This window comes from Lycium barbarum, chromosome 11, assembly GCF_019175385.1.
Source record: "Lycium barbarum isolate Lr01 chromosome 11, ASM1917538v2, whole genome shotgun sequence".
Classification (NCBI taxonomy): Eukaryota; Viridiplantae; Streptophyta; class Magnoliopsida; order Solanales; family Solanaceae; genus Lycium; species Lycium barbarum.
Window position 1 is genome coordinate 63,892,980 of NC_083347.1, and position 72,089 is coordinate 63,965,068.

The following is a 72,089-nucleotide window of genomic DNA, read 5'->3' on the forward strand; positions in this document are numbered from 1 at the left end:
TAAAATAACAAGGAAAGTAAAGGATAGATAGATTGACACAAGAAAATGGAATTAAAAGCAACCTAAAGGTGTATCAAACCTAAAGACCTCAATTAATTAACATAAACAAGCACCAACCTCTTAGGATGACCTCAAGGGAATTGAATTCCCAAGTAACCAATCCTCTCACAATCAAAGGTTCAACAACAGCCATCCATGGCCTCTCTACAAGTTTCTCTCTCTAGAGACAACTCTCTCAAAAATCACTCATCTTTTCTTCCAAATGTCAAAAGTCCCCTAATGAAATGAAAGACAATGTATTTATACTAACTAACTAATAGAAGACACTACATTATTACAATTATACCCTTAATGTAGTAAGAGCCTTGTTTGGATGTCTTCCATGGAAGTGAAACTTGAAAAGGCTTGCATTTAAGTGCTAGCTCCTTTTGCATGCTATCTTCCATATCTTGAATGTGACGTTCTTGAAGCCTTCCATCCAAGCTATCTCCCATATCTTGAAGGTCATCCTATGTGGACCTCCCATGATCTTCAAAGACTCCATCTTCATGAAGCTCGATGGAGTTAGTCTTGTATCACTTTCCATCCAAGCTATCTCCCATATCTTGAAGGTCATTCTATGTGGACCTCCCATGATCTTCAAAGACTCCATCTTCATGAAGCTCGATGGAGTTAGTCTTGTATCAATCTTGGAGGAAATAGTTAAGAGGTTGATAGTTTATGACTAATCTGAGTTTACCTCTTGTTTGTTCTGCCCGTTTATTGACATAGAACGCCTCGCATGCCCATTGCGAATTAGAGGGCTCGATAAGTCCAAACTCCAAGAGCTCTTTGCATTCCCTTTTGGCAAGCTGGAGATGATCTGGATTCATGCCTTAGTGACTTGCCTTCATTGGATTAATGCTTTCATTCTTCTTGAAGGGGAGTTTAATGAAAAACTCCTCATTTAGCCATAGAGGCTTTTTGCATTTTCTCATAAACTCCTTGTGAGAATCCGCACATGAATGCTCCACCAACTGCTTTTCTACCTCCTTGATCTATTCAGCATCAGTTATTCGGAATAATCGTAAAACATCTGTATATGGCTTGAATTGTTCTTGAACGTTATTCCATGGGCTTTGATCTGGAGCTGATCTTTAAGTTGCCTCAAGATGTCAAATCCGACAATGAGATCTTTTCCTGGGACATCTGATCCAATTAGCTTTGTTCGAAACTTCAACCCTGGGAAGAATTCAATTGTGATTGGATGCTTTGTGATGACTGTGGTGGTTAGGACTCCAGTCCCAACAATGTTGAAATCTTTAAAATTTGGAATCCATTGATCCTCAGGAAGGACGACTGGGTTCATCAGTGAACATGCCGTTCCAGTGTCCATGAAGGCAATAACCTGGATTGGTTTATCCCATTGTGATGGATAAACTTTAAGCTGGACCTGCGGGATCACCATGATGCTATTGATATCTTCTTGAGCCTTTCCCTCTGGTTCTGACATCTGGTAATATTCATCGCCATATTCTTCGTACACATCCATGGAAAAGAGGGTCTTCTCTGTGGGTTCGTCCTCTAATGAGAGAACAGATTCAAGATCGCCATATTCACCTAGATGGATACCAGTGTAGTCCTCTATTTCAGTAAGAAGCTTGATCGACCTTTTGGATTGGGGATAATTTTTTGCATAATGCCAAATCTTGTTGCAGATGAAGCATCTATCATTTTTTCGGGACTTTCCAGGACCCCTCCTCCTAAAATATTTTGTGCGCCTCCTGAACTGGGATCCTTCTCCTGAAGGTCTTAGGAATTTGAATCGCTTAAATCTTCCTTTTCGTCTGGGGGCATGGCACGAACAGGTTTACCCAGTAATTAGGTCAGACTTTTCGTAAGCTTTATCAAGAGATGGATTGTTTCGTATGATCTGCTTCAAAACAGATCTCTTTGTGCAGATATCATCCAACGCTAGAAATATTGCTTGCCTAATGTAGCCGACCGGTGGGATCGTTATTGATTGAAACTTCTCCTCAACGATCGGCATGGTTCGGCATGCTAACATCTTTGGAAGTGATGAAACAAAGGCTTGTTTGAGACTAGCTTCTCCGCCTAACTCAAAGAACATTTTAGCCATCTTCAGAAAATGGATATTGATGACATCTCTGTCAAATGATACGCATTTCATTTCGAAGAACTGTCTCCTTAGTTTTTCTTGCCTTTGGTCGGTATCTCCGCAAATTACCTCTTGGAGTATTTTGATGTTGAAAGCAAAGTCTTGGGATGTGAGAAAAATATTTTTGTCTTGTGTCCCAAGTGAATTCCACCAGTCTTTGAGAATTCTGGAGAACCTTGAAGTGAATTCTGACAGGATCATGTACTTTTCCCGTTCGACAAGATTCTTTGTCACCATCCAAGTGAAGAAATCTTGGATCCTTTGGGGCCATTTTGATACTTTGATATCATCCAGAATGAAAGCATGGAATCCAGTCCCAATGAATTTTGCTGTTATTGGTTCTGGCCTACTTTCTGGAATTGGCTCATCTGTCATCCCGGTACGATCATCATCTACTTCAGAGATTTCTGGTTCTCTGGGTTGATTCATGAATATTGGTGGGTTATCTTCTTCTGAAGAGTCAACTGAGGAATCTTCACTTGTCTCAACGTTTTCTTCCGTAGGATCAGTATCATATGAATCTTGGCACTAGATTCTAGGGTATCATCCTCCTCTATATCATTTGTGGGTTGGGACGAGATCATCAAGTTTTCCAGCTCGGGTTCTGTGGAACCTTCCCCGAGTTCTTTCTTTCGTTTGGACTGTTTTTGGGTTGCCATTGAGTCTTTCCTTTCCCAGACCATTTTTGCAATGTCAAACTCAGGTTCATCGTTTCGTTTTTGGGTAAAAGACATAGGGTGTCGTTTAGTGGATGGAAACATAGTGAAAGAATGGTCTAGCTTTGGTGGTGAGTATGTCTGTGAGGACATGGGGAATAAGGTGTGTTTTAATGGACAACTTTGTGTCTTTTGCGGTTCAAGGTGACCATATCTCAGTAGTTGTATTTGTTCTTTAAGGTCAGCCATTTCCTTTTGTTGTTGGTTAAAGAAGTGGAAAAGGGAAGTGCCTAGTGGAAAATTCTAATAATGTATGTTTGTCATTCGCAATTCCAGGGCTTTGATCAGTCCAACATGCTGAGAAGATTCTTGTTCCAATTTTTTCTCAATTGTCTCCACCCTGCTCATCATCTTATTTTGTGTGTGAGCAACATTTCTGATGGAAGTGCTAATATTAGTTAACTCTTTGTTTTGGCAAATGGCATTTTCGGATTGCTAATTGATTGTTGCTTCTACTTCACTTGTTGGTGGCTTTTCTCCTGTGGGCAGCACAACATTTTGCCTTGGAATTTTTGGGGCATGGCTTGCACCATCCTTTTCAAAAGGTTATTGTGAAGGAAATTCAGGGGTGTGACTGGAACTTGAGGGGTTCATCATGAGTATTTCTGGCTTTGGGATATTTGGGTTTGAAGGTTTGTGATGTAAATTGTTTTTAGCGAGAGGTGGCCAGTTTTGGCGTTTGTACGAAACAAGGAATTCATATTTTCCTGGACGGCACAGTGAATCGATAGATGAGTCTCCTTTTTCATACCTTGTTCGGAACTCTCGTTCATAGTTTCCCCTTTTTTTCTTTGATTTGGCTCTTATTGTATGATGTTCATCCCATTCAATTTCATCGTCAAGACATTCTTGACAATCACATTGGATATCCCGTGGGCAGTGTCCCGTGAAAGGACATTTGAACCACCATACATCACGACCTTCATTGTCGAACTGCTTTATCCAATCATGTTCACTCATGATACAAGGAGATGGTAAGCGAATGTTTCAAGGTCATCTTGGTGTGCTTGGTTATAAGTAGGTTGGTACATCTGGAAAGAAAAGGTTGTTTTGTCGGGTTTTTTAAGGTGAGAGTGGTCAAAGCTTATGGCAACTGTTTTATCTGGTTTTTTGGAAAAAATGGGTTCAGAGGATTGGAGAGGTTCAACAGGTTCTCTCAGCTTTTCATAATTCGTGACCCATGTATCCGGAAGGACTTTGATAAGTTCTTCCCTAGAGAGGTATTTTGGGATTTGGGTGCACATGGTAGTTCCGTTGGTGGCATCTACTTTTAAGAGCAAAGCATTTGCTCCACCCGGAAGAGAGAGATCCATGGCATGATTCTGAACTCGCCAAGCTATTTGGTAGTGTAAGGTAGCCTGAATAGCATCTTTAGCTTGTGGAGCACCTTGAATTTGGACTTGGAGCTTCACAGCCTCCGTTAGATATGGATCACACAGGGACATATTAAAATTTGGGAATATAGTGACAAAAACTGTCCCAACATTTAGAGTGACTTCTGTGGTACCCAAATTCGTATGTTGGTATTCATTATATCTGGTATCAAGAAGGGCAAGGCGAGCCACAACTGGTTGGCCTTTTCTTCCATGATATGGTAATGCAATTCTAACAGCAGCAAAATGGATATGGGTGAAACCATGATTTTTCCACTGTCTAGGAAAATCATCTAGAATCTGCAGAGTGATGAATTGTTCCTCTTGAGTTGCTAGAATAGGGTGCTGGTCAAGTTTTGAGGCACCAACATATTCTTTAGCTCCTTTGGGCTTTGGTTGGACCAGGGAACGGATTTGTGACCATGGGGAACATGTCTTTTTAGCAAAAGCAGAATATGGGTTTATGAGGGGTAGGTCGGTGGGAGACACTTTGTTTTCCACGGAGTGGCTATCCCCCAAATCATACAACAAGGCCCAACCTAAGACAATATCCAACCCACCTTCATACCTGAAGATTTACGTGCATTCTCCGACAATATCATCTAAACATAAGCTTCGCTAATCGAAGTCTCACCATTGTCACAACCCAAACCGATGAGTCATGACGAATGCCTGATCACTTGTGACCAAACAGCTCTATACTCGTACCTGGATAGTACTGAATAGCAAGGGCCCATACGTGACGCCAATCTAAACTATACTGACTCCTGTAAGAATGACATCATAAAATTTGTACCATCTGTATATATATAGATATGCTGAGACAAACAGTGCAAGCCGACTAGGCTGCTACATATGTTGTACACAAAAGAATAGGAGCGGACAAGGCTATATCATATCTAACTGTACACAACTATCTACAGACCTCTAAAGAGTGCAAAGATATAAAAGGGACGGGACAGGGCCCTGCCATGCCCATATATGCACATAACCAAATAGCATACCAAAATAGACTGCAGCTTCGGATCAAGTGGAGCGCACTGACTGCCGCTGAATAGAAGCCCTATTGAGGTGGTCCACCTGTCTATCCGACTGAACCTGTGGGCATGAACGCAGCCCCCCGAGCAATAGGGGAGTCAGTACGGATAATGTATCGAGTATGTAAGGCATAAGAATAGAAAGTACATAAAAGTCATGAGAGACATCCGAAACATGAAGGCTGATCTCAGTATCTGAAAGTCTCTGCGGCTAGCATCTGGAAATAACTACATGACTCTGTGTAACTGAAAGTGCCTCTGAGGGCGTATGACATGCATAGGTCATAATATAACGGTTAGTACTGTGGAACGTGCAGCTCGGTCCATATATCATGTGTAAATCCCGAGGGACGTACGGCCCGATCCATATATCATATGGAAATGCCAAGGAATGTCATGACCCGATAGGAGGGCCATGACGGGCACCCAGTGTTAACCCACCCGGGCACCTCTTATCGTACATCCATATTTATCTCTAGGTGGGCCACATAGCTAAATCATAATTTCTATCCGTCATTCATGCAAATATTAGTGGCAACGGTACATTCATAACATAATTAACAACTATACCCCCATCAATGTACATAAGCTGACGAGGCTATCAAAATGATATACAAAAGCTGACGAGGCTATCAAAATGATCCTAAATTAGTATAGGGTTAGGAAATACTGAGCAAGTTAAGCTTGCTACAAGTACAATAGTTTCTGAAGCTTTGACAGTACGTCTGTAGTAGTGTGAAAGTTTTTCCGAGTTGAGTAGCTTGGCTAGGAAGCCAGCCCATTTTGTAGGAAAAACTTTCGTAGCTATGATCTTTCAAACTGCCCGACTAACTTGACAAGCCATCCTTCGAGTTGTTGAAGTCAGGTTTGTGGCAAGCCGTCCTTCGGGATGTTGAAGCCCAGTCCTACTGTGTAAGAAAACTATTGTGCTTGTAGTCTGGCCGTCTTACTTGCTGTTTCCCCTCCCTCTACACACCCAAGAAGATTATATCCATATTATTGTTACACCTCGGAAATTTCCCCCGCTAGCGTACAGTGATTAGGCTAATGAAGGGTATGACGTATATGGTGTTTTGACGAGGGACAACGTCCTTTAGACTGGTATTGAGGTGCTAAATAATTGTTAAGAAGGTTCCATAAGGTTCGGAGATCAAACGAAATGACGAGAATACGACTCAGTGAACTGATGGGTTATTGTTACATCCGGCATTTTTGCATATTTGAAAATAAAATAAAATAAAGGCCCAACCGGCCATTGCATGGCCTAGCCCATGGAATTAATTAATTTCCATGTGATATTATATATGCATCCATATCCTTAGAACCTTCAAGAAAAACAAAGAAAAACCAAGAACAAAAAAAGAAAGAGGGTTCGGCTAGAGAGAAAGAAAAGAAAGAAAAATTCTTGGAGCCTAATCTTGGGTTCAAAAATTCATTTCTTGTGGGATTATTACCAAGCTCAAGATTCTCTACAACTTGGTATAATTATTTTGGCAAGAGGACAACTCTAGTGGCAAGTGAAGAACTTGAAGGAAAGGTAAGAATTTTATGCTTTTGTTGTGTTATGGGAGGTGTATGTATGATGTAGTAAGTGGAAATGAATGAAAAGCATGAAAATTTTGTGTGTTGGGATTTTATGCATGTTGGCCGTGAGTATGCATATATATTGCATGACTATGATGACTTGAATTCATGTTGGAATCTTGTTGTAGTTATAGTAGAAATTGTATTGGAAGTGAAAGTTGAATGAATTAGTGAGAGTTGAAAAAATTAGTGTATGGCCGTGAGGTGTATGTGATGTTGGAATGTGAATTAAATTCCGTTAGTATGTTAATTGTGTTATTGTGAAATAAATGGAAGAATAATGGTTGTTGTTGTTATGGAAAAATGGTTGTTAAGTTGTTGTAGGAAAACATGCAAGTTTATTGTAACTTATGTAAATATGGAAATGAAAGTAGAAAGATGCAAATTATAATTATCATTGAGGAAGTTGGAAGATAGAAATATGTCATGAACATGTTGGCTAAAGATTGGAAGTTGTGGGTAAAATATGACTTTGGTAGTAAGCTTGTATATGGTGTATACCTTATGAATATTTTGTGAAAATGGTATGATATGCCTCCGAAGTATGTTGTAATGACCTTGTTAAGTGATGAATATGAAAATGGTAAGATTGGTTTGGAAGTGTAAGGTCGGAATGAAAGATACTGTGTTATGTCGGAAAGATGGCTAGTAATGCCATATTGCATATTTTGTAATACTTGTTGTTGTTATTGATGTTGTTGTTGGGTGTTGTGTTGATATATTAAGCCGAGCTAAGTCTCAGGGATGCTATATATACAGGGGAAATGCTGCCGAAATTTCGGTAGGCAAGTATGTAATAAAGTTTGGATTCTTGAAAAGCTTGAAATTGACAATTGGTAAACATGACCATTTGTAGATTCTGGACGAAATTGGAAGTGAAGCCAAGCGAGCATAAGGCGCAATTGAGGTATGTAAAGCCTACCCCTTCATTCTTAGGCATGTTCTGAACATAATAGGCTCGGCCGCGAGCCTTAAATACGACTCCGTTCCTCGGAATTCGAGATGGAAATCCGCTCCAATTCCTTGAGTAAGATTGAATTACTTTTCTTATGACTTGTCCCTAAAGTGAACTTTTGTATGAAACTTTCCTAAACGGAGTCGGAATACTTCCAAATGATTATGGATGACCTCATAAGGTCTATTATCAGTAATTTACGTATGTCACCTCGAGTTGGCCCGAGGTGGGCCCACGGAAACCCCCTATACCTATTGTATGACCTAAATTGTCTTATTTGTGTCCGTTCTTCACAAGCAACATCTGGACTATTATTCTGATCATGATATGACTACTTTTTATATAAATCTTACAAAATGGTTTTGACATCTGGAAATCTGATTCTGGTTATAATCTGTCGTGCCTTCCTGAGTAGGATATACGCGTATTATGCACACTATTCGGATACTTTGATTTGACTCGCCGCTTGGCATACTTCAGTTTGATTGAGTCTGTATAATGATCTGTATGTATGTGGTTTCTCACTAATCTGTTCGTGGATGTCTCAATGCTTCCTTCACTGCGTCCCGGACCAGGTTCTGTTATCGTGCATATTCCTCTGCATTGTTCACCGCGTCCCTCGGTGTGCGGGCCGAGATCTGTTTATATCTGTATGATATTATGATCTGTGTATGGGGATGGCGGCCAGGATGGCACATTATCTGATTCTGTCTGTCCACCGCGTCCCGTACTAAGAGGGCCGGGTTCTGTTACCGCGCCCCTCATGAGAGGGCCGGGATCTGTATGTATGTATGTGCTATCAACATTTATATAAGCACATGGCTCTGTATGACTCTGTACGAATCTGCATGCATGATTCTGTCTGTCCGTCTGGATTATGATTCTGTCTGTCCGTCTGGATTATGATTCTGTCCGTCCGTATGGATTATGATTCTGTCTGTCCGTCTGGATTATGATTCCGTCCGTCTGGATTATGATTCTGTCTGTCCGTCTGGATTATGATTCCGTCCGTCTGGATTTTGATTCTGTCCGGTACATTTCTGTGTTTCTGGTTCAGACTATGATTATGTTTGTTATATTTTCGCTTTACATACTCGGTACATTTTTCGTACTGACCCCCGGTTCTTCGGGGGCTGTACATGCCCGCAGGTACAGACGCACCCGGTGATACGCCGCCAGTCTAGGGCACTGATTCTGCTATTTTGGAGAGCTCCTTTTGATCCGGAGCGCGTACTTTTGGTATATATCTTCTGACATCTGTATATTCTGTATGTATGGTAGTTCTGGGTACGGCGGGACCCTGTCCCGTCATATGATTCTGTATGTCTGTTAGAGGCCTGTAGATATGTATGTGGGTTACGGGTTGCTACGATTCGGGTAGGTACGTACGATTTTGTGACTCTGTCCGTTATGTTGGCCTCATCGGCATATATGTAATTTCAGTATGTTCGGGTATGTGTTTGTTATAGAGCGCGCTGCATTTGTATTGGCTTAAGTCTGTATACAGCTAATGTGAATTCTCTGTCTGGTTCGCCAATTCTGTTAGGTAGGTACGTATGGGTACCCAGTTAGGGTACCAGTCGTGGCCCACGGGGTTGGGTCGTGACAGTTATACGGTCAATTATACGGACCGTATAACATTATACGGCCGTATAATGGACCGTAAAAGAGTCACAGAATGAGGCAGAATGAGGTTGCTGAAGGGATGATTTTACGATCAATTATACGGACTGTATAAAATTATACGACCCGTATAATGTACCGTCAAGTTGACACAGAAAAAGGGTAGTCATTGGAGCAGTTTTACGGTCGATTATACGGACCGTATAATGGACCGTATAATGATGTCGGGACAGATTTCAATTTTTTAAATAAGGACCCAAGTTCATTTTATTTTATTTCATCTTCTCTCTCCACGACCCAACATCTCTCTAGAACCTTCCAAAACTCTTCCAATACAAGAATCCAAGTGAAAATCAAGATCAACCACACCAAGTTCATGAAAACAAGAGTGTGAAACCCAAGTAAAGTTCATCCTCAAAGAAAACCAAAAGAGGTGAGATAGGGTTTTGTTGCTAGAGGAGAAACTCCACTCAAGACTTGTTCCACCATCATCCAAGGTAAGTTTTATGACCATTTTATGTTGTTTAAGGTATTGGAAGGTTAAGGTACCCGAATTGTAGAAGAACATAACAAATGGGTCATTCAAGAGTGAATAGTGTCATGAGTGAGTGGTAGTTGAATTGAATCATGAATGTTAGTGTGCTGTGAGTATGAATATGTTATAATGACATGTAGACCATGAGATAAGTGTGATACATGGGAAAATACGATAGCGAGCCCAAAACCATAAATGTGGGGGAAAAATGAAGAGAAATGGTGGATCATGGCCATTGTGTATGAATGATAATTGTGATTTGCTATATTATGATTGTTATTGTGGGTGTTTGGGAGTTGATATGGAATACGGGAATAGTAGTATAAACAAAGGAAGTGCTGCCCAATATTCTCTAGAAATAGTCGTGAGTTCTTATGGTTGGTTAACTAACGATCGTACGAATCCTCTTTTTGAAGGTAGAGGTGTGACATTGAAGGAGAATAAGCAAACGCTAAATTGCTTAAACGACAAAGGTATGTGAGGCTTAACTCTTCTTTCAAAAGGCATGATTCCTTCAAGCTTTCCATAAATCCTTCTATAAGATGAAGCTTAAGAGTCCTTCTATATATTAAATTCCCTATGAGCATGATAGTGATGACAATGAGCTAGAGTCTAGAGACTCAAGAAATTGGGGCATGATGTTCCTACAATGCTAATGATGTTATTATTGTTAACACTCGCCTTATGTTTTATTCCTTTCAAGGCGAGGCATGATACTCATAAATGTCCATAATACAATCGGGGGTTCACGACCTTACGTCACCCCAACATAGTATGGTTGTCTTAAACCCTAATGAATGCTCTTAATGATATTGTATGTTATGACAATAAGATGATAAATAATGCTAACTTGTAACACTATGGGATACATGGAACACTAAGAAATGATAACATGATGCTATGGTTTGAGATGTATAATAATGACGTGTTATGATTGATGTTGTGATGATAAAATTCCACCGTGCCTATATGGCCGGGCATGTCACCGCTAATGCGGGCTGCGTATGATTCCACCGCGCCTATATGGCCGGGCATGTAACCGCTAATGCGGGCTGCAATGTTTACACCGAGCCGAGAGGGCCGGGCATGATCACCACTAGTGGGCGGCATATGAGGGTTACCCGGACGCGGGTAACGATACAGATTATGATGTGACGATGTATATGACGACGTACGTGATGGTGTATGGGATGTGATAACATGTGTACTATTATTTTGTAAAATGTGAAATATGATATTTGCAGGTTATATCTTTGTCCCATGACTCATGATCTTTCTATTATGTTTGTCTGTTTCATTCCTGCCTTACATACTCAGTACAATATTCGTACTGACGTCCTTTTTCTATGGACGTTGTGTTCATGCCCACAGCTACACATGGAGGAGATCTTGCTCTGGATTCTTAGAGGCTGCTAGCTGATTGGAAGCCCTCCATTGTCCCGGAGGTGCCTATGATGATTCTTTTGTGTACAGTTGTAGATGTCATCTCTTAGAGGCTCGTAGATACTCGACGTGGGTCGTGTGGTTTCATGGCATGGTCATTATGTGTGTATATATATATATATATATATATATATATATATATATATATATGTGTGTGTGTGTGTGTGTGTGTGTGTGTGTGTGTGTGTGTGTATTATTTTGCTAGCCTAAGGGCTCGTATGTATAAAAGCATTTCGTTTCTAAATAAAAATGGATTTTATTATAAATTAAGCATGAATCGGATAAATGATTGCTAAATAAGCTTAATAAGTGATGGCACGAGCGGTGCTCGGTGGTTAACCCCGGGTACCCGTCACGGCCCCTAGCTGGGTCGTGACAATTATACTAAGAATCATGACTCAAGTTAGCCTACTACTCAAAAACATCATAAAAGTTACATTTAACCCTCATTTTCTACTTTCTTCTTCAACCCAAGTTCTTACACAACCAAGCATTCATGATAACATGAAATAAGCATGAAAACTAACCTTTTATCCCATGGGAAAGAGATTTGGAGCAGCTATCAACTTAGGTGAAAACCCTAGCTTCAATATCCAAGAGTCTCTTGTAGTCTACTAACCCTAGGAAGTCTTCTAACACCTGAACACTTTGATTCTTGCCTCTTGATCTTTGTTTTCTATTGGATTGGGGTGGAATAAGCTTGGAGAAGGGTTTAGAGCTCTTAAGACTTGTGGAAGATGAAAAATGAAATAAATAAGCAAAGGCCATCTATTTATACAAAAACTTAAAATCTGCCCGATGGACTTTATACGGACCACTTATACGGTCCGTATAAGTGGACCGTATAACACCACCATGGAAAAGTCCTATTTTGTAATGGGTCACCCCCTTATATGGACCGTATAAGTGGTTGTATAACTCCCAGTTGTATGAAACTTTCTCTCGTCGATTCGTTTGACTTCTAATCATCGTGGAACCTTCTTGGAACATACATAATACTTCATTAACCATACAATAGGCCATATAGCAGCCCCTCAAGATATTCTAAATAACCATTAGCTCAATTATAGCGAAAACCTTTCTGAACGCGACTTATATTTCACTTCCCTTAACAAACTAAATTTCACATATTCGTGTGACTTCAAAATCTTATGGCATGCTCCTTCAGCTATCTAATACTCTTCGTAATCTCATAATAACTTCATTTTCATCTTAAGCTCGCATTGGTCTACTTTCAAGGCAACAAGCCCAAAAATTTCCGAGGTGTAACATTCTCCCCCCTTAGGAACATTCGTCCTCGAATGTTAGGTCCTTGGGGATTCTATAAAAATTTCACCAGAGTTTCCCCTATAATATGGCACTACCATCTTGCATAGCAACCCAAAATACATCCCTTTGCAGGGCTACAACAACAACAACAATAACAGTGGCCACACACGACCGAAAAAACATCAAGAAAAACACTACATACCTGAGGATAATGGCGTTAGCAGCCATGGAAGCTCAACTCCATTGAAGGACAAGGAAATGTTATGTCAAGATCAACGGGCTTCAATTAGCAATTAAAAAATTGTCTTGTGATGGCAGAAGAGCTCCAGCCCTATTCAGATTTTTTCCTCAAGTCTTACACCTATTTGGAGGCCCAAATTAAAGTCCAAAGTAAGATGAAATGAGGCCCAAATCATCCCCAAAAGAAGAAGTTTCCCGCAGCCCAAATTAGCCCAAATATTAGTTTCTAGAATAAATGTTTAATTGTTGTTTTAATCTATGTTGACTTGCGTTGGTCCAAGTGTGGGTAGTCTTCTAGGTTGTTTTAATCTATGTTGACTGCCTTGGTCCAAGTGTGGGAAGTCTTCTATGCTTCTAGGGAAGATAATTCCCATTTATTTCTATTTTGACTAGCTCCTTCTTTACAACTATATAAAGGGTTGATTGTCATTCATTGTAAATCAGATTTTGAAGAATATTATTGAGAGTTCTTTTGAACCTTTGTGGCATTACTTTAGGATTTATCTTTCAACCTAACTAGTTCTTAGTTCAAGGTAGTAAGATAACTTCTTCTTTGATATCTTTGATTTCTTTTTGGTATTCTTTCGAAGGCGGTTAGTTCTAAATACTAATTGTTGTCTTAAGTTACTCACAAAACGGTCAGGATCCTAATCTACTGTTTTTGATTTGTTATCTCAAGTAAAGGCGTTAGATTTCTTCCTATAAATCTATACGTTGTTACTTGGATCTTGTCAAGACTTTAGAACTAACGTTCTTGGAAATTCGTGGATTGTTCCTTCGAATTTCCCATATCTTTTATTTTCTAGTTTTTAGATTCTTTTCTATATTTGCTTCCGCACTTCTTATATTTTAATTATAAATTTGGGATCGACCTAACCTCGCTGTTATCATCTTTGGTTCTGAGTTTTCATACTTGCCTATCTAAAATGGCAATGGGAACATCTTCATAAGACATTTGTTCGGTAACTTGGACATCATCTATTGGTACAATTCTCGAAGGATCTCCAATGCACTTACGAAGCATCGATACGTGGAAAATTGGGTGAACTGACTCCAAATCAGGAGGCAGATCAAATTTATAAGCCACTCGGCCTACCTTGCGTACAATCTCATAAGGTCCAATCTACCAAGGGCTAAAGCCCTTCTTGCCAAATCTCATGACACCCTTCATTGGCGACACCTTCAAAAATACCCAATATCTCACTTAGAACTCCAAGTCTCTTCGACGATTATCTACATAGGATTTTTGGCGACTCTGAGCTGTTAATAATCGATCTTATATAAGCTTGACTTTCTCTATAGCTTGCTGGACCAAATCTGGCCCTATCAATTTTGTCTCTCCTACTTCGAACCCCCCAATTGGGGATCTGCACTTTCACCCATATAAAGCCTCATACGGTGCCATTTGGATGCTAGAATGATAACTATTGTTATAAGCAAATTCAATAAGTGGTAAGTGATCATCCCAATTACCTCCAAAATCCTAACTTGCCCGTAGCATATCCTTGAAGGTCTGAATGGTACGTTCTGCTTGTCCATCAGTTTGCGGGTGAAATACCGTGCTAAGACTCACCTGAGTCCCCAAACCTTCTTGGAAAGATTTCCTAAAATTGGCTGTAAACGGAGTCCCCCTATCGGACACGAGAACACCGTGAAGTCGCACTCTCTTTTTAACATAAAGCTTTGCATAATCTTCTGCCACATATGTACTTCTGACCGGTAAGAAATGAGCTAACTTCGTAAGTCTATCCACAATCACCCATATAGTATCATACTTACGACGAGAATAGGGTAAATGAAGTCCATGTTAATTACTTCCCATTTCCAAGTTGGAATTTCTATAGCTTGCAATAATCCGCCTGGCTTTTGGTGCTCAATTTTCACTTGCTGATAGTTGGGGCATTGAGCTACAATTTTCGCTATATCTTTCTTCATCCCATTCCACCAATATATAGATTTAAGATCATGATACATCTTCATTGCTCAAGGGTGAGCGGAATAACAGGAACAATGGGCTTCCCTCAATATTTGGTGGCGTAATCCTGCAACATCAGGAACACATAACCTGTCTAAGCATTGGAGAACACCATCTCTAGAAATCTCAAATGATGACTTCGCCTTCTGAGGGAGTGTATTTATGTAGTGAATTAGCATGGGATCTTCGTATTGTCGCTCCTTCACTTCTACTACTAGCGACGAGCCCGTTGAGTTTTGAATGATAGCTCCCGTACTACCTGAGTCCACTACTCGAACTCCTAGGCTAGCTAATTGCTGGAGCTCACGAGCTATCTCTCTTTTCTCTGGCTGAACATCGCATAAACTTCCCATGGATCTACTACGGCTAAGAGCATCAGCCACGACATTTGCCTTCCTGGGATGATATAGGATGTTAACATCATAGTCTTTCAACAATTCCAACCACCGCCGTTCTCGTAAATTCAATTCTTTCTACTTGAAGATATACTAAAAGCTCTTATGATCTGTATAAATATCAATGTGGTCGCCGTAGAAATAATGTGTCCACATCTTCAATGCATGAATCACTGCTGCCAATTCAAGATCATGGGTCGGATAATTTTTCTCATATTTCCGTAACTGTCTTGAAGCATACGCAATCACCTTATCATATTGCATTAACACAGCCTAACCCAACGGCTGAAGCATCACAATAGACAACATAACCTTCCGATCCCTTTGGAAGTGTCAGGAGTGGAGCAGAAGTTAATCTATCCTTTAGCTCTTGGAAACTACGTTCACAAGCATCTGTCCATTGAAATTTAGTTAATTTCTAGGTCAGCTTCGTGAGTGTCGCCGAAATAGAAGAAAAGCCTTCTACAAACCTCCTGTAATAACTTACTAAGCCCAGAAAAATGCGACCTCCGTAGGTGTTGTAGGTCAGGCCAAGTCTTCACGGCCTCAATCTTTTGGGTGTGTACCCGAATACTATCGGCTGAAATAATATGCCCCAAAAAGGTCACTGAGTTCAACCAAAACTCACACTTAGAAAATTTGGGAAATAACTCTCGTGTTTTAAGAACTCTAAGAACGATACGCAAATGATCCGCATGTTCTGCCTCAGACCTAGAATATACCAGGATATTGTCGATAAACACAATAAAAAATAAATCTAAGAAGGGACTGAACACATTGTTTATCAAATCAATAAATACTGTCGGTGAGTTAGTTAGCCCAAACGACATTACCCAGAACTCGAAATGGCCGTATCTAGTTCTGAAGGCTGTCTTGGATCTTCCTCCCTAACTCGCACTTGATGATACCCAGATTTCAAATATATTTTGAAAACCATTTGGAACATTGTAATTGATCAAATAAGTCATCAATCCTTGGGAATGGATATTTGTTCTTGATCGTCACTTTATTCAGTTGCCGATAGTCAATGCACAATCGCAAGGAGCAATCTTTCTTTCACACAAACAACACGGGTGCTCCCCACGGGGAAGAACTAGGCCTAATAAAACCTTTTTCAAGTAGGTCCTTCAATTGCCCCTTCAACTCTTTTAGCTCTGCGGGAGCTATCTTATAGGGAGGAATAGATATGGGCTTTGTATCCGGTAGCACATCTATAGCGAAATCAATCTACCGCTCTTGAGGGAGGCCTGAAAGCTCTTCCAGGAATACATCTGGAAACTCACTCACCACTGGGACAGACTGAAGAGTTGGCGACTCAGCTTCTGCATCTTGGACCAGAACTAGATGGTAAATACAACCTTTTGTGATCATTTTCCTTGCCTTTACATACGAAATAAACCTACCTTTCGGGGATGCATTATTTCCCTTTCATTCTAAAACTGGTTCTCCCAGAAACTGGAAGCGAACCATTTTCATTCTACAATCAACATTGGCATAGCAGGAAGCCAACCAATCCATGCCCATGATAACATCAAAGTCTATCATTTTTAACTCATGTAAATCAACCATAGTATGATGGTCACCAATCACAACTACTCAATTCTTATATACACAGGTAGCTATAACCGGTTCACCAACGGGTGTAGATACCTCAAAAGGTTTGATCGACTCCGGTTTGACCCCAAATCGATTCGCAATATATGAGGTAACAGATGACAATGTGGAGCCCAAATCTATCAAAGCATATACATCATGAGAATATACCGATAATATACCTGTGACGAAATCGGGGGAAGACTCAAGATCCTGGCGTCCCGCCAAAGCATAAATACGGTGCTGAGGACCGCTGGAACTGGGAGCTCTCCCTCTACCCCTACCATGGTTTACTGGCGCATGCGAGCCTGGCCCCATAGGGCGTATAAATGATGAAGACCCAGTTGCCGATCTTGAAGGCTAGGCCCTACCCCTACCACCAACCGAGGGGCAATCACGCATGATATGGCCTGGCCGACTGCATGCATAGCAAACCTCTGAACCTAGGCGATACTAGCCCCAATGTAACTTCCCTCACTGGGAACATCGTGGCACAGGTGGCCTTGCCTGACCCGAATCACCCCTGAACTGAGAACCTGAAGCCCTAAAACTTTGACTCGGACCGGAATAAGTAGATCTATCAAATCCCTAGATTGTAAACCGTGGAGGCGCACTAGTCATAGAATGGCCTGAATGCCTAGAGAACTGCTGTGTTTTGCCGCTTCTAAACTCACTTGTCGGCCCCGAAGATCTAGCCCTCTTACTATACCTTCCTTCTATCAGTCTCACGCTCACTCCTTTGTTGTTGTTGGCTTTCCTCCAAATTTTGGGCATGGGCTTGAATGCGTGAAATATCCATGTTTTCCTGAAGGGACGTAGTCAAGCACCTATCCATTAAATGTGGCCTCAGGCCTCTCACAAATTGGTTTACTCGGTCACCCATATCCGCTACTATGGCCGGAGCATACCTAGCCAAATAATTGAAGCAAAGACTATACTCTAAGGCACTCAGACTTCCTTGCCTAAGACTTAAAAACTTATCGGCTCTAGTCTGCTGAACCTCTGGGGCAAGTAATGTCGGAGGAAGGAATCCACAAATTCTTGCCATACTGGGGAGGCACATTGACTCCTCGTGAAGCCGTCCAAACTGTATACAATTGAACTGCGACATCCCGGAGTCTATAGGACGCTAAATCTACCGATTCAATGTCTGAAGCATGCATTAATCGGAGTGTCCTCACATCCCATCAATAAAGTTTTGAGGGTCCTTCTCCGGCTTTGACTTGAAGAATTCCGGAGGGTTCAAGATAATAAAATCACGGGCCCTTGCACTAACAGCATTGTCACCTTGATCGGTACCTTGCCGCTGAGTCTGTGCGGCAACCAACTGAGTAAGTAAATAAATGGCCTCTTTAACATCTTGGCCTGAAGGATCCGGAGGAGGAGCTGGGGTAGAGGCTCCCTCATGCTCCTCAGAAATAGGCACTGAGTAGGAGGACTGAGATTGAGCCGCATTATGGAACTCACCCTCCTCTACAACCGTTGGCGGTGCTCTTTCAGCCCGCTTTTCTACCACTGTCTTGCCCTTTTGGGCTGCCGTAGCCTTTCCCTTTACAGGCATTTCTAAAATACATAATACATGATTAAGGAAAAAGAAATTCTTGTATCATGGCTCTATCGCACGATCTTATGAAGAAAGAAGGTCATTCATTCCTAAAATGCCCGCAGCCTCTTATTTATAAGTGTGGCGCGCAACACACCCATAAACAGGACTCTACTGGACATAGCTCGTAGACACACCTTAGGACAAAACTGCTCTGTTACACTTTTGTCACGACCCAACCGGAGGGCCATGACAGGCACCCGGTACTAACCTACCCGAGCACGTCTTATCGTACTCTCATATTCACATCTAGGTGAGCCACATGGCTATTCATAATTTACATACGTCAATAGTGCTAATCTCGTTGGGCAACAACACATTTATATCATCATCAATAACAATGCCCATATCCATATACACAAGCCGATGAGTCTATCAAAATGATATACAAAATATGCGCCGACAAGGCTCCAAGACATCTAAGCATACACAACTGTCTACGAGCCTCTAAGAAGAGTAGGTAACAACATATAGGCGGGACAAGACCCCGCCATGCCCATATGCATGTACACAAAAGAATATGAAGTACTCAGGCATATCATTGTTGTTTTTGATGGTATGTTAGGTAATGGAGAGGAGCAGGTACTTGATACTCTGGGCGTTTAGGAAGGACTTGTTGTTGCTGCTGATTTGGTGAGCCCACACGTTGATTAGTAGAACTCCCTATTATTTTTTTATTCATTATATTAGTTTTTCGGGCTGCGTCCCGATGAGTCAAACTATTATTCCTTTATCTTAGAAGCTCCATAGGACATTCTTGTGGGTAGTTGTTGAGTCATTGATTACCTCTCGGGCACGTTAGTACCTTTGACAAAGTATTTGATTAATAAAGACTTCCTTTGATTTAATTCATATATTCATGATTTGTTTGCATTTATTTTATAAACTGTTGGAGGCGAGTATTGAATCTGGCGGGTTCAAGTATTGTTATTGCATCTTTAGGGTTCTTCCGATATTGTTCATGACGTCAGATGCCGATCACATCTAGGGTGGGTTTTGGGGCGTGACATGCTTGGTATCAAAGCCTAGGTTTAAATACGTCCTAGGATTATTGTCGATGTCTGTGGAGCTATTTGTAGTGGAGTTTTCCTTGTGCAGACTGATCACCTGCATGACCGAGAAACTCCCAGGACATTTATACGTGTTTTCTATTCTTCTTGACTCTAGATTGTGCTGCAGAGCTCAAAATCCTTTTATGATCGTTCTAATTCGCTCGTTAATTCATGCCTTACAGCGATGGATTTAACGCGATCCAAAAATGGTGACCGAGCACAACTCGTGGGAGCTAACCAAAATCTTGGGGGTACGAATCCTGGTAACAGAAATAATGTTGGAAATCAAGCACCGCCTGCTCCTGCTGTTCCTGTTGCGGGTGTGCCTGAGATTGGTACGATGCAAGCTACTATTCAGATGCTAACTGCATTAGTTCCAGCTCATCAACAACATGGAGGTGTGGAACCTGATGGTGGAGGCAGAATTAAGCAGTTTCTGGACCTAAAGTCACCAGAGTTCTTCGGGACACGAGAGGTGGATGACCCCCAACACTTCTTAGATGAGACTTTCAAGGCGTTGAAGGCGATAAATGCCAATGATTCTGAAGTTGTGAGGTTTGCTTCTTATTAGTTGAAGGATGTTGCTCATGCAATGTTTGAAATGTGGGAGTCTGAGAGGGGGTTATGCTACTGCAGCTCCTACGTGGGCTGAATTTGAAGAGGCGTTCATGGAGAGGTTTTTGTCTGATGAGGAGAGATTTGCTATGGCTACGAAATTTAAAAAGCTCGAACAGGGTAACAAGTCGGTTCGCGAGTATAGTTTGGAGTTCACCCGTTTGTCAAAGTATGCTTTATACATGATTCCAATTGAAAAGCCTAAGTTGACTCATTTTGTGAAAGGCTTGGTACCACGTATCAAGTTTGCATTGCTGTTGCTATGTCACCTACTTGCACTTTCTCATCTCTGGTTGGGTTTGCTGAACAACAAGAATGTTTGAAAAATGAAGAGAGGATGGATCGAGATCAGAACAAGAAGGCTTGATCGTCGGGTGGCCTCCGTGGTAATAGCTATAAGGGATGGCAGAGTAAAGGGTATTCTGCACCTGCTCAGTCTGGCGCATATTCAAATGTCAGTCTGCTTTCTAGTGGGCAAGGTCAAAAGAATAATAACGCAAGCTAGTTCTCCCAGGGTAGTAGTCGGTCTGCTGTATGGCGGGCCAAATAGAGAATGAAATGCATCAAAAAAATAGGGGAAGGGAGTCTCTTAAGATCGTATCGGTCATCACTGTGGTATTAGGGGGCATCTTAAGAGGGAATGAAGAAAGTGGCTATGTGAGATGGCTGCCATGTCTAACTAAAGGAATGATTCGCCTGCTTCTGCATTTGCTAAAAATCCACCTGCTCGTAATGCTAACAATAATAATCAGAATGCTCGTAATAATAGTAAAGGAAAGGAAGTTACTAACACTTCTGGTGGAGGGACAACTCAACTTTATGGCCTGACTCGTAAGGAGACAGCTGAGGCTTCTGATGCTGTGGTTACAGGCATCCTTACCATCTGTTCTCATGATGCTTACTCATTGATTGATCCGTGTTCAAATTTATCCTATGTGACCCCTTAGTTTGCTATTGATTTGGGTATGAAACCCGAACCTTTGTTGGAACCCTTTGTTGTTGATACGCCTTTTGGTGTTCCTATTATTGCTTCTAGGGTATATAGAAATTGTGTTGTTGTGATTAAGGGACGTGAGACAGTGGCTGATTTGCATGAGCTTGAGATGGTGGATTTGGATGTAATTATGGGGATGGACTGGTTCTCCGCTTGTTATGCTAATGTGGATTGTCGCCATAAGCTAGTTCATTTTGCCTTTCCCGATGAGCCTGTTATTATGTGGGAGGGTGAAATTGCTAAACCAAATGGTAGATTTATTTCCTATCTTAAAGCTCATAAGATTATCACTAAGGGGTGTATTTACCATTTGGTTATTGTTACTGATACAAAAGCCCTAGTATCGAATTTGCATCTGTTCCCATAGTTAGTGATTATCCCAAAGTGTTTTCCGAAGATCTTCCTGGTATTCCTCCTGATAGAGTTGTTAATTTTGGGATTGATGTTATTCCTAACACCTAACCTATTTCTATCCCTCCTTATTATATGGCTCCAGCGGAGCTAAGGGAATTAAAGGATCAGTTAAAGGACTTGTTGGATAAGGGCTTAATCTGACTAAGTTCCTCACCTTGGGGTGCTCCAATCTTGTTTGTTAGGAAGAAGGATAGTTCCCTTAGGATGTGTGTTGACTATCACCAGCTTAATAAAGTGACCATTAAGAATAAGTATCCCTTGCCTAGGATAGATGATTTGTTTGACCAGCTTCAGGGTGCTAAGTTCTTTTCGAAGATTGACCTGAGGTCTAGATATCATCAATAGAAGATGAAGGAGGAGGATATCCCGAAAACTGCTTTCTGTACTCGTTATGGGCACTTTGAGTTTCTAGTCATGTCCTTTGGGTTGATTAATGCGCCTGCTGCATAAATGGATTTGATGAACCGTGTGTTTATGCCGTATCTAGACCGCTTCATTATTGTGTTTATTGATGACATTTTGGTGTACTCTAAGAATCGTGAGGATCATGCTAATCATTTGAGGATTACTTTGACAACACTTTAGGAGAACAAGCTTTATGCAAAATTCTCTAAGTGTGAATTCTGGCTTGAATCTGTGTCTTTCTTGGCTCATGCGGTGACTGGTGAAGACATTAAAGTAGACCCTCAAAAATTTCAGCAGTGAAGAATTGGCCTAGACCCATGATAGCATCCATGGTAGCTCAGAATTATTGAAGGACGTGGATGAAGATTTGGAAGTTCCAAGAAGACCCATGACAAGATCTCAAACGAGGAAATTGCAAGACAAGCTTAATGGGCTGCAATCAACAATTCAAAAGTGTCTTATGATGGAAGAAGAGCTCCAGCCCAATTCAGATTTTTTCCTCAAGTCTTACACTTATTTGGAGGCCCAAATTAAAGTCCAAAGTGAGATGGAATGAGGTCCAAATCAGCCCCAAAAGAAGAAGTTTCCAGCAGCCCAAAATTAGCCCAAATATTATTATTTTCTAGAATAAATATTTAATTGTTGTTTTAATCTATGTTGACTTGCATTGGTCCAAGTGTGGGTAGTCTTCTAGGTTGTTTTAATCTATGTTGACTGCCTTGGTCCAAGTGTGGGAAGTCTTCTATGCTTCTAGGGAAGATAATTCCCATTTATTTCTATTTTGACTAGCTCCTTCTTTACAACTATATAAAGGGGTGATTGTCATTCATTGTAAATCAGATTTTGAAGAATATATTTTATTGAGAGTTCTTTTGAACCTTTGTGGCATTACTTTAGGATTTATCTTTCAACCTAACTAGTTCCTAGTTCAAGGTAGTAAGATAATTTCTTCCTTGATATCTTTGATTTCTTTTTGGTATTCTTTCGAAGGCGGTTAGTTCTAAATACTAATTGTTATCTTAAGTTACTCACAAAGCGGTCAGGATCCTAATCTACTGTTTTTGATTTGTTATCTCAAGTAAAGGCGTTAGATTTCTTCCTATAAATCTATACGTTGTTACTTGGATCTTGTCAAGACTTTAGAACTAACGTTCTTGGAAATTCGTGGATTGTTCAGTCGAATTTCCCATATCTTTTATTTTCTAGTTTTTAAATTTTTTTCTATATTTGCTTCCGCACTTCTTATATTTTAATTATAAATTTGGGATCTCCCTAACCTCGTTGTTATCAAGTGGTATCAGAGCGGTTCTATCAAGATTCCGTTCTTGATAATCTTGGGGAATTCTTGAAAAAAAAAAAAGAGCAAAAAAAAAAAAAGTACTGTAGCAGTGAACAGTGACGAAAAAAAAATTAGTGTTTGCTTTCAAGAAATTTCTTCCATCTTATTTGTTTTCTAAAGATTAAGATAGAAAACAAGAAGAGGGGATCCTAGAGAAAGATAAGAAGCAATCAATTTTTTTTCTTACTCCTTTTATCTTGTTTAAAAAAAAAAAAAAGTCCTTTTGTTCGAGTCTTGTTTCAACTAAATTCTAATTCTTTCTAGGATTGGTTCTTCACTTTCTTTAGTGCCCCAAAATTCTTTATTTTACTACCAAGGGTTTGAATCTAGTGGGGTTTAATTATAAATCCATAAAGTGTTTTTCCAAAGGTTATTTGAGTGGAAAAAGGCAAGAGTGAGTGAGAACAATTGAGAAAAAAAAAAAAGCCAAACTTTGAGTGATAAACTATTGTTTTTGAGATGACTAATACAGGTAGTAGTGATGATGAAAGGAGGGCTCGCCAAGAAGCCGAGATCCGAGGAAGAAATGACTTCACTCTACAAGCTATGCACCAACAATTCGAAAGATGGACCTTGCAATTTCAAGAGATCAAGGATGCCATTGCTGAACAAAATGAGACAATAGCTGAACTTAGGAGGGGAGGTCAACATGTTGTACAACCACAAAATAATCCTAGGCCTCAAAATAGAAGAAATATGCCCCATGGCCCCATTGTAAATCAAGAAAACCCTATAGATGATTTTGTTGATGATCTTGATGTAAATCTAGATAGGGTAGGGAGAGATAGGAGGGGACAACGAGGAAGAGTGGAAGATGATAACATCAATAGCATAAAGATGAAGATGCCAACTTTCAACGGCACAAGAGATCCAGACTTGTACCTTGATTGGGAGCGGAAAGTTGAAGCCATTTTTTATTGTCACAACTATTCTGAAGCTAAGAAGGTTTAACTTGCCGTTGTTGAATTTTCTGACTATGCTTCTATTTGGTGGAAAAAGCTTACAAGGGATAGACAACAAGATGGAGAACCACCCATTGCTACTTGGGCTGAGATGAAGAGAGTCATGAAGAAGACGTGCCTTCCCACTTTCAAAGAGACCTACAAATGCGTCTTCGAAGATTGGAGCAGGGAACCATGACTGTTGATGAATACTTCAAAGCTATGGATATGGCTATGATCCAAGCTAATTGTTTAGAAGATGAAGGCCCCACTATGGCTAGATTTCTTAATGGTTTAAATAAAGAAATAGCTGATGTAGTAGAGATACAACAATATGTAACTTTAGATGAGTTAGTGGATATGGCTGTAAAATTAGAAAAGCAAATTAAAAGAAAGCAGCAAGCTAGCTCATAGAGGAGTCAGCCAAACACCAATTCAAAGAAGCCATGGCCGAAACAAGATGTGACTTCTAGGCCTCAAGAAGGCAAGGGGAAGGCCAAAGTAGATGAAAAGGAAGGAGGTAAAACTTTTAATCCTAAATCACCAAAACCTTCTAGTTCTATTCAATGTTACAAATGTCATGGAAGAGGGCATATGATGCATGAATGTCCAAATAGAAGAAATATTCTCATGAAAGAATATGGAGAGTATGAGAGTGAAAAAAGTGAGGTAGAGGAAGAAGAGGGAGGTGTGAGTGAAGATGATGTAGAGTTGCCTAATAGTGGTTTTATTGGGGTAGCTAGGAATATTCTTGATGGAGAAAATGAGAGTAAAAAAAGTGAGAAAGAGGAAGAAGAGGGAGGTGTGAGTGAAGATGATGTAGAACTTCCTTTTAATGATAGTTTGGTTGCAGTAGTTAGGAGGATTATGGCTATCAATTTGGGAGTCAATAGTGAAGAACAAAGGGAAAATATATTCCATACTAGGTGTGGGATAAGGGGGAGAACTTGTTCTATGATTATTGACAGTGGTAGTTGTGCTAATGTAGTGAGTTCACACTTGGTAGATACGTTAGGGCTTGCATGCATGAAACACCCTAAGCCCTATAGACTCCAATGGTTGAATGATAGTGGTGAACTGAAAGTCAACAAACAATGTATGATTTCATTCAATGTTAGCAGGTATGAGGATGATACTCTTTGTGATGTCATTCCTATGCAAGCTTGTCATATCTTGCTTGGTCGTCCATGGTAGTTCGATAGGAATACTTTTCATGATGGAAGGAAGAACAGATATTCACTTGAGCTTAATGGCAAGAAGTATACTCTTGCACCTTTAACACCTTCTCAGGTGTTTGAAGATCAAAAGAGATTGAGGGAATCAATGGGAAAACAAAGGGGACAGAAAAAAGGTGAGCTTGAGGGAAAAGAAATGAAAGATGGCCAAGAGAGAGAGAAAGAGGGCAGCAACTTAAGGAAAGAGGTAAAAGAGGGTTTGAGTGGAAAAAAAAAAGTTTAGGTGAGAGGAAAGAGGCTAAGGGAAAGAAAAAAGAGAGTCTCTATATAAAAGCGAAAGAGTGTTTGAATGCAAGAAAAGAGGGACAGCCCATAATACTACTTACTTACAAAGAAGTCTTGATTAATTATGAGCTACTAACTTCTTCTTTGCCAAGTAGTGTTTTTTCTCTTTTGCAGGACTTTGATGATATCTTTCCTGAAGATATTCCCAAAGGTCTTCCACCTTTGCGTGGAATTGAACACCAAATTGACTTTGTGCCTGGTGCACAGATTCCAAATAGGCCTGCATATAGGAGTAATCCTGAAGAGACAAAGGAGTTGCAAAGGCAGGTTGAAGAGTTGCTTAAAAAAGGGTTTGTGCGAGAGAGCTTGAGTCCTTGCTCAGTTCCTGTTCTATTGGTGCCCAAAAAAGATGGATCTTGGAGGATGTGCGTGGATTGTCGGGCTATCAACAAGATTACGGTAAAGTATCGTCATCCTATTCCTCGTCTTGATGACATGTTGGATCAATTGCATGGGTCCAAAATCTTTTCTAAAATTGATCTAAAAAGTGGTTACCATCAGATTCGAATGAATCCTGGAGATGAATGGAAAACTGCTTTTAAGACCAAATATGGGCTTTATGAGTGGTTAGTTATGCCTTTTGGCTTGACTAATGCACCCAGCACGTTCATGAGATTGATGAATCATGTTTTTAAGGATTTTCATGGAAAGTTTGTGGTGGTTTATTTTGATGATATCTTGATCTTTTCTAAAACTCTAGATGAGCATCTAGAACACCTAAAACAAGTTTTTGAAGTTCTTAGAAAACAACAATTGTTTGCTAATCTCAAAAAGTGTTCCTTTTGTGTGGATCGTGTGGTATTCTTGGGTTTTGTGGTCAGTTCTAAGGGAGTTGAGGTTGATGAAGAGAAAATCAAGGCAATTAGAGAGTGGCCTAAACCTAAGAGTGTAACTGAGGTTAGAAGTTTTCATGGGCTTGCTAGTTTTTATAGGAGATTTGTTAGAGATTTTAGCACCATTGCTGCTCCTCTAACTGAAGTTATCAAGAAAGATAAGGGTTTTACATGGGGGAAAGACAAGATGATGCTTTTAACTTGTTGAAAGAAAAATTATGTTTTGCTCCTCTTTTGCTACCTAATTTTTCTAAGTCTTTTGAGGTTGAATGTGATGCTTCTGGAAAAGGAATAGGTGCTGTTTTAATGCAGGAGTCCAAGCCTATTGCATACTTTAGTGAAAAGTTGAGTGGAGCTACATTGAACTACTCAACTTATGACAAAGAGCTCTATGCTTTGGTAAAGGCTTTAGCTACTTGGCAGCATTATTTGTGGCCTAGAGAGTTTGTGGTTAAGACTGATCATGAATCCTTGAGATATTTGAAGAGCCAAGGTAAGCTTAATCGTAGGCATGCAAAATGGGTTGAATTTATTGAAACTTTCCCATATGTGATTGCTTACAAGCAAGGAAAGGAGAATGTGGTTGCTGATGCACTGTCAAGAAGGTATGTCTTAGTCTCTACTCTTACTTCTAAGCTGATGGGTTTTGATCAAATCAAGGGCCTTTATGCTAATGATTCTGATTTTGGCAAGGTTTTTGCAGAATGTAAGTTGGGTCCTTATGAACGGTTTAATCTTCAAGATGGATTTCTTTTTAAGGAAAATAAATTGTGTATCCCTAATTGCTCTTTGCGTGAATTGTTTGTTAGGGAAGCACATTGTGGTGGACTCATGGGACACTTCGGAGTGCCCAAAACATTGGATATACTTGCTGAACATTTCTTTTGGCCAGGCATGCGAAAGGATGTTGAGAAAGTGTGCTCTCAATGTCTTGAATGTAAACAAGCCAAATCGAAAGTGTTACCACATGGTCTTTATACTCCTTTACCTGTTCCCACTTCCCCTTGGCTTGATATTTCCATGGATTTTGTGTTAGGTTTGCCTAGAACTAAGCATGGTAAGGACAGTATATTTGTGGTGGTAGATAGATTTTCAAAAATGGCTCGCTTTATTCCATGTTTGAAGACTAATGATGCATCACATGTGGCTGATCTGTTTGTAAAAGAAGTGGTTAAATTACATGGTATACCTAAAACTATTATTAGTGATAGGGATGCTAAGTTTTTAAGTCACTTTTGGAGAGTTCTTTGGGGAAAGTTGGGAACTAAACTACTATTTTCTACGTCTTGTCACCCGCAAACTGACGGGCAAACAGAAGTAGTTAATAGGACTTTAGGGAATATGTTGAGGGCTGTTCTAAAAGGAAAATTAACATTTTGGGAAGAACATTTGTCCATGGTAGAGTTTGCCTATAATAGAACTGTCCATTCTTCTACAGGTAAGTCTCCTTTTGAAGTTGTTTATGGCTTTAATCCCCTCACCCCCCTTGATTTGCTGCCTTTGCCTACTGATAATATTGTTAATCTTGATGGTAGGAAGAAGGCTGAAATGATGAAGAAGATTCATGAACAAACAAAGCTTGCAATTGAGCGGAAGAATGAGCAGACTGCCTTAAGGAGAAATAAGGGGCGAAAATCTGTTATTTTTAAGCCCGGGGATCAAGTATGGGTGCATTTCAGGAAGGAAAGGTTTCCTGCCAAAAGATGATCCAAACTAGACCCAAGAGGAGATGGTCCATTTGAAGTCCTTGAAAGGATTGGAGACAATGCTTACAAACTTGATCTTCCTAGTGAGTATCAAGTTAGTGCTACTTTCAATGTTTCTGATCTTTCCTTATTTGATGCAGGTTTAAATTTGAGGACGAATTCATCTCAAGAAAAGGGGAATGATAGCATCCATGGTAGCTCAGAATTATTGAAGGACGTGGATGAAGATTTGGAAGTTCCAAGAAGACCCATGACAAGATCTCAAACGAGGAAATTGCAAGACAAGCTTAATGGGTTGCAATCAACAATTCAAAAGTGTCTTATGATGGAAGAAGAGCTCCAGCCCAATTCAGATTTTTTCCTCAAGTCTTACACTTATTTGGAGGCCCAAATTAAAGTCCAAAGTGAGATGGAATGAGGTCCAAATCAGCCCCAAAAGAAGAAGTTTCCAGCAGCCCAAAATTAGCCCAAATATTATTATTTTCTAGAATAAATATTTAATTGTTGTTTTAATCTATGTTGACTTGCATTGGTCCAAGTGTGGTAGTCTTCTAGGTTGTTTTAATCTATGTTGACTGCCTTGGTCCAAGTGTGGGAAGTCTTCTATGCTTCTAGGGAAGATAATTCCCATTTATTTCTATTTTGACTAGCTCCTTCTTTACAACTATATAAAGGGGTGATTGTCATTCATTGTAAATCAGATTTTGAAGAATATATTTTATTGAGAGTTCTTTTGAACCTTTGTGGCATTACTTTAGGATTTATCTTTCAACCTAACTAGTTCCTAGTTCAAGGTAGTAAGATAATTTCTTCCTTGATATCTTTGATTTCTTTTTGGTATTCTTTCGAAGGCGGTTAGTTCTAAATACTAATTGTTATCTTAAGTTACTCACAAAGCGGTCAGGATCCTAATCTACTGTTTTTGATTTGTTATCTCAAGTAAAGGCGTTAGATTTCTTCCTATAAATCTATACGTTGTTACTTGGATCTTGTCAAGACTTTAGAACTAACGTTCTTGGAAATTCGTGGATTGTTCCTTCGAATTTCCCATATCTTTTATTTTCTAGTTTTTAAATTCTTTTCTATATTTGCTTCCGCACTTCTTATATTTTAATTATAAATTTGGGATCTCCCTAACCTCGTTGTTATCAACCCACTAGTGCGACTGAAATTCGTAGCTTCTTGGGTTTTTCAAATTATTACCGAAAGTTCTATTGACTAAATTGACACAGAAGACTGCTAAGTTTCAGTTGTCCGAAGCTTGTGAAAAGAGTTTCCAAGAGCTTACGACAAGGTTGACTTTGGCTCCTATTTTGAGTTTACCTTCTGGGTCTGGTGGATATGTGGTGTATTGTGATGCTTCCAGAATTGGTTTAGGTTGTGTATTAATGCTGAACGGTAAGGTGATTGCTTATGCTTCACGAACGTTGAAAAAGCATGAGAAGAATTACCCTACTCATGACTTGGAGTTGGCTGCCGTGGTTTTTCCCTCGAAAATTTGGTGTCATTATTTGTATGGTGAGCATTGCGATGTTTTTACTGACCATAAAAGCTTGCAACATATCTTTAAGCAGCGCGAGTTAAATCTCAGACAGAGAAGGTGGTTGGAGTTGGTAAAAGATTATGACTTGAACATTTTGTATCATCCTGGTAAGGTTAATGTGGTTGCATATGCTTTGAGTAGAAAATCTATGGGCACGTTGGCTTATTTGAGTGCACATGATATGCCCATGGGGAAGGAAATTCGAAGACTTACTAGTATTAGGGTTAGACATGATGAAACTAAAGATGAGGAGTTAGTGCATCACGATCTGACATTGTGGAAAGGATTAAATCCAAGCAATATGATGATGAGCTTCTGGCAAAGCTAAGAGATGGAGTGGAAAGAGGTTTACACTTCCTTTACTGTTGGGACTGGCGATAGTGTTTTGTGTTTGCAAGGAAGATTGTGTGTTCCCGATGTTTAGGGTCTTCGACAAGAATTAATGATGGAAGATCATAGTTCAAAATATTCAGTTCATTCGGGATCCACCAAGATGTATAAGGATTAGAGACAACAGTATTGGTGGAAGAGCATGAAGGTTGATATTTCTAACTTTGTGGCTAAGTGTTTGAACTGTCAACAGGTGAAGGCTGAACATCAAAGGCCTGGAGGCCTGGCACAGAATATCGAGATTCTGCAGTGGAAGTGGGAGAAGATCAGTATGGATTTCGTTGTGGGTCTTCCCCGGACAAAAGCCAAGTTTGATTCGATCTGGGTGATAGTGGATAGACTCATGAAGTCTGCCCATTTTCTCCCTGTAAAGACGTCCTATACCGCGGCGAAGTACACCGAGCTATACCTAAAAGAGATAGTTAGATTGCATGGGATTCTGACATCCATCATATCTGATAGAGGTATGCAATTCACTGCTCATTTTTTGACATCCTTTCAGGAAGGTTTGGGAACTAGAGTGAAATTGAGCACTGCCTTTCATCCTCAAACTGACGGGCAGGCAGAGAGAACTATTCACACTCTGGAAGATATGCTGCGAGCTTGTGCTATAGATTTCGGAGGAATTTGGGATGAACATTTACCTCTTGTGGAGTTCAGGTACAACAACAGTTACCAAGCGAGTATTCAAATGGCTCCCTATGAGGCTCTTTATGGGAGGCATTATCGGTCTCCAATTGGTTGGTTTGAACCAACTAAAGTTGAATTGTTGGGTCCGGATTCAGTTCATGAAGCAATTAAGAAGGTTAATCTTATTGTGCAACGACTCAAGACAGCTCAGAGTAGACAGAAGTCCTATACGGGATATGAGGTGGCGTGACCTAGAGTTTTCTGTTAGTGACAAGGTGTTCTTGAAAGTGGCACCGATGAAGGGAGTAATGCGGTTTGGTAAGAAGGGGAAACTTAATCATCGTTTCATTGGCCGTTACGAGATTGTTAGGAAAATTGGGACGGTGGCCTATGAGTTGAAGTTGCCATCCGATATGGCCATGGTGCATCCGGTGTTTCACATTTCGATGTTAAGGTTGTACAAACCTGATCCTTCCCATGTGTTGAACCCTGAAGATATTGAAATTAATGAAGGGTTAACCTATGAAGAAAAATCGGTTCATATTCTAGATCGTCAAGTTAAAAGGTTGAGGACGGAGGATGTGGCGCCGATCAAGGTGTTGTGGCGAAACCATAATAATGAGGAAGCTACTTGAGAAGCAGAGGAGGTCCTGAAGAAGAGATATCCTCACTTGTTCCCTATGGCATGTATAAGCTAGCTTTTTCAATTATTCATAGATGAATCGTTGTGTGTGTTCGAACCAACTTGTGGTTTAGATCCTGTTTGGATGGGCTTAAAAAAGCAGCTTATAAGTTGTTTTCAGCTTATAAGCTACTTTAGATAAGCTAAGCCAAACAGGCCCAATTATTTTTTTAGGCTTATTTTAAGCACAAAATGGCTTTAAGCTGGCTAGCCAAACACTCAAAAAAGTTGAAAACAACTTATAAGCCAATCCAAACAGGCTCTTAGTGAATTCTCTCTGGACTATGTTTCTCATTCGAGGACGAATGATCTTAAGGGGGGGATAATGTGACACTCCGTAAATCCGAGTTAAGTGTGAAAGTGTCTTGGAGGATTAGGCTTCACTTTTTTTGGGTAGTGTAAAATACGTCCAAGAATACGGCCCGTATTTTGAAATACGGTCCGTATTCCTTGAGCGTATCGCACCACCTTCCTGGGTTGCTCACTGTTTCTGTTATCATAAAATACGGCTAGAGTTTATGGCCGTATTTTGAAATATGGTCCGTATTTTTGGGCGTATTTCACTCGTTCCCTAGACTGCTTACTGTTTTGTTCATCATTCACTACGGTCGCAGAATACGGTCCGTATTTCACCCGCCGCCAGCTGTGGATATAAATACCGGGATTCATTTAAATTTATGACTTATTCTCATTCCCAAAAACCCTAAGGATGAAAATCTTGTCTCTACGTCTCTAAACACAGAGGGTTTGCAAAGTAATCCTTCGCAAGGTGACTCAAGCTAGGGTTTTGGGTGCTCTTCATTGTAAAAGTAAATTGTTGAGTTAGTAAGGCTTAATTAAGGTATGTTTCTCTTTTAAAAACCTTATTATGGATGATGTATGTCTTCTTCTCAAAGGTTCTCACAAAACCCTAATTCATGTTTTGATTGTGGTTGGTATGCGTGAGGGGGAAAGCCCACATTAAGGATTGATTGTATTATCCTCTATATATGTACATGAAATCATAATCGTTTTCCTCTATAAGAGATGGTCATTAATGATGGTTAATTGTTGGTACTGGACCAGGAGGTCACGGGTTCGAGCTGTGGAAACAGCCTCTTGCAGGAATGCAAGGTAAGGCTGCGTACAATAGACCCTTATGGTCTGGCCCTTCCTCGGACCCCGCGCATAGCGGGAGCTTAGTGTACCAAGCTGCCATTTTTTTTAATTATTGGTACTGATGTTTTGTAATGAAATATGACAATGGAATTGTGTTTAAAAAAGTGGAAACATTTTCAAGATTATCTATGAAATTATGTATATTTGCAATGGCATAATGAACCTTAATGTTAATTGTTGATGTGACTACCTTGTGGTGAATTGTGATTCGACTTCTATGCTATGAACTATGTTGTTGTGTTTGGCCTAGCTACTCGGGAGGAAGGGTAGTCACTATGGATCCTAGTGTGGTAATTGCCTAGCCATTCGGGAGGAAGAGTGACCACTACCGGGTTCGCTACCCGAATTGCGGTTTATGCCTAGCTATTCGGTAGGAAGGATAGCCACCGAGAATTACATATTCCGGTGCAGTGTGTTATAACTAGGGAACCTCTACGGTCATCCCTTCGATGTGCTTGATTCTTGGGGCCTGTATAGACATTTGTGATATTCTTACTTTCTCATGGAAACGTTGTTGTTAATTATGATCAATTGAGGGGCATATTTGAAGTTGTACCTTGACAAGAGGCTTCATAATCGGTTTTAATAATTGTTATTGAGATACACAAACTGAATAACTTTACATTGGTTTCACATGATTTTCAAGACTGATTTTTTTTATGTATTATTGTACTCTATTTTCTTATTACTTATTGTCCCCGAGGCACTTACTGAGTACGAAGTACTCAGACATACCATTGTTGTTTTTGATGGTATGTTAGGTAATAGAGAGGAGCAGGTTCTTAATACTCTGGGCATTTAAGAAGGACTTGCTGTTACTGCTGATTTGGTGAGCCCACACATTCATTCGTGGGTCACCCTATTTATTTGTTTATTCATTATATTAGATTTCCGGGATGAGTCCCGATGAGTCAAACTATTATTACTTTATCTTAGAAGCTCCATAGTATACATTCTTGTTGGTAGTTGTTGAGTCATTGATTAACTCTTGGGTACGTTATTATGTTTGACTAAGTATTTGATTAATAAAGACTTTTGCTGATTTAATTCGTACATTCATTATTTGTTTACATTTATTTTATAAACTGTTGGCGGCGAATATTGAACCTGGCGGGTTCAAGTATTGTTATTGCATCTTTAGGGTTCTTCCGATGTTGTTTATGACGTCGGATGCCGGTCACGTCTAGGGTGGGTTTTGGGGCGTGACACACGTAAACCAACAAAGTACAAGTCAACACGAATCCATATCCACGGTACAAATCATCACCTATGTTATAGCACCTAATCCCATCTATGACAAGTCTTAGTATAATCAATCTGAACCAGTACATCACAATCATATCACAACAAGTCACCACCTATGTTATAGCATCTAAGCCCAACAGTGCCATGTCTCAGTATAATCATTCTGAGCCAGTATATCACAATCATATCACAACATATCACAGGATTCCAAGGTTACAATGCAATGCAATAATGTATGTATGATGAATGCAATGCATATGCACCGTGATACAATAACGGATACGCGGAAGCAACAAATTAACAAGGAAAGTAAAGGATAGATAGATTGACACAAGAAAATGGAATTAAAAGCAACCTAAAGGTGTATCAAACCTAAAGACCTCAATTAATTAACATAAACAAGCACCAACCTCTTAGGATGACCTCAAGGGAATTGAATTCCCAAGCAACCAATCCTCTCACAATCAAAGATTCAACAAGAGCCATCCATGGCCTCTCTACAAGTTTCTCTCTCTAGAGACAACTCTCAAAACCACTCATCTATTTTCATAATTCATCCAAATGTCAAAAGTCCCCTAATGAAATGAAAGACAATGTATTTATACTAACTAACTAATAGAAGACACTACATTATTACAATTATACCCTTAATGAAGTAAGGGCCTTGTTTCGATGTCTTCCATGGAAGTGAAACTTGAAAAGGCTTGCATTTAAGTGCTAGCTCCTTTTGCATGCTATCTTCCATATCTTGAATGTGACATTCTTGAAGCCTTCCATCCAAGCTATCTCCCATATCTTGAAGGCCATCCTATGTGGACCTCCCATGATCTTCAAAGACTCCATCTTCATGAAGCTCGATGGAGTTAGTCTTGTATCATTCTCCCCTTCTTGAAAAGGATTCGTCCTCGAATCTAAACCTTGCAAAACCATAAGGGAGACAAACAAAAACATACTCCTCAAGGATTGAGGGTTAGCACACAATGCAATAATCACATATTCATGCCAAGGATGAACAAACTTGTGGTACAACCACACATCTATGACAATCATGACTAACATTTGCACACATGAGGTATCAAGCAGTTGATTCCTCCAAGGTTCATGACATAAGGGAGTAATAAAACCAATGGATTCAAAATACGAAGTATGTAATTCGACATTGGTTCTATTTGACATGTAGCATAATTGATAACAAGGTTAGGGAGATCCCAAATTTATAATTAAAATATAAGAAGTGCGGAAGCAAATATAGAAAAGAATCTAAAAACTAGAAAATAAAAGATATGTGAAATTCGAAGGAACAATCCACGAATTTCCAAGAACGTTAGTTCTAAAGTCTTGACAAGATCCAAGTAACAACGTATAGATTTATAGGAAGAAATCTAACGCCTTTACTTGAGATAACAAATCAAAAACAGTAGATTCGGATCCCGACCGCTTTATGAGTAACTTAGGACAACAATTAGTATTTAGAACTAATCGCCTTCGAAAGAATACCAAAAAGAAATCAAAGATATCAAAGAAGAAATTATCTTACTACCTTAAACTAAGAACTAGTTAGGTTGAAAGATAAATCCTAAAGTAATGTCACAAAGGTTCAAAAGAACTCTCAATATAATATATTATTCAAAATCTGATTTACAATGGATGACAATCACCCCTATATATAGTTGTAAAGGAAGGAACTAGTCCAAATAGAAATAAATGGGAATTATCTTCCCTAGAAACATAGAAGACTTCCCACACTAGGACCAATGTAGTCAACATAGATTAAAACAACCTAGAAGACTACCCACACTTGGACCAATGCAAGTCAACATAGATTAAAACAACAATTAATTATTTATTCTAGAAACTAATTTGGGCCAATTTGGGCTGCTGGAAACTTCTTCTTTTGGGGCTGATTTGGGCCTCATTTCATCTCACTTTGGACTTTAATTTGGGCCTCCAAATAAGTGTAAGACTTGAGGAAAAAATCTGAATTGGGCTGGAGCTCTTCTTCCATCACAAGACACTTTTGAATTGTTGATTGCAGCCCATTAAGCTTGTCTTGCAATTTCCTCGTTTGAGATCTTGTCATGGGTCTTCCTTGGAACTTCCATATCTTCATCCACGTCCTTCAATAATTCTGAGCTACCATGGATGTTATCATTCTCCCCCTCTTAAAGAAGATTCGTCTCGAATCTTGGTGGTGACCTTATTTTCTATTTAATGCATTTGAGCCTTCATGGTTGCTATCATTCTTCCTCTCTTAAAGATTATTCTCGTCCTTGAATCTTGATATTTTCCTGCAACCAACATGATAATCACAATAAGTAGAAAAACACAACAACCACTTGGTATGAGTAACACAAGGTAGTGACCATGCAACCATTTAATCCACTTATTATTTTTATGCACAAACACTCCTTTTAAAAGTCCAAGTATAACATCAGCTAACAGGAAAATGTAATCACCAACACAAGCACAAAAAGCACAATTCATAAGCTCTTTAAATTGCAGAGGGTCATTAGCTAGACCAAAAGCGTATGAATACAAGGAAAACATACCATATTTGCTCTTGCTAAATAATTTAACCTCACCATTAGATATACCATAATCAAGATATGGACCAAAAGTAATTTCCTCAAGAAGTGGCTTGGAATAAACCTGCAAAAAAGGATCGACGAAACAAGATAAAGATATTGTGAAATTAGCAATACTTATCCTTTTCCACACTTGAGTGACTATATCCTGCATTTAGCTCAACTTCCTTAATATGTAAGACACCAAAAGCTTCATGTGTCTCATTATCTTCATTGGGAATTTCACCATCTTTTCTTCCTTCATTGGTATCCCAAAGTGGACAAAAATAAACTGCAAACTTATCTTTATTATCATCCCACAATGGGTTATCACACAATTTAAAACCTTGACTAATGAGATTAGTCATATCCCCTTCCATTGCTACAACTAAAAGATTACTAGCATAGTGCACATTAGACATGAATGAGTTCTCATCAACAACTGCATCACTAGAGTCAAATAAAGAATGACCTAAACAAGGAGAATAACTCTCATCCATAGGTGATGAAACAACAGATTCAAAAATTGAATTATCACAACTCTTACCTACAATTCCTTCACATTCAATGGCTTTTAAAGCACATAAAGTATTAGGTTTAGCCATTTTACCACAAGTTGCTTCCTTAAAGGATCCTCTACCTTGGTCTACATGTGATGTAGCACTTGAAAATTTTGCGGAATCTTCTTGGCAACATAAGGTCTTTATCTCTTTTCTTTGCTGTTCTAAAGACCGCATGGGCGCTTGTTCCGAAACCTGCAATGTAGATTCAAAAACACTAGAAAGACAAAGAGTAAGGAGGTTAGAAGATAAACAAGAACCATTCTCACTTAAGCTCTCTTTTGATTCTCTCAATTCTTGTAACAAAACACTTTTTGTTCTAACATCTCTGCCTTTACTCTCATTCTTTTCACTCTTGCTTTTGTTTTTATCTCCATTCTTTTCTTGTGACAACTCACTCGCTTTTCTCAACTGAAACTTTCCTTTTTCCTCTCTTGAGTTACCATTTTGCACTCCCTTACTCCACCCAATTTTGTATCTCTCTTCCTTATAATTTTCTTTTTCACTCAGTTCTTTTATTCTCTCATCTTCTCTTTTTTCTGGAGGTTTAGGAACTTCTGTTAGTGTAAGAGAAGTTACACATGATGAAGAGTCACTCTTTTGTTCACAACTTGACTCCTCCTCTTGGAAGATTACATACTTAACCATCTTATTGGAACGAATAGGACTTTTGGAGTTAGCTTCATCTTGGGACAGTGTTATAGAATGAATGCGCCTCAATTCCTCCTTTAAATGACTCCACGTCAAAAGTAGCCGATTAAATTTCACCCAATGAGGATTACGATAATCATCGACTATCTTCCATAATTTCAAGGACAATGCCCTTGTGGCAAACTCCAATTTTTCCATCTCCCAAAAATTGTTACAAGCAAATATATGCTCCATATAGTATTCCCATTGTAGGTAAGTTTCTTTACTAGCACACATGCACAATCTTGGTAGTACCACATGATTACTGCCGCACTTGGCCAATCCTTCATAATCATAGATTCTTGTAATTGTGAAAGACATAGTTATTTTAAAGAAAATGTATCACTCAGTTTTTTTTTTTTTTTTTGGCTTTTTTCCTCAATTATTCTCACCCACTGCCTTTTTCCCCTCAAATAACCTTTGGGAAAACACTTTGTGGATTTATAATTAAACCCCACTAGAATCAAGCCCTTAGTAGTAAAATAAAGAATTTTAGGGCACTAAAAAAAATGAAGAACCAATCCTAGAAAGAATTAGAATTTAGTTGAAACAAGACTCGAACAAAAAGGACTTTTTTTTTTAACAAGCTAAAAGGAGTAAGAAAAAAATTGATTGCTTCTTAGCTTTAAAGATCTAGGATCCCCTCTTCTTGTTTTCTATCTTAATCTTTAGAAAACAAATAAATGGAAGAAATTTCTTGAAGAGCAAACACTAAACTTTTTTTTTTCTTTTTTTTTTGTCACTGTTCACTGCTACAGTACTTTTTAATTTATTTTTTTTTTGCTCTTTTTTTTTTTTCAAGAAATCCCCAAGATTATCAAGAACGGAATCTTGATAGAACCGCTCTGATACCACTTGATAACAACAAGGTTAGGGAGATCCCAAATTTATAATTAAAATATAAGAAGTGCGGAAGCAAATATAGAAAAGAATCTAAAAACTAGAAAATAAAAGATATGTGAAATTCGAAGGAACAATCCACGAATTTCCAAGAACGTTAGTTCTAAAGTCTTGACAAGATCCAAGTAACAACGTATAGATTTATAGGAAGAAATCTAACGCCCTTACTTGAGATAACAAATCAAAAACAGTAGATTCGGATCCCGACCGCTTTATGAGTAACTTAGGACAACAATTAGTATTTAGAACTAATCGCCTTCGAAAGAATACCAAAAAGAAATCAAAGATATCAAAGAAGAAATTATCTTACTACCTTAAACTAAGAACTAGTTAGGTTGAAAGATAAATCCTAAAGTAATGTCACAAAGGTTCAAAAGAACTCTCAATATAATATATTCTTCAAAATCTGATTTACAATGGATGACAATCACCCCTATATATAGTTGTAAAGGAAGGAACTAGTCCAAATAGAAATAAATGGGAATTATCTTCCCTAGAAACATAGAAGACTTCCCACACTAGGACCAATGTAGTCAACATAGATTAAAACAACCTAGAAGACTACCCACACTTGGACCAATGCAAGTCAACATAGATTAAAACAACAATTAATTATTTATTCTAGAAACTAATTTGGGCCAATTTGGGCTACTGGAAACTTCTTCTTTTGGGCCTCATTTCATCTTACTTTGGACTTTAATTTGGGCCTCCAAATAAGTGTAAGACTTGAGGAAAAAATCTGAATTGGGCTGGAGCTCTTCTTCCATCACAAGACACTTTTGAATTGTTGATTGCAGCCCATTAAGCTTGTCTTGCCATTTCCTCGTTTGAGATCTTGTCATGGGTCTTCTTGGAACTTCCATATCTTCATCCACGTCCTTCAATAATTCTGAGCTACCATGGATGCTATCAATAATGTCCAAACAAGAACACTCTCATTTTTCAAACAAGGATTCCCCCAAGATAGTGCTCTCAAATCACACAAGGTGTCACCCGGATCAAAGGGGACGAACATCCATCTAGTATGGTCAAGAACACAATCGGCTAGATCATAAGAGCCTTCTCCCACATAAGATGCACTCCCTGTATGCTAAAGAATGTCATCATATGCAAGCAAGTAATAAAGAAAGGTATCACGTAAAATAACTTCCTCATCAATATCACTCCCCAATGTAACCCCACCATTCGGTTCAAAGACAAGATTATCCAAGGGGCTACTATGAAGTTGAACATGAAAGGAAGAATTTGCAATTTCTAGACAAGAATTACCTTCCTTTGTAACACTTTCCTTCCCCACAAATGGAGCACAATTCCTCAAAGGAAGATCTCCATCATGGGAAAGAGTATCTTCATCCCATAGTGGGTGACATATCACATTATAGTCTCCAAAGGAAACTAAACGTTAAACATTACCAAACACCCCACTAGGTTCATCACTCTCAATAGTCATGCCATCCTCAAATAAAACATTATCCTTTACAAGAGAGTAATCCATGAACAATGAGGAGTCAAAGAATGTCATTTCACTCTCAAAAGAACCAATGTCATCTTTCAATGCATTTTCGCTCACATGACTATCTACATGACACACATCACCACTACAAATTGGAGTTTTATCACGTGACACTAAAGTACGATCAAGAGACTCATTTTGACATGAAACAAACAAGGGTGAGATGTCACATCCTTTCAATTGACCAACTATATCAACATTATCACTAACTAGAGGCACGTTAAGCACATCACAAGAATCCTCAAGTAGTGAATTATCATTACAAGCAAGTTGATCAACACAAATTTCAACACTAGTTGGTAGTATGTCAAGCTCACAAGATTTTCTAACATGATTACCACATGACAGTGTACTACCATTCAAGTCACACGTGTCAACACTAGGTGGACACAAATTGATCTTACAAGAAGAGTCAACTTGGTCATCAAAAGGATCAACTAGTGTATGAGCACGCTTAGCAATTGATAATGCACTATCATTCAAATCACAAGTGTCAACACTAGGTGGACACAAATCGACCTCGCAAGAAAGATCAATTCGGTCATCAATAGGATCAACTAGTGTAGGGACACTTTCAACAATGACATTATCAAGATATGGCAAGGATTCACTAGGCTCAATGCAAGGTAAACTAACTTTCATACTCAAATTGGCATTAAGATCACTCAACAAAGTAAGAGTATTGGGAGAAATTATTTTACCTTGATTCTCATGTAAGGGATCTTCCTTGCCTTGAGACACCAAAGGGACGCTCATTTGACCACGTGAATTAATGGTCTTGTCCGCCGTTCCTCCTTTCAACCCACTTCCTTTTCAATGCCGCCCAAATCTCACTTGGGGTTTCTATAGGAGAGGGAATATGTTGAATTTGTGGCATCTCACAAGAGGGACTTTGCTTCTTCCCTTTTGACCTTTTCTCTTGGGAAGTGGTTTTGCTCCTATAACCCTTTTCATGTGGTTCGGGATAATGGCCTCTCAAGCTCTCTTTCATTGCATCCCAAGTAGTGATTGGATCTCCCCTCTTGGACGCCCAATAGTGTGCAAGCTTCTTCTCAAAAGTCCCAATAGCCAATTTCATTTTCCTTTCTTGGGAATAAGGGTAACTAGCAAAGATTTCTTCCATCATGAACTCCCATTTCACATACTCTTCTCCACTAGCTTCCATAATCAAGATAGGCCATCTCATATTGGGCTCTTGCACATATGGAAATAGAGGTTTCCTCCTTTCATCCACGACATACTTATGCCACTCTTGCTCATATGGAATCTCATGCCTTTGAAACCAAGGGCCCACCTAAACATACGTGACAAGTATCCATTGGAAGCACATCACACCAAACCTCCTCTTGTTACTCACCAAGTGAAATGAAAACCATCACTCTCTTATCAACCCAATACCCTCCCTCGTCATAATAAGGGCTTTGCCTATTCACACAAGGTAGCCTTAACTCTTCAACCGCACGAGGGGTGATGAAATTGGTGTAACAATCGTTATCAAGCACAAGGGTTCCCTCTCTCCCACAAAGGTTTACCTTGGTCTCCAAGAATCGCCTCTCCATGGAGAAGTACCTGCAAAGAACACTTAGCAAACACGTTAGTAGTAAAGAAAGCTCACCACACTCGTGTTTACACTCGTTTGTGCTCGGCTAGCACCACTCAAATGAACTCACGCACTCTTGCCCTTTAGCACTCAAATGGATTGGCCTATGTTGATTCTCGTTTGGATTCGGTTGGTTGCAAGGTGCACAATTACTACTCGAGATCGGAATGGATTCTTGTAGACTCAAGAAGAACGAGGACGACTCAATTAAAACAAACGCACTTGAGCCAAGAAATTAACAACGAAGCAAAAACGAAGAAAAGCACAAAATAATTGGCACGAAAGAAATGCGGACACAAGAACTAGCTAACACAAGTAGGAACAACTACTAAATGGCTACTAGTTGAGAGACACAAGAAAATGGAATGCAAAAATCGGGAAAATAACTAAAATTTCGGGCCCGGGTAGGTGATAACTTGAAAACACGACCGGGAAGCCCCAAGTGATCCAAGGTATCAATTTGAAATAACGGAAAATTTTAAATTTCTATACTCTTTTTTTTTTTTTTTTTTTTTTGTTCCCTACCAAAGGATTAGGGACACAATACCATCAACTAAGGATCAAGAAATTTTTGTTTTGAGAAATGGAATCAAAGAGAATTAAAGTTGAAAAACCTGAAATGCGCAACATGCTACGCCTGTGCATCACATGCGACTCGCATGTGCAACATACGAAGGCGATTTGCGTTTCGCAGATGATGCAACCAAGGTGTCCACTCTCTGTCACAGGATGCGAAACCATGTGCAACTCGCATGTTCTACATGCGATGGTTATATGCGTCTCGCATATGAGGCAGCCAAATTTCAACTTTCTGTCACAAGATGCGACACCAGGTGTGACTCGCATGTTCTACATGCGATGGTGATATGCGTCTCGCATATGAGGCAGCCAAATTTCAACTTTCTGTCACAAGATGCGACTCAACATGCGACTCGCATGTAGTGTCGCATATTGGCCAATTCGATTCTCTCTTTTTTTTTTTTTTTGCAAAAATCAGAAACTTAGACTAAGTATTTCTGACTTTTTTTTGTTTTTGTTGGACCACAAACACCTTTTCACAACTTTATTTGACAACTTTTGGATCAAATGGCCCTTTGGAGAGTCTTCTTCTTCATGAAGATTTGAAGGTCTTCAAGAACACAAGAACAATTCAAAATTCAACTAACCTCAAATCAACTCCAAATTGACTAAAATTTCGGATTTAAGTTCTCTTTAATGTAGAGAACAAAGCCCAATAGGGTTCAACCTTCAAGTTCACCTTCTTCAACAAGACCCACATTCAAGTTCTTGAAGTTTTGAAGCTCAACAATGGTGGGACACAAACCCTAACGTCAAATGGATTCGAAATTGAAGATTTAGACTCTAGAAACACTAAGAAACTCTAATCTAATACTAGATTCAACAAAATCAACAAGAAAATTCGTTTTTTTTTTGTTGAATCAAAACCCAAGATTAGATTTGGTGGAACAAATCTAAACTAAGCTTTGATACCAATTGATACAATAACGAATACGCGTAAGCAACAAATTAACAAGGAAAGTAAAGGATAGATAGATTGACACAAGAAAATGGAATTAAAAGCAACCTAAAGGTGTATCAAACCTAAAGACCTCAATTAATTAACATAAACAAGCACCAACCTCTTAGGATGACCTCAAGGGAATTGAATTCCCAAGCAACCAATCCTCTCACAATCAAAGATTCAACAAGAGCCATCCATGGCCTCTCTACAAGTTTCTCTCTCTAGAGACAACTCTCAAAATCACTCATCTATTTTCATAATTCATCCAAATGTCAAAAGCCCCCTAATGAAATGAAAGACAATGTATTTATACTAACTAACTAATAGAAGACACTACATTATTACAATTATACCCTTAATGAAGTAAGGGTCTTGTTTGGATGTCTTCCATGGAAGTGAAACTTAATACTCTGGGCATTTAAGAAGGACTTGCTGTTACTGCTAATTTGGTGATCCCACACATTCATTCGTGGGTCACCCTATTTATTTGTTTATTCATTATATTAGATTTCCGGGATGAGTCCCGATGAGTCAAACTATTATTCCTTTATCTTAGAAGCTCCATAGTATACATTCTTGTTGGTAGTTGTTGAGTCATTGATTAACTCTTGGGTACGTTATTATGTTTGACTAAGTATTTGATTAATAAAGACTTTTGCTGATTTAATTCGTACATTCATTATTTGTTTACATTTATTTTATAAACTGTTGGCGGCGAATATTGAACCTGGCGGGTTCAAGTATTGTTATTGCATCTTTAGGGTTCTTCCGATGTTGTTTATGACGTCGGATGCCGGTCACGTCTAGGGTGGGTTTTGGGGCGTGACACACGTAAACCAACAAAGTACAAGTCAACACGAATCCATATCCACGGTACAAATCATCACCTATGTTATAGCACCTAATCCCATCTGTGACAAGTCTTAGTATAATCAATCTGAACCAGTACATCACAATCATATATCACAACAAGTCACCACCTATGTTATAGCATCTAAGCCCAACGGTGCCATGTCTAAGTATAATCATTCTGAGCCAGTATATCACAATCATATCACAACATATCATAGGATTCCAAGGTTACAATGCAATGCAATAATGTATGTATGATGAATGCAATACATATGCACCGTGCACATGTACTCCGACAATGGAATATCACATCTCGGCAGCACCACCCATAGGTGTCACGACCCAACCCCGTAGGCCATGACTAGTGCCCGATCTGGGCACTCAAACGCATTCTAGTATATGGCAGAAGCCGACAAGGCTTTATTTCAAATTTAGCTAATTTTTAGAAAAATTTCGGCAGAGTTTCCTTTGTTTTACGGACTATCCCATATATCCTGCATGCAGAAAATACCAACAAAGGCCACACAGGGCCAACAACGCAACATTTAAATATATGCGGACCGGCTGCCGCGGCGAATGGGATCGCCCAAACACAACATAAGCACCCAACTGTACAGAAAGATCCCAACCCACAACATGTCCACAGACCTCTAACAAACCGACAGAATCCTATGACGGGACAGGGCCCCGCCGTACCCATGAACGAGAATATACATATATAGAAGTGACAGACTATACCAAAAGATGGCTCTGAATAAAAGAGCGCTCCAAGAATAGCAGAATGAGATCCTAAGCAGACGGATCAGCAAACCTGTCGTCGGTACCTGCGCGGCATGAAAACGCAGCCCCCGAAGAAAGGGGGTCAGTACGAAATATGTACTGAATATGTAAAGCCTGAGTTGCAGAAACAAAATCATAACTGGTGCAGAACATACAGAAAGTAAACGGAAAATCCAAAGTATCAGATACATATTTCCAAAACATGCAGAGTGTGTACAGAACATATGTCATATCAAATCCGGCCCCTGCCAAGGGACTCGGCAGACAGAACGTGGCCACCCTCCCGACGCTGGTGCCACAACACAGAAGAATCAGAATATGGGCATAACCCCGTAACATAATATGTCATATCAGATGGCCATAGTAAATCATATCACAACCAACGTACATGGCACAGCATACTCCACAAACCCATGTACGCATATACCTGCCCCCTCACATCGAGGCACGGCGAACAATGCAGGGGGATTACGCTTGACAACATATCCTGGCCCGGGCTCAGTGTGGGAAACATTGGGGCATCCACGAATAGAGTCGTGAGAAACTAATGCAAGTAAAATATCATAAATGTTTCCACAGACTCGATGAGGCATATCAAAGACAAACCGATCCGATGAAGTCGGAAGGAATCATAGTAAATGAGTTTCGAGTATCAAAACAATTTATCAGACTTAATGGAATATTTAAAACCATATTAGTTAGGTAATTAAAAGGGTAGTCGAAACATTTCTTTCAAAAATCGTTCAAAAAGGGGACTTTAGTACATTAAGGGCAAAACCGGGAATAGCGGGCCCACCTCGGAACAAGCAAGGCGGTGGGCTCAAATTACGCCCTTTAAGCTTATGGGGTCACCTATAAAGGTTCTACGGACATTCTATAGCTTTCCAAGGAGTTTAGAGAAAGTTTGCATAATTTCAGGAAAAGCATATCAAAATGGTTCAATTCTACTGAAGGAAAAACTGAGATTTTCTCTTGCGGATTCCGATGGCCAAGAAGGTCTTTTGAGGCCCGAATCCGATCATAAAACACTTAGACATGCCAAAAGAAGGATCGGGGTAGCTTTACATACCTTTCACGCTCCTTAAGCCTTTCCAAACTCACTTCCCGTTTCGTCGAAAAACTGCAATTGGTCAAGTTTACCAATCGTGAGTTATGAATACCATTATTCCAACTTGAAGCATATTTGTCTACCGAAATTTCGGCAGCACTTCCCCTATACATATAGCACCCCGAGAATTCAACTCGACTAGAAATCAACAACAACCCAAACGACAACATTAACATCAACAAAGAACATCAAAAACACAAATATCCTTCAACTAGTCATTTTTCTCACAAGTTGGCATAACCTTCATTCTAATCCAAACCTTCACTAATATCAATGATTTCACATCCATTATCACTCAAGATCATCACAATATAGATTTTGAGACATTTCATATCATTTTCCTTAAGTTATACACTTGATATACATAATATACAACTTTCCGCCAAAGTCATAATTTATGGTAAACATCAAATCTTTGGCATACAATTTCATAACAAGTTTCCAACTTCCAATTTCATCAAAGATCATCATAATTCACAACCAAACAACTTCATTTCCTTAATGTCGGAAAATCATACTAAAACGACATAAGTTTCTACATTCCAATTCAATACAAACTTATATCATTCTAACTTCATTTACATCACAAGAGATCATCACAACACAACTAACATATTAAACAAAATTAATTCATTGCCATTCTTATCTCCATACCACACGGCCAAATGCACCCATATATACCCACTTTGCAAACTTTCATATTTTTCATAATTTCTACTTATTCCTACATGCTACAACACACACATATATATATATTCCAAAGTAAAAGGAGCAAGATCTTACCTTTGTTCTTCCAACCTTTTTCACTAAACCCACTTGTTAATTTGAGGAAACAAGCTCCCTACCTTCCAAATTAGCTACACCAAGTTGTAAAGGGTACTAGAATTAGTGAAAATATCACAAAACAATAACTTTTGGATCAAAGGTTGATGGCAAGAAAATTTTCTTTCTTTTCTTTCTTGTAGCCGAAAATGGGGTGGTCTTTAGCTTCTTGATTTTTTTTTTCTCTACAAGTTGAAGATGACTTAGTCATCTCTTTTTTTAAGCCTTTCAATTAAAAACCCACTCATGGGCCTTGACCCATAAAGGGGGCCGGCCACCCCCTCCAATTGGGCCTTAATTTTCTTTTTTTTTTTTTGCTCTTTCTAGCCCAATTAATTATGGCCCTATTTGTAATTCCCGAAACTAATTTCCGAAATTCCAATTTTTCCCTTAGCCTTATTCTACACTTCCACAAAAATATTCTTTCATGCACAACTCTTGTGTTAAATGTAACCAATGATGACTTTATTTCATACAAGTCAAGATTATTTCTAATTGTTCCAAATGCGCGAAAATACGGGACATAACAATAGGGGACCCACGAAGTTCATGTACTACTTGCTCTGGAAAATGACATCGGATCATGAGCATTCTCTCGATCCCGGCAAGAGCTCGAGCATCGTACAATCATTCGTTCTCGGCAGGAAACCTCAGGCAATGTACACTCTTTTCGCTCCAGTAAATGACCTCGGATCACGGACTCTCATCTTTTTTTTACGCTCTCCGGTAAATACCTCAGAGTTTGCACTCTCTAACTTATCCTCATCAGTACCAACCATGCAATATCATTGTATTATGGAAATGAGTATGAATACGATGCAATGTAATATCAACAACCAATTCAGTCCCAAACAATACCACATCGGGGACACAAGTAATACAATAATAAGGCTATATAATAAGCCATAATGGAAGCACAATCGTATCTCAATATCAATCAAGTAAAGTGTCGTAATATCATATTCATGATATATTAGTAGTCACAAATACCCAATGTCTCAACGTGGCAACGAGCCAAGAAGTAAATAGATCAAGATAGGTTAACAATACAACGGAGTGGCTATCCCCCAAATCATACAACAAGGCCCAACCTAAGACAATATCCAACCCAACTTCATACCTGAAGATTTACATGCATTCTCCGACAATATCATCTAAACATAAGCTTCGCTAATCGAAGTCTCACCATTGTCACAATCCAAATCGATGAGTCATGACGAATGCCTGATCACTTGTGACCAAACAGCTCTATACTCGTACCTGGATAGTACTGAATAGCAAGGGCCCATACGTGACGCCAATCTAAACTATACTGACTCCTGTAAGAATGACATCATAAAATTTGTACCATCTGTATATATATAGATATGCTGAGAAAAACAGTGCAAGCCGACTAGGCTGCTACATATGCTGTACACAAAAGAATAGGAGCGGACAAGGCTATATCATATCTAACTGTACACAACTATCTACACACCTCTAAAGAGTGCAAAGATATAAAAGGGACGGGACAGGGCCCTGCCATGCCCATATATGCACATAACCAAATAGCATACCAAAATAGACTGCAGCTTCGGATCAAGTGGAGCGCACTGACTGCCGCTGAATAGAAGCCCTACTGAGGTGGTCCACCTGTCTATCCGACTGAACCTGTGGGCATGAACGCAGCCCCCCGAGCAATAGGGGAGTCAGTACGGATAATGTATCGAGTATGTAAGGCATAAGAATAGAAAGTACATAAAAGTCATGAGAGACATCCGAAACATGAAGGCTGATCTCAGTATCTGAAAGTCTCTGCGGCTAGCATCTGGAAATAACTGCATGACTCTGTGTAACTGAAAGTGCCTCTGAGGGCGTATGACATGTATAGGTCATAATATAACTGCTAGTACTGTGGAACGTGCAGCTCGGTCCATATATCATGTGTAAATCCCGAGGGACGTACGGTCCGATCCATATATCATATGGAAATGCCAAGGAATGTCACGACCCGATAGGAGGGCCATGACGGGCACCCAGTGTTAACCCACCCGGGCACCTCTTATCGAACATCCATATTTATCTCTAGATGGGCCACATAGCTAAATCATAATTTCTATCCGTCATTCAAGCAAATATTAGTGGCAACGGTACATTCATAACATAATTAACAACTATACCCCCATCAATGTACATAAGCTAACGAGGCTATCAAAATGATATACAAAATGCAATCTGACAAGGGTTCAAGACATCTAACCATATACAACTGTCTACGAGCCTTTAAGAAGAGTAGGTAATATCATATAGGCGGGACAGGACCCCGCCGTGCCCATGTATGTACACAAAACAATAATACCAAAAACTGTAGCTCTGGATGAAATGGAGCTCCTCTAAGTAGTCCCTGAATAAGAAAGCTATTGATCAAGCCTGTCTCCCTGGCCACCTGCGGGCATGACGCAGCGTCCACAAACAAAAGGACGTCAGTACGAATAATGTACTGAGTATGTAAAGCATAATCAACATCATAATAGGAGCATAAGAGACAACATAAGAAACAGCTTAAGATGGGAGAATTCGGGAGATAGTAAAGCCATCATTATCATTACTTACTTACATGTCTTTCATAGGTAGGGACCTTTCATTTCTGAAGCGTGCTCATGTACATACATACATATACATTCGTGTTCGTATTCATATTCGTATCCATAGCATACCCGACCAAGGAGGTTCGGTGGTTTTACATACCCGGCTATGATGATGCTCAGTGATTATACATACCTGACCCTACCAAGTGATAGCATCCATGGTAGCTCAGAATTATTGAAGGACGTGGATGAAGATATGGAAGTTCCAAGAAGACCCATGACAAGATCTCAAACGAGGAAATTGCAAGACAAGCTTAATGGGCTGCAATCAACAATTCAAAAGTGTCTTGTGATGGAAGAAGAGCTCCAGCCCAATTCAAATTTTTTCCTCAAGTCTTACACTTATTTGGAGGCCCAAATTAAAGTCCAAAGTGAGATGAAATGAGGCCCAAATCAGCCCCAAAAGAAGAAGTTTCCAGCAGCCCAAATTGGCCCAAATTAGTTTCTAGAATAAATAATTAATTGTTGTTTTAATCTATGTTGACTTGCATTGGTCCAAGTGTGGTAGTCTTCTAGGTTGTTTTAATCTCTGTTGACTACATTGGTCCTAGTGTGGGAAGTCTTCTATGTTTCTAGGGAAGATAATTCCCATTTATTTCTATTTGGACTAGTTCCTTCCTTTACAACTATATATAGGGGTGATTGTCATCCATTGTAAATCAGATTTTGAAGAATATATTATATTGAGAGTTCTTTTGAACCTTTGTGGCATTACTTTAGGATTTATCTTTCAACCTAACTAGTTCCTAGTTCAAGGTAGTAAGATAATTTCTTCCTTGATATCTTTGATTTCTTTTTGGTATTCTTTCGAAGGCGGTTAGTTCTAAATACTAATTGTTGTCCTAAGTTACTCACAAAGCGGTCAGGATCCTAATCTACTGTTTTTGATTTGTTGTCTCAAGTAAAGGCGTTAGATTTCTTCCTATAAATCTATACGTTGTTACTTGGATCTTGTCAAGACATTAGAACTAACGTTCTTGAAAATTTGTGGATTGTTCCTTCGAATTTCCCATATCTTTTATTTTCTAGTTTTTAGATTCTTTTCTATATTTGCTTCCGCACTTCTTATATTTTAATTATAAATTTGGGATCTCCCTAACCTCGTTGTTATCAAGTGCTTTGCATCCATGGTAGCTCAGAATTATTGAAGGACGTGGATGAAGATATGGAAGTTCCAAGAAGACCCATGACAAGATCTCAAACGAGGAAATTGCAAGACAAGCTTAATGGGCTGCAATCAACAATTCAAAAGTGTCTTGTGATGGAAGAAGAGCTCCAGCCCAATTCAAATTTTTTCCTCAAGTCTTACACTTATTTGGAGGCCCAAATTAAAGTCCAAAGTGAGATGAAATGAGGCCCAAATCAGCCCCAAAAGAAGAAGTTTCCAGCAGCCCAAATTGGCCCAAATTAGTTTCTAGAATAAATAATTAATTGTTGTTTTAATCTATGTTGACTTGCATTGGTCCAAGTGTGGTAGTCTTCTAGGTTGTTTTAATCTCTGTTGACTACATTGGTCCTAGTGTGGGAAGTCTTCTATGTTTCTAGGGAAGATAATTCCCATTTATTTCTATTTGGACTAGTTCCTTCCTTTACAACTATATATAGGGGTGATTGTCATCCATTGTAAATCAGATTTTGAAGAATATATTATATTGAGAGTTCTTTTGAACCTTTGTGGCATTACTTTAGGATTTATCTTTCAACCTAACTAGTTCCTAGTTCAAGGTAGTAAGATAATTTCTTCCTTGATATCTTTGATTTCTTTTTGGTATTCTTTCGAAGGCGGTTAGTTCTAAATACTAATTGTTGTCCTAAGTTACTCACAAAGCGGTCAGGATCCTAATCTACTGTTTTTGATTTGTTGTCTCAAGTAAAGGCGTTAGATTTCTTCCTATAAATCTATACGTTGTTACTTGGATCTTGTCAAGACATTAGAACTAACGTTCTTGAAAATTTGTGGATTGTTCCTTCGAATTTCCCATATCTTTTATTTTCTAGTTTTTAGATTCTTTTCTATATTTGCTTCCGCACTTCTTATATTTTAATTATAAATTTGGGATCTCCCTAACCTCGTTGTTATCAAGTGGTATCAGAGCGGTTCTATCAAGATTCCGTTCTTGATAATCTTGGGGATTTCTTGAAAAAAAAAAAAGAGCAAAAAAAAAAAAAAAATTAAAAAAGTACTGTAGCAGTGAACAGTGACGAAAAAAAAAAAGAAAAAAAAAGTTTAGTGTTTGCTCTTCAAGAAATTTCTTCCATTTATTTGTTTTCTAAAGATTAAGATAGAAAACAAGAAGAGGAGATCCTAGATCTTTAAAGCTAAGAAGCAATCAATTTTTTTCTTACTCCTTTTAGCTTGTTAAAAAAAAAAAAAAAGTCCTTTTTGTTCAAGTCTTGTTTCAACTAAATTCTAATTCTTTCTAGGATTGGTTCTTCATTTTTTTTAGTGCCCTAAAATTCTTTATTTTACTACTAAGGGCTTGATTCTAGTGGGGTTTAATTATAAATCCACAAAGTGTTTTCCCAAAGGTTATTTGAGGGGAAAAAGGCAAGAGTGGGTGAGAATAATTGAGGAAAAAAGCCAAAAAAAAAAAAAAACTGAGTGATACATTTTCTTTAAAATAACTATGTCTTTCACAATTGCAAGAATCTATGATTATGAAGGATTGGCCAAGTGCGGCAGTAATCATGTGGTACTACCAAGATTGTGCATGTGTGCTAGTAAAGAAACTTACCTACAATGGGAATACTATATGGAGCATATATTTGCTTGTAACAATTTTTGGGAGATGGAAAAATTGGAGTTTGCCACAAGGGCATTGTCCTTGAAATTACGGAAGATAGTCGATGATTATCGTAATCCTCATTGGGTGAAATTTAATCGGCTACTTTTGACGTGGAGTGATTTAAAGGAGGAATTGAGGCGCATTCATTCTATAACACTGTCCCAAGATGAAGCTAACTCCAAAAGTCCTATTCGTTCCAATAAGATGGTTAAGTATGTAATCTTCCAAGAGGAGGAGTCAAGTTGTGAACAAAAGAGTGACTCTTCATCATGTGTAACTTCTCTTACACTAACAGAAGTTCCTAAACCTCCAAAAAAAAGAGAAGATGAGAGAATAAAAGAACTGAGTGAAAAAGAAAATTATAAGGAAGAGAGATACAAAATTGGGTGGAGTAAGGGAGTGCAAAATGGTAACTCAAGAGAGGAAAAAGGAAAGTTTCAGTTGAGAAAAGCGAGTGAGTTGTCACAAGAAAAGAATGGAGATAAAAACAAAAGCAAGAGTGAAAAGAATGAGAGTGAAGGCAGAGATGTTAGAACAAAAAGTGTTTTGTTACAAGAATTGAGAGAATCAAAAGAGAGCTTAAGTGAGAATGGTTCTTGTTTATCTTCTAACCTCCTTACTCTTTGTCTTTCTAGTGTTTTTGAATCTACATTGCAGGTTTCGGAACAAGCGCCCATGCGGTCTTTAGAACAGCAAAGAAAAGAGATAAAGACCTTATGTTGCCAAGAAGATTCTGCAAAATTTTCAAGTGCTACATCACATGTAGACCAAGGTAGAGGATCCTTTAAGGAAGCAACTTGTGGTAAAATGGCTAAACCTAATACTTTATGTGCTTTAAAAGCCATTGAATGTGAAGGAATTGTAGGTAAGAGTTGTGATAATTCAATTTTTGAATCTGTTGTTTCATCACCTATGGATGAGAGTTATTCTCCTTGTTTAGGTCATTCTTTATTTGACTCTAGTGATGCAGTTGTTGATGAGAACTCATTCATGTCTAATGTGCACTATGCTAGTAATCTTTTAGTTGTAGCAATGGAAGGGGATATGACTAATCTCATTAGTCAAGGTTTTAAATTGTGTGATAACCCATTGTGGGATGATAATAAAGATGAGTTTGCAGTTTATTTTTGTCCACTTTGGGATACCAATGAAGGAAGAAAAGATGGTGAAATTCCCAATGAAGATAATGAGACACATGAAGCTTTTGGTGTCTTAGATATTAAGGAAGTTGAGCTAAATGCAGGATATAGTCACTCAAGTGTGGAAAAGGATAAGTGCTCACACATTGCTAATTTCACAATATCTTTATCTTGTTTCGTCGATCCTTTTTTGCAGGTTTATTCCAAGCCACTTCTTGAGGAAATTACTTTTGGTCCATATCTTGATTATGGTATATCTAATGGTGAGGTTAAATTATTTAGCAAGAGCAAATATGGTATGTTTTCCTTGTATTCATACGCTTTTGGTCTAGCTAATGACCCTCTGCAATTTAAAGAGCTTATGAATTGTGTTTTTAGTGCTTGTGTTGGTGATTACATTTTCCTGTTAGCTGATGTTATACTTGGACTTTTAAAAGGAGTGTTTGTGCATAAAAATAATAAGTGGATTAAATGGTTGCATGGTCACTACCTTGTGTTACTCATACCAAGTGGTTGTTGTGTTTTTCTACTTATTGTGATTATCATGTTGGTTGCAGGAAAATATCAAGATTCAAGGACGAGAATAATCTTTAAGAGAGGAAGAATGATAGCAACCATGAAGGCGCAAATGCATTAAATAGAAAATAAGGTCACCACCAAGATTCGAGACGAATCTTCTTTAAGAGGGGGAGAATGATAGCATCCATGGTAGCTCAGAATTATTGAAGGACGTGGATGAAGATATGGAAGTTCCAAGAAGACCCATGACAAGATCTCAAACGAGGAAATTGCAAGACAAGCTTAATGGGCTGCAATCAACAATTCAAAAGTGTCTTGTGATGGAAGAAGAGCTCCAGCCCAATTCAAATTTTTTCCTCAAGTCTTACACTTATTTGGAGGCCCAAATTAAAGTCCAAAGTGAGATGAAATGAGGCCCAAATCAGCCCCAAAAGAAGAAGTTTCCAGCAGCCCAAATTGGCCCAAATTAGTTTCTAGAATAAATAATTAATTGTTGTTTTAATCTATGTTGACTTGCATTGGTCCAAGTGTGGTAGTCTTCTAGGTTGTTTTAATCTCTGTTGACTACATTGGTCCTAGTGTGGGAAGTCTTCTATGTTTCTAGGGAAGATAATTCCCATTTATTTCTATTTGGACTAGTTCCTTCCTTTACAACTATATATAGGGGTGATTGTCATCCATTGTAAATCAGATTTTGAAGAATATATTATATTGAGAGTTCTTTTGAACCTTTGTGGCATTACTTTAGGATTTATCTTTCAACCTAACTAGTTCCTAGTTCAAGGTAGTAAGATAATTTCTTCCTTGATATCTTTGATTTCTTTTTGGTATTCTTTCGAAGGCGGTTAGTTCTAAATACTAATTGTTGTCCTAAGTTACTCACAAAGCGGTCAGGATCCTAATCTACTGTTTTTGATTTGTTGTCTCAAGTAAAGGCGTTAGATTTCTTCCTATAAATCTATACGTTGTTACTTGGATCTTGTCAAGACATTAGAACTAACGTTCTTGAAAATTTGTGGATTGTTCCTTCGAATTTCCCATATCTTTTATTTTCTAGTTTTTAGATTCTTTTCTATATTTGCTTCCGCACTTCTTATATTTTAATTATAAATTTGGGATCTCCCTAACCTCGTTGTTATCAAGTGGTATCAGAGCGGTTCTATCAAGATTCCGTTCTTGATAATCTTGGGGATTTCTTGAAAAAAAAAAAAGAGCAAAAAAAAAAAAAAAATTAAAAAAGTACTGTAGCAGTGAACAGTGACGAAAAAAAAAAAGAAAAAAAAAGTTTAGTGTTTGCTCTTCAAGAAATTTCTTCCATTTATTTGTTTTCTAAAGATTAAGATAGAAAACAAGAAGAGGAGATCCTAGATCTTTAAAGCTAAGAAGCAATCAATTTTTTTCTTACTCCTTTTAGCTTGTTAAAAAAAAAAAAAAAGTCCTTTTTGTTCAAGTCTTGTTTCAACTAAATTCTAATTCTTTCTAGGATTGGTTCTTCATTTTTTTTAGTGCCCTAAAATTCTTTATTTTACTACTAAGGGCTTGATTCTAGTGGGGTTTAATTATAAATCCACAAAGTGTTTTCCCAAAGGTTATTTGAGGGGAAAAAGGCAAGAGTGGGTGAGAATAATTGAGGAAAAAAGCCAAAAAAAAAAAAAAACTGAGTGATACATTTTCTTTAAAATAACTATGTCTTTCACAATTGCAAGAATCTATGATTATGAAGGATTGGCCAAGTGCGGCAGTAATCATGTGGTACTACCAAGATTGTGCATGTGTGCTAGTAAAGAAACTTACCTACAATGGGAATACTATATGGAGCATATATTTGCTTGTAACAATTTTTGGGAGATGGAAAAATTGGAGTTTGCCACAAGGGCATTGTCCTTGAAATTACGGAAGATAGTCGATGATTATCGTAATCCTCATTGGGTGAAATTTAATCGGCTACTTTTGACGTGGAGTGATTTAAAGGAGGAATTGAGGCGCATTCATTCTATAACACTGTCCCAAGATGAAGCTAACTCCAAAAGTCCTATTCGTTCCAATAAGATGGTTAAGTATGTAATCTTCCAAGAGGAGGAGTCAAGTTGTGAACAAAAGAGTGACTCTTCATCATGTGTAACTTCTCTTACACTAACAGAAGTTCCTAAACCTCCAAAAAAAAGAGAAGATGAGAGAATAAAAGAACTGAGTGAAAAAGAAAATTATAAGGAAGAGAGATACAAAATTGGGTGGAGTAAGGGAGTGCAAAATGGTAACTCAAGAGAGGAAAAAGGAAAGTTTCAGTTGAGAAAAGCGAGTGAGTTGTCACAAGAAAAGAATGGAGATAAAAACAAAAGCAAGAGTGAAAAGAATGAGAGTGAAGGCAGAGATGTTAGAACAAAAAGTGTTTTGTTACAAGAATTGAGAGAATCAAAAGAGAGCTTAAGTGAGAATGGTTCTTGTTTATCTTCTAACCTCCTTACTCTTTGTCTTTCTAGTGTTTTTGAATCTACATTGCAGGTTTCGGAACAAGCGCCCATGCGGTCTTTAGAACAGCAAAGAAAAGAGATAAAGACCTTATGTTGCCAAGAAGATTCTGCAAAATTTTCAAGTGCTACATCACATGTAGACCAAGGTAGAGGATCCTTTAAGGAAGCAACTTGTGGTAAAATGGCTAAACCTAATACTTTATGTGCTTTAAAAGCCATTGAATGTGAAGGAATTGTAGGTAAGAGTTGTGATAATTCAATTTTTGAATCTGTTGTTTCATCACCTATGGATGAGAGTTATTCTCCTTGTTTAGGTCATTCTTTATTTGACTCTAGTGATGCAGTTGTTGATGAGAACTCATTCATGTCTAATGTGCACTATGCTAGTAATCTTTTAGTTGTAGCAATGGAAGGGGATATGACTAATCTCATTAGTCAAGGTTTTAAATTGTGTGATAACCCATTGTGGGATGATAATAAAGATGAGTTTGCAGTTTATTTTTGTCCACTTTGGGATACCAATGAAGGAAGAAAAGATGGTGAAATTCCCAATGAAGATAATGAGACACATGAAGCTTTTGGTGTCTTAGATATTAAGGAAGTTGAGCTAAATGCAGGATATAGTCACTCAAGTGTGGAAAAGGATAAGTGCTCACACATTGCTAATTTCACAATATCTTTATCTTGTTTCGTCGATCCTTTTTTGCAGGTTTATTCCAAGCCACTTCTTGAGGAAATTACTTTTGGTCCATATCTTGATTATGGTATATCTAATGGTGAGGTTAAATTATTTAGCAAGAGCAAATATGGTATGTTTTCCTTGTATTCATACGCTTTTGGTCTAGCTAATGACCCTCTGCAATTTAAAGAGCTTATGAATTGTGTTTTTAGTGCTTGTGTTGGTGATTACATTTTCCTGTTAGCTGATGTTATACTTGGACTTTTAAAAGGAGTGTTTGTGCATAAAAATAATAAGTGGATTAAATGGTTGCATGGTCACTACCTTGTGTTACTCATACCAAGTGGTTGTTGTGTTTTTCTACTTATTGTGATTATCATGTTGGTTGCAGGAAAATATCAAGATTCAAGGACGAGAATAATCTTTAAGAGAGGAAGAATGATAGCAACCATGAAGGCGCAAATGCATTAAATAGAAAATAAGGTCACCACCAAGATTCGAGACGAATCTTCTTTAAGAGGGGGAGAATGATAGCATCCATGGTAGCTCAGAATTATTGAAGGACGTGGATGAAGATATGGAAGTTCCAAGAAGACCCATGACAAGATCTCAAACGAGGAAATTGCAAGACAAGCTTAATGGGCTGCAATCAACAATTCAAAAGTGTCTTGTGATGGAAGAAGAGCTCCAGCCCAATTCAAATTTTTTCCTCAAGTCTTACACTTATTTGGAGGCCCAAATTAAAGTCCAAAGTGAGATGAAATGAGGCCCAAATCAGCCCCAAAAGAAGAAGTTTCCAGCAGCCCAAATTGGCCCAAATTAGTTTCTAGAATAAATAATTAATTGTTGTTTTAATCTATGTTGACTTGCATTGGTCCAAGTGTGGTAGTCTTCTAGGTTGTTTTAATCTCTGTTGACTACATTGGTCCTAGTGTGGGAAGTCTTCTATGTTTCTAGGGAAGATAATTCCCATTTATTTCTATTTGGACTAGTTCCTTCCTTTACAACTATATATAGGGGTGATTGTCATCCATTGTAAATCAGATTTTGAAGAATATATTATATTGAGAGTTCTTTTGAACCTTTGTGGCATTACTTTAGGATTTATCTTTCAACCTAACTAGTTCCTAGTTCAAGGTAGTAAGATAATTTCTTCCTTGATATCTTTGATTTCTTTTTGGTATTCTTTCGAAGGCGGTTAGTTCTAAATACTAATTGTTGTCCTAAGTTACTCACAAAGCGGTCAGGATCCTAATCTACTGTTTTTGATTTGTTGTCTCAAGTAAAGGCGTTAGATTTCTTCCTATAAATCTATACGTTGTTACTTGGATCTTGTCAAGACATTAGAACTAACGTTCTTGAAAATTTGTGGATTGTTCCTTCGAATTTCCCATATCTTTTATTTTCTAGTTTTTAGATTCTTTTCTATATTTGCTTCCGCACTTCTTATATTTTAATTATAAATTTGGGATCTCCCTAACCTCGTTGTTATCACCAAGGCTCAGTGGTATCCATACCCCACTGCAGTGGTGTGCGCGCAATAGATATCATATCTGGCCATATAAGTTCGGTGTTACATAATAGTCATACATACTTAGACACGTATACATAAGCGACCATAAGTATCATCAACATCATTACCATCATCATTTTCGTTACGTCTATCCTTGGAGGATCAACAATCATACAAGGGATGCAATGGAATGATGAAAGTATCGAGGATCATGAGCTTTAGTAACTTTAGAGATAAAACCATTTGGAGGACATTATGGAACTCATGAAAGGATGTATACATAGCCAAGGAACCATGCCTTACTGAAAGAATGGTTAGCCTTACATACCTCTTTGTCTCCTCAACTATCTAGCGTTCACCGCCGAAGCTTGAATAATCTACATTTAGAAGGATTCATGTCGTGGTTAAGCCTTAATGACACTCTTAAATTCAAACTAGAGTAATTCATAATCTAATGAAAATTGGGCAGCATTTCACCTATTTTGTCATCTTTCACCATATCACAAAACAACTCCCAACAACCACAATAACATCCATAATATCCAAATCAAGTAATCACATTACACTAAGCCTTCAATATTCACCCCCGTGTTCAACTCATACTAGCAACTTCGTACCCATTTTAGCACATTATCATATAATGCTTCTTCATCACCATTATTACCTTCGATAACATGGTTATATCCATATCATACTAAGAATCATGACTCCATATAGATTACTACTCATAAACATCATAAAAGCTACATTTAGACTTCATTTTCTACCTCCTTCTTCCACCCAAGTTTTGCTACAACCAAACATTCTCAACAACATGAAATAAGCATGAAAACTAACCTTTTCTACCACGACCCAGCTAGGGGCCGCGACGGGTACCCGGAGCAATTACCGAGCACCGCTTACTCTACTGCTTGTCTCGCTCATTTAATACTCTTTTATCAATTTTACATACCAATTGTAGGAAAATCATATTTAATCAAAATATCAATACTTTATATACATTTGCCCCTTGGCCATCAAAATAACATACATACATATGAAAACATCTTGTGAGACCATCTAACCCACACCGCGTATCTACGAGCCTCTGCTAACATAATGAATACATAGACGGAACAAGACTCCGTCATGCCCGAAATATGCATGTATGAATGTACATCAAAAGAATAGTCATAAGCACCTCCGAACAATGGAGTGCTATCTATCAGCTGACAGCTACTGAGGACCTGGATCAAGCTCTCCTCCCTGTCTACCCGTGGGCATGAACACAACGTCCGAAGAAAGGACGTCAGTACGAATATTGTACCGAGTATGAGAGGCATACATAATGAAAGGAAACATCAATAATATGAGGATAACATCAACATGAGACATCTGGATCAGACTGATAATCATAAATGAAGTAATGCATGCTATCTTACTCATACTCATCATCATAACATGTATGCATCATATGCAAGCTGCCCGTCCATGTCGGAACGGTGTGATAATCAATACCATTAGCCCGCGTCCGGGGTACCATCTCATGCCGCCCACTAGTGGTGTCTGCCCACGCCCGTAGGTCGTGGTGTATCCGTATCGCCGCCCGCCGAAGCGGTGTCTGCCCGGCCAACTAGGCCCGGTGTGAATGCAATCATGACATGCTTAACGTAAATACTCATAGTAATATGCTTATCATAAAATACTTATCTTATCATAATGCGTATATAAGACTCATGATCAACTTTACTCTATCGGGGTGACGTAAGGTCGTGATCCCCCGATTACATTATGGAACCATTATGGACATTCTGCCTCACCTTGAAAGGACTAGTACATAAGGTGAGTGTATGATACAATAACGGATACGCGGAAGCAATAAATTAACAAGGAAAGTAAAGGATAGATAGATTGACACAAGAAAATGGAATTAAAAGCAACCTAAAGGTGTATCAAACCTAAAGACCTCAATTAATTAGCATAAACAAGCACCAACCTCTTAGGATGACCTCAAGGGAATTGATTTCCCAAGCAACCAATCCTCTCACAATCAAAGGTTCAACAAGAGCCATCCATGGCCTCTCTCACAAGTTTCTCTCTCTAGAGACAACTCTAAAAAATCACTCATCTTTTCTTCCAAATGTCAAAAGTCCCCTAATGAAATGAAAGACAATGTATTTATACTAACTAAATAATAGAAGACCCTATTATTACATAAATGCCATTAATGAGGCAAGGGGGTTTGGCTAGTCTTGTGGAGATGGAAATCTTGAATTTGCGGATGTGACCTCTTGCATATAGCCTTCCTTACTCGGTGGCCACTTTAATGCTGTTCCATTTCCCATCCGTCCTCTCCATGCTATCATCCAAACTTTGGCTCTACGAGACGGTCCTTTAAGTGTCCTTGAGGCAACTCGTCTTGCATCATTCTCCCCTTCTTGAAAAGGATTCGTCCTCGAATCTAAACCTTGAAAAACCATAAGGGAGACAAACAAAAACATACTCCTCAAGGATTGAGGGTTAGCACACAATGCAATAATCACATATTCATGCCAAGGATGAACAAACTTGTGGTACAACCACACATCTATGATAATCATGACTAACATTTGCACACATGAGGTATCAAGTAGTTGATTCCTCCAAGGTTCATGACATAAGGGAGTAATAAAACCAATGGGTTCAAAATACGAAGTATGCCACTCGACATTGGTTCTATTTGACATGTAGAATAATGTCCAAACAAGAACACTCTCATTTTTCAAGCAAGGACTCCCCCAAGATAGTGCTCTCAAATCACACAAGGTGTCACCTGGATCAAAGGGAACGAACATCCATCTAGTGTGGTCAAGAACACAATCGGCTAGATCATAAGAGCCTTCTCCCACATAAGATGCACTCCCTATATGCTTAAGAATGTCATCATAGGCAAGCAAGTAATAAAGAAAGGTATCACGTAAAATAACTTCCTCATCAATATCACTCCTCAATGTAACCTCACCATACGGTTCAAGGACAAGATTATCCAAGGGGCTACTATGAAGTTGAACATGAAAGGAAGAATTTGCAATTTCTAGACAAGAATTACCTTCCTTTGTAACACTTTCCTTCCCCACAAATGGATCACAATTCCTCAAAGGAAGATCTCCATCATGGGAAAGAGTGTCTTCATTCCATAGTGGGTTACATATCACATTATAGCCTCCAAAGGAAACTAAACGTTTGACATTACCAAACATCCCACTAGGTATTTCACTCTCAACAGTCATGTCATCCTCAAACAGAACATTATCCTTTACAAGAGAGTAATCGATGAACAATGAGGAGTCAAACCATGTCATTTCACTCTCAAAAGAACCAATGTCATCTTTCAATGCATTTTCGCTCACATGACTATCCACATGATACACATCACCACTACAAATTGGAGTCTTATCACGTGACACTAAAGTACGATCAAGAGACTCATTTTGACATGAAACAAACAAGGGTGAGATGTCACATTCTTTCAATTGAACAACTATATCAACATTATCACTAACTAGAGGTACATTAAACACATCACAAAGATCCTCACGTCGTGAATTATCATTACAAGCAAGTTGATCAATACAGGTTTCAACACGATTTGGTAGCATGTCAAACTCGCAAGACTTACTAACAAGATGACCACATGACATTGTACTACCAATCAATTCACAAGTGCCAACACTAGGTGGACACAAATCTATCTTGCAAGAAGAATCAATTTTGTCATCTAAAGGATCAACTAGTGTTTGAGCACCTTCATTCGATAATGCACTATCATTCAAAGCACAAGTGTCAACACTAGGTGGACACAAATCGACCTTACAAGAAGGAACAATTCGGTCATCAATAGGATCAACTAGTGTGGGGACACTTTCAACACTGGCATTACTAATACACGGCAAAGAAGCATTAGGCGTAACGCAAGGCAAACTAACTTTCATGCTTGACTTGACATTAAAATCACACAAAGATGTAGAAGTATAAGGATAAGTGATCTTACCTTGGTGTTCATGCAAGCTCCTTTGACCAATGGAAAGAATGGTTGTGGCCGCCGTCCTTGCCTTCAAGCATGGGGCTCTCTCAAAAGAGGTACCCCTCAAAGATTCATTTCTTCTCACATGTGGCTTGGGATATTGGCTTCTCAATATCCTTTTCATGTCCTCCCAAGTCTTGATGGGATTCCTCACTTGTCTCCCACAACATTTCACATACTCCCAAAATTTGACAAGCTTTGAGTCAAAAGATTGAACGGCTAAGCCCATCTTTATTTCTTGTGAATAGTTGTAGCTAGCGAAGATTTCATCTATTATGGACTCCCATTCCTCATATTCTTCTCCACTAGCTTCCCTAGCCAAGGTAGGCCATTTCACATGGGTATCTCGTACTTTTGCACTTGGACTCTTCCTAGTAAGTATGCATGGAAAGAGAAATTTCCCTTTCTTGTCCACTACAAATCGATGCCAATCTTGTTCATGTGGGATTCCATGGTTTTGGAACCAAGGGACTCCTAAACATACATGACAACTATCCATTGGAAGCACATCACACCAAACCTCCTCTTGGTACTCGCCAAGTGAAATGGATACCATCACTCTCTTATCAACCCAATACCCTCCCTCGCCTATTCACACAAGGTAGCCTTAACTCTTCAACCGCGCGAGGGGTGATGAAATTGGTGTAACAATCGTCATCAAGCACAAGAGTTCCCTCTCTACCACACAGGTTTACCTTGGTCTCCATGAATCTCCTCTTTGGAACCACCTTCTTTTGCATAGGACGACTCCAACTAGTACTCACATTCCCACTCATGCCTCTTTGCTTCGGGTAGGAAGTACTACAAGAAGAAGCATATGTATGCCCACTAGACGTCCTTCCATAATCCACATTAGCACTTCCACTACCTCCATAGACATACCCTCCATGAGTCCTATTTGTATAAAGATTTTCCCCATAAGACCCATAAGACACATACGAAGGAGAGTCATATTTCGAGTCGCCTTCATCATCACGATGTATAGCACAAGACTCTTCACCTTCATTATCTTCATCATACAAAGCATAACAAGGTTCTTCTTCATCCCCATCTTCCTCATGAGACACATGAGAACCGCTCTCTTCACATTCTCCTTCAAAATAGTAATTCTCTCCTCGAACTTCCTCATGATCACCATTCCCCATATAGCCCTCATATTCCCCATCGTCACACCCTTGATAGCTCCCATAGTCCTCCCCTTCGTAACTACAACCATCATCATCATAACAATCATAATCGCCACCACATGAATCGGAATCCATGGAGAAGTACCTGCAAAGAACACTTAGCAAACATGTTAGTAGTAAAGAAACCTCACCACACTCGTGTTTACACTCGTTTGTGCTCGGCTAGCACCACTCAAATGAACTCACACACTCTTGCCTTTTACCACTCAAATGGATTGGCCAATGTTGATTCTCGATTGGATTCGGTTGCTTGCAAGGTGCACAATTGCTACTTGAGGTCGGAATGGATTCTTGTGAGACTCGAAGAAAGGGGATGACTCAATTAAAACAAACGCACTTGAATCAAGAAATTAACGATGAAGTTGTAAAACGAGAAAAGAACGAAAAGAATTGGCTTGAAAGAAAGGACTCAAGAACTAATGAGCAACTAATAAGGTCGATTACTAGTTGTTAATTAGTTGTAAGAATCAAAGAAGAGAAGTTAGGAAAGAATCAAACCATTTTGACACTTGGAAAAAAATTTCGAAAACTCTTTAGTGATTCACGCTTTCCTTCCGCTTCGCGGACGAAAGGCGGATGCTCTCAGATAATCAGGCTTTTCTTCCGCTATGCGGACCAAAAGCGGATGAACAGTACCTTTTTTTTTTTTTTTTTGAAAAATCAGAAATTTAGACTAAGTATTTCTGATTTTTTTTTTTTGGTTGGACTCACAAACACGTTTTCACAACTTTATTTGATAACTTTTGGATCAAATGCCCTCTTTGGTCTTCTTCTCCAATATGAAGATATGAATGTCCTTATGAACACCAAGAACACCCAAATGCAATCTAGGACCAAATCAACTCCTTTTTCCTCCAATTTTCAGATCCAAGCTCCCTTTGATATGGAGAACAAAACCCACTAATCAATTAACCCCAATTTCAACTCAATCACCAAACCCACTTTTGAATTTTCAAAGTTTCAAAGCTCAACAATGGTGAATGACTCAATATGACTCCAAATAACTTGAAACTTATGATCTAGACTCAAATAAAACTAGGGAACTCAAATCTAGTGTCAAAAACAACAAACAAGGAAAAATCAAACACGAGTTTGAATTTTCGAATTTCAGTTTTTTTTTTTTTTTTTTTTGAAAAATCAGAAATTTAGACTAAGTATTTCTGATTTTTTTATTTTTTTTGTTGGACTCACAAACACGTTTTCACAACTTTATTTGATAACTTTTGGATCAAATGGCCCTTTGGAGAGTCTTCTTACTTATGAAGATTTGAAGGTCTTCAAGAACACAAGAACACTTCAAAATTCAACTACCCTCAAATCAACTCCAAATTAGCTCAAATTTCGGATTTAAGTTCTTTTTAATGTAGAGAACAAAACCCAATAGGTTTCAACCTTCAATTTCACTTTTTTTTCAACAAGACCCACTTTCAAGTTCTTGAAGCTTTGAAGCTCAATAATGGTGGAACACAAACCCTAACTCCAAATTGACTTGAAATTGAAGATTTAGACTCTAGAAACACTAGGAAACTCTAATCTAACACTAGATTCAACAAAATCAACAAGAAAATTCGTTTTTTTTTTTTTAATTTCGGTTTTTTTTTTTTGTTGAATCAAAACCCAAGATTAGATTTGGTGGAACAAATCTAAACTAAGCTCTGATACCAATTGATACAATAACGGATACGCGGAAGCAATAAATTAACAAGGAAAGTAAAGGATAGATAGATTGACACAAGAAAATGGAATTAAAAGCAACCTAAAGGTGTATCAAACCTAAAGACCTCAATTAATTAGCATAAACAAGCACCAACCTCTTAGGATGACCTCAAGGGAATTGATTTCCCAAGCAACCAATCCTCTCACAATCAAAGGTTCAACAAGAGCCATCCATGGCCTCTCTCACAAGTTTCTCTCTCTAGAGACAACTCTAAAAAATCACTCATCTTTTCTTCCAAATGTCAAAAGTCCCCTAATGAAATGAAAGACAATGTATTTATACTAACTAAATAATAGAAGACCCTATTATTACATAAATGCCATTAATGAGGCAAGGGCCTTGTTTGGCTAGTCTTGTGGAGATGGAAATCTTGAATTTGCGGATGTGACCTCTTGCATATAGCCTTCCTTACTCGGTGGCCACTTTAATGCTGTTCCATTTCCCATCCGTCCTCTCCATGCTATCATCCAAACTTTGGCTCTACGAGACGGTCCTTTAAGTGTCCTTGAGGCAACTCGTCTTGCATCACCAACATAAGCTCATATACAACAACTCGCATTCAAAACTGCGATGAAAGTGCAAAGAAGTAAAGTGTAAATGACACTAAATCTAGATATTTGTGCTAAACATCACTTATATGAGATTGGTATTGTTGTTATTGGTTGCTGAATATGTTTTAGACATTAAGGAATAAGGAGAAACGCTGCCCGTTTAATTTTAGAATCGAGTTATCGTTTGCTATACGTGATATACTAGCGCCATCTAAGTTTGTATATGTATTCCTTTGTTATAGGATTGGTGTAATAGTTGTAATAAGATCGTTGTTGGATTTCTTAGATGACTTGAGGTATGTAAGGCTATTCTCTTCCTTTTTTTTGGCATGACCAAGATGACACGAACGTACACAAATGATATTTGTAATGACTCTACTCTTAGATATGATAGAAGCTTATGTTTTTTGACCTCGTTATGATGTTATTGAGCTTGCCTTATGGTTATTGATATTTTTTTATGGTTATTGATCCTTCAAGGTAAGATATGTTGATGATGTAAGTTACATAAGTGGTAATTGGAGGTATAGCGACCTTATGTCACTCCGATAGAGTTGTAACGCTTTCTTGTACTCTCATTCATACATTATATATACATGTATCTATTTTATAATACCATGTCGCGCTATAGTCGGCCCGGTATGGCACCTATTGTGCACACCAATGTAGTTGGGTATGATATGATGATGATAGCCCCAGAGAGCGGGTTAATAACGACAGTACATCCCCTCCACTCCAGTGAAGCAAGACTAAAGCCGGAGAGTTCGATCCATGTACTCGGTTCTGTACACTACAGATTTGACTACTTGCAAACCTCTAAGTGGCTTATATATATGTATACATTTTAAAAGAATGCATGATGTTATATGCCCTCAAAGGCATTCAGATGTAGAGGTTGACTCTCTTTTATGTCATGTTACCTTCATGTCTCTATTATGATGTTTTCATGCCTTACATACTCAGTACATTATGCGTAGTGACGTTAATTTGCCTGGGGACGCTGCGTTTCATGCCCGCAGGTCTTGAGATGCAGGTTGACAGCCCACTCAGTAGGATACCAGCTGAGCAGACAGTGTTATTGCAATCCATTTGTTCCGAAGTTTCCTTGTGAGTCAGTATGGTTATCTGTATGTATGGGTATGGCGAGGCCCTGTTCCGACCACGTTATGTCATGTACTCCAGTAGATGCTTGTAGTAAGTTATGCACAGTAAGTTATTGTTTGGCCTCGATGGCTTATGTATTATCACATAGATGTATATGACGGCCCTTTCGGCCGATCCAGTACGTCTAACTTGTTAAGTAGTTTTGTCCTTTACAAATTGTCTTATTTCAGTCTATCACTTTTGTGAGTCAGCGGGTTATCTCGTGGCGGCCCTAATGGCCTACCTATTCTTATGATTACGTTACAGATGTATGTCTAGTGGTACTCGGCAAGTAAGGCCAGGTACTCGTCATGGCCTTCCAGTTTGGGTCGTGACAAAAGTGGTATCAGGGCAGTTCTATCCTAGGATTGTCTACAAGTCATGTCTGGTAGAGTTTTGCTTATGGGTGTGTTGCGCACCATACTTATAAACAGGAGGCTGCATGTCATTTAGGATGGTTATCTTTTTTCTTATTCTAGATCGTGCTATAGAGTCGAGTCATAGGGTATGAAATTCTCAAACTTGACCTTTGTTTATTTTCTAGTTGGAAGATGACTTCTTCAGAAAGGACTACAGATGGACCGAGGACTGAAGTGACGACATGAGTAGGAGTAAGTTTTTTTGTAGAGGACGGACCAGCTGAGGATATGTCTTTCATTGAGACGGACCCATCTGAGATCATGTCTTCTATGGAGATAGACCCGTCTGAGATTCGGGATGAGTCAGCACTGCAGGTATCATCGACCTTGATGAGTGTAGAGGAGCCAGGAAGAACCTCGATATCGCAAATTGCACTGTTGGCCCCAGCTGAGCAAGAAGGGAGGAGGCCAATGCCAGGGGTTGATTCCCAAGCTTTGTACTATGGTAGACCATCAGAGGGTGCAAAGCCTCCCGAGAGATCGCAGAGTTTGCAGCTTGAGAACCAAACAAACCAAGACTTTACAACATCTATGGAACAATGTTCGAATGCAGATGGTAGCCAGAACAGGAGGGTCAGTATAGTTGGTACGTTTGTGGAGGTTCCAAGTGGCGATAAATAACTAATGGAGGGACAGCAAGAAGAAGAATTTCCCTAGCCCATGTTAGAATGATTCGTGCCAGATCAAGGCTCTAGAGTAGGACCATGGTAGTGTCCGCACCCGTCAGAATTTAAGGACCGAAGTGACTAAGGACAGAAGATATATCTACCACTTTGATAAAATTTTAGAATTAGATGAGTGTTATTCTGAAATGTTTTATGTTATGCAACAGTGATTATTCGTAAAGCCCCGATGATAACAACAAGAAAGGGAAAAAGGGTAACGTTAAAAGATGAACTGTATGTGGAACTTGTGGTTAGATGGCAAGTTAAGATTGTGAGTATGTCAAAAAGGCAGTAAAGAAATGTTTTGGTAATAAGGCGATGATATGATTATAGTCATTCTAATTTCTTTAAAATAAAAGTTATGGGAAGGCTACGTATGTGTTTCAGTACGATGCTTAAGTGTAATTATGTTAATGGTTTGCAAATAAGAAGGTGAGACATAGCAGGGAATGAGAAAAGAGTGTTGATTATAAACATTTCAATATTTAATGTTTATGGTGGTTTGACACGGAATTGCAAGATTCGTACTAATTTTAATTGTTGAACATGAATGGGATCAAAATAGTTAGAAAAGGTAGAAGGACGACCGGTTGTACTCATTGAGATATATTTTGATGGAAGTTTTCTTACCCATGGTTTGGTATTGATAAAGATATTATTACATTATGTGAGTCCAAGAGTATGCGAATTATGAGTTGTCGTGGAGGAACGTGTGAGGAAGATAGAGTTGCATTTATTTTAAGGAAATATTATAGGAAAGATAGTGTATGCCTTAATATGACACTTGAGAAAGTACGCAAATGCTTTATGAGCAAGGGAAGTAAAGAAAGAGTATTGGTTATTTCAGCAAAGACGTTTTGCGAGGACATGAGTATAAGAACATACGGGTCATGAGTTATTTTGAAAGAATATATGAGACGAAAGGTGGGACCAAGGTAAAGAAGTTACTGTTACACCCCGTAGTTTCGTATGTTGAGATTCGAGCTACCTTTCAGGAGGTATGTGAGATTATATGTGTTTATCTTATGGCTGTGAGAGTTTAACTTCATATAATAAGCTATGGAAGGATTGGAGGGCAAGTGAATCATGGAAATTAAGTTTGTTGGAATGTTGGAGAAAATATGAAAGGCAATTTTGGCCCAACTTGAGGGAAAGAATATCCTTTAGTCTATGTGAAGTTTTGAAGCAACGCAAAATCCTAAAGTGAAGTTCATGAAGTGTAGTTTCCAACACAACAAACCGCGCGTCGATCTAACGTCGAAATAGAGAATTATGAGTATTTTATGATGGGCTATTAGAGCAGGGAATTAACCCTGTGCGAATGCGCTAGAAGGTTATGCTAACGCGCAGAGGAGAACCCAGCAACTCAGCGCAACACGCCACAAGGCAGCGCGATCGTGCTGAGAAAATTTTTGAGTCGCTGCTAACCGACTCTAGACAAGTATAAAAGGGGGTTTACGCCCTTATTTTTAGACCAAATACCCCCCCAAAAGACCCCAAATATTCTAGAGAGTTCCCCCAACTTCCATTTACCAAATTTTATCGCGAATCAAGTATAATCTCCGGATTCAGGTTCAGATAGCGTATAGTTGTGATTTTAAAATCGTATTGCGGCGAAAATTGCCTTGGGTTCAAGGTGATAATTGAAGATATTGCAGTTCTAGTGGGTGAAAGGTATTAATCTTTCCTTATTAATATTGAATTAAGCTTAGTTACGGAGGAAAAATTATTAAATGAGCATAAAATGAATTTAAGGGTTGAGGAATTGGAAAACATCGTGTGGGATTTTTTATGGAATATATTGGTATTGATAATATTGTTTTTGATGTTGGTATTGTTGTTATTGTTGTTGGTTGCTAGATTGTGATTTCGGGCTAGGCACATAAACAAGGGAGATGCTGCTCGAATTTCGGCAGATTCTAAAAGGATTTTAATTAAAGGCTTCAGACAAGTGTATCATGGTGAGCCTAATAATAGTATGGATGGTTTTATATTTAGATTACGAGACTAAGAATGATCTTAAGTAGATTGCAAGCTAGGAGGTAGGTTGGAAAGTCGAGAAGTGAGTTTCCAGGTATGTTAAGGCTAAACCTTTCTTTCTTAATGTCACGACCCGACTAGGGGGCCATGACGGGTACCCGGAGCTGACTACCGAGCACCACTCATACTTCTAAATCATACTAATTATAAGCTTCTTCATTATTATTGTGCTCAAAATCATAGAAAAACCATTTTTCATTTGAAACATGCTTACCTTTATATACATAAGCCCTTCGGCTATCAAAATAATATATATATATATATATATATATATATATATATATATATATATATATACATATACATATACAATGAGGACATCGTGAGACCATACTACCCACACATACGTATCTACGAGCCTCTACTAGAGTACTAGACATATGGACGGGACAGGACCCCATCGTGCCCAAAATATATGTACACAAAAATACTGTCTCAAATAGCACCTTCGGAATAAAGGAAAGCTCCTGTAAATCTGCTGATAGCTCCTATGGAGCTACACCGTCTCCCTGTCTACCTGTGGGCATGAACACAATGTCCAAGAAGAAAGGACGCCAGTACGAACATTGTACTGAGTATGTAAGGCATCAACAATAACAATACATCAATGGAATAAGGAGGCATCAAATGAGGAGCAACCTGTAACTGACTATCAATTATAAAGGAAATAATGCATGCTGGCTTACTTCATAATCATCATCATATCATATATGCATATATGTATAAGCTGCCTGACCATATAGGTACGGTGTGATAATCATTAGCCCGCGTCCGGGCCTACCATCTCATGCTGCCCACTAGTGGTGTCTGCCCATGCCATCTAGACATGGTGTATACGCTGCCCGCTTTAGTGGTGTCTGCCCGGCCATATAGGCGCGGTGTGATATCATCATGTACATCTCATAGACTTATCATACTATTATCATAATGCATGTCTGGGAACTCAAAGACAACTATACTTTATCGGGGTGACATAAGGTCGTGAACCCTCGATTCCGTTATGGAGCATTCATAAGCATTCTGCCTCACCTTGAAGGAATTAGCATATAAGGTGAGTGTATACAACGAACAACATCATATCATGGATTATAGAATCTTTAGGCTTAAGCTTATCATCATCGTTTTCATGCTCATAACGTATCTCTTATCTTTATCTCATATGGCTATTCATGAACACAGGCTCTTAGTTTTTTTTTTTTTTCGGAATGTAGGAAATTCATGGAGAAGGAGATAAAATCATGCCATAAGATTCATGCCTTAGAAAGAAGGTACTAGCCTCACATACCTTTTCCTTTAGCTATTCTACCGCTTGATCGTTCTCCTTCAATACTCACGTCTTTACCTTCAAGGGAGTTCGTATTAACATTAGCTAAACGATTATAAAAACGTGCTTACTAAAGCTAGAGAAAATTGGATAGCATTTCCTTTGTTTATACTACTTTCTCCATATCATATATCAACTCCCAAACGTCAATAATAACATTCATAATATCATCATCAATAACTTTTGTCAAATCCATCATTATCCAATCCCTACAATTTCCTCTCAAGGTCATCCATAATCATGATCATAATACAACATTACGTTCATTCTCATCTAATGTTTCTCTCATGCTCTTAACATCATTCATAACGTAATTACAATCACAACATATCAATATTCATGATTCACTCCAAACTATTACTCAAAAATGGCACTATTATTACATTCATG

The 72,089-nt window shown here is 38.7% G+C and overlaps 2 protein-coding genes and 1 pseudogene across 2 annotated transcripts; all 3 read left to right on the top strand.

The window, feature by feature from the left end:
• Window positions 1-19,891: 19,891 nt before the first annotated feature.
• Window positions 19,892-30,189, top strand: LOC132619858 (uncharacterized; annotated as a pseudogene).
• Window positions 30,190-51,550: 21,361 nt separating this feature from the next.
• LOC132617720 (uncharacterized) lies at window positions 51,551-54,676 on the top strand. The gene is made up of 2 exons (XM_060332794.1): window positions 51,551-53,692; window positions 53,987-54,676. Exons 1-2 carry the CDS (start codon window positions 52,132-52,134, stop codon window positions 54,064-54,066), a joined length of 1,641 nt encoding a protein of 546 aa, XP_060188777.1. The 5' UTR covers window positions 51,551-52,131; the 3' UTR covers window positions 54,067-54,676.
• A 382-nt stretch (window positions 54,677-55,058) lies between these two features.
• Window positions 55,059-58,179, top strand: LOC132617726 (uncharacterized). Its single transcript, XM_060332801.1, has 2 exons — window positions 55,059-57,195; window positions 57,490-58,179. Exons 1-2 carry the CDS (start codon window positions 55,635-55,637, stop codon window positions 57,567-57,569), a joined length of 1,641 nt encoding a protein of 546 aa, XP_060188784.1. The 5' UTR covers window positions 55,059-55,634; the 3' UTR covers window positions 57,570-58,179.
• The last annotated feature ends 13,910 nt before the right edge of the window (window positions 58,180-72,089 follow it).

Excerpts from the sequence above, each read along its gene's own strand:
- LOC132617720 (XM_060332794.1), top strand. The coding sequence starts at position 52,132 with ATGTCTTTCACAATTGCAAGAATCTATGATTATGAAGGATTGGCCAAG. Across the intron at positions 53,693-53,986 it reads TGATTATGGTATATCTAATG|GAAAATATCAAGATTCAAGG; the intron begins GTGAGGTTAAAT and ends TGTTGGTTGCAG.
- LOC132617726 (XM_060332801.1), top strand. The coding sequence starts at position 55,635 with ATGTCTTTCACAATTGCAAGAATCTATGATTATGAAGGATTGGCCAAG. Across the intron at positions 57,196-57,489 it reads TGATTATGGTATATCTAATG|GAAAATATCAAGATTCAAGG; the intron begins GTGAGGTTAAAT and ends TGTTGGTTGCAG.